This window comes from Wolffia australiana, chromosome 1 (assembly GCF_029677425.1).
Source record: "Wolffia australiana isolate 7733 chromosome 1, ASM2967742v1".
In the NCBI taxonomy this organism is placed as follows: Eukaryota; Viridiplantae; Streptophyta; class Magnoliopsida; order Alismatales; family Araceae; genus Wolffia; species Wolffia australiana.
In genome coordinates this window covers 3,671,337-3,742,516 of record NC_135835.1, presented here as the reverse complement: position 1 = coordinate 3,742,516, position 71,180 = coordinate 3,671,337, and the positions used below count along the sequence as shown (strand labels likewise).

At 40.5% G+C, this 71,180-nt stretch overlaps 5 protein-coding genes across 8 annotated transcripts; 3 read left to right on the top strand and 2 right to left on the bottom strand.

Moving 5' to 3' along the window:
- Positions 1-31,091: 31,091 nt before the first annotated feature.
- On the bottom strand, positions 31,092-35,457 carry LOC144702223 (3beta-hydroxysteroid-dehydrogenase/decarboxylase). Its single transcript, XM_078574179.1, has 12 exons — positions 35,150-35,457; positions 34,640-34,729; positions 34,408-34,541; positions 34,153-34,323; positions 33,355-33,477; positions 33,175-33,254; positions 32,399-32,597; positions 32,202-32,301; positions 31,946-32,120; positions 31,631-31,787; positions 31,447-31,513; positions 31,092-31,383 (listed from the first exon to the last, which is right to left on the bottom strand). The coding sequence occupies exons 1-12, from the start codon at positions 35,400-35,402 to the stop codon at positions 31,250-31,252; spliced, it is 1,683 nt and encodes a 560-aa protein (XP_078430305.1). The 5' UTR covers positions 35,403-35,457; the 3' UTR covers positions 31,092-31,249.
- A 4,413-nt stretch (positions 35,458-39,870) lies between these two features.
- Positions 39,871-41,938, bottom strand: LOC144702202 (L-ascorbate peroxidase 2, cytosolic). Its single transcript, XM_078574158.1, has 9 exons — positions 41,783-41,938; positions 41,543-41,675; positions 41,067-41,241; positions 40,919-40,984; positions 40,694-40,742; positions 40,532-40,617; positions 40,380-40,459; positions 40,195-40,297; positions 39,871-40,120 (listed from the first exon to the last, which is right to left on the bottom strand). The coding sequence occupies exons 2-9, from the start codon at positions 41,659-41,661 to the stop codon at positions 40,046-40,048; spliced, it is 753 nt and encodes a 250-aa protein (XP_078430284.1). The 5' UTR covers positions 41,662-41,675; positions 41,783-41,938; the 3' UTR covers positions 39,871-40,045.
- A 595-nt stretch (positions 41,939-42,533) lies between these two features.
- On the top strand, positions 42,534-43,396 carry LOC144702212 (uncharacterized). The gene is made up of 3 exons (XM_078574168.1): positions 42,534-42,861; positions 42,922-43,071; positions 43,150-43,396. Exons 1-3 carry the CDS (start codon positions 42,550-42,552, stop codon positions 43,297-43,299), a joined length of 612 nt encoding a protein of 203 aa, XP_078430294.1. The 5' UTR covers positions 42,534-42,549; the 3' UTR covers positions 43,300-43,396.
- Positions 43,397-43,461: 65 nt separating this feature from the next.
- On the top strand, positions 43,462-57,508 carry RAD51B (DNA repair (Rad51) family protein). Of its 3 annotated transcripts, none has more exons than XM_078574108.1 (12): positions 43,462-43,595; positions 43,676-43,789; positions 43,889-44,038; positions 44,113-44,216; positions 44,289-44,352; positions 44,535-44,590; positions 44,977-45,057; positions 45,551-45,619; positions 45,718-45,809; positions 45,874-45,990; positions 55,925-56,071; positions 57,263-57,508. In XM_078574108.1, exons 1-12 carry the CDS (start codon positions 43,512-43,514, stop codon positions 57,286-57,288), a joined length of 1,104 nt encoding a protein of 367 aa, XP_078430234.1. In that variant the 5' UTR covers positions 43,462-43,511; the 3' UTR covers positions 57,289-57,508. The 3 variants fall into 3 exon arrangements, with proteins under 3 accessions (XP_078430234.1, XP_078430250.1, XP_078430243.1); XM_078574124.1 differs by lacking the exon at positions 57,263-57,508 and adding an exon at positions 56,228-57,231; XM_078574117.1 differs by lacking the exon at positions 57,263-57,508 and adding an exon at positions 56,168-57,231.
- A 200-nt stretch (positions 57,509-57,708) lies between these two features.
- On the top strand, positions 57,709-61,530 carry LOC144702192 (APETALA2-like protein 3). Of its 2 annotated transcripts, XM_078574146.1 has the most exons (11): positions 57,709-58,159; positions 58,244-58,269; positions 58,353-58,383; positions 58,469-58,556; positions 58,640-58,785; positions 58,957-59,001; positions 59,081-59,178; positions 59,280-59,413; positions 59,847-59,957; positions 60,091-60,163; positions 61,312-61,530. In XM_078574146.1, exons 1-10 carry the CDS (start codon positions 57,855-57,857, stop codon positions 60,160-60,162), a joined length of 1,056 nt encoding a protein of 351 aa, XP_078430272.1. In that variant the 5' UTR covers positions 57,709-57,854; the 3' UTR covers position 60,163; positions 61,312-61,530. The 2 variants fall into 2 exon arrangements, with proteins under 2 accessions (XP_078430272.1, XP_078430262.1); XM_078574136.1 differs by lacking the exon at positions 61,312-61,530 and having other exon boundaries at positions 60,091-60,397.
- Positions 61,531-71,180: the final 9,650 nt, after the last annotated feature.

Here is a 71,180-nt window from a genome sequence, read left to right as displayed (position 1 = left end):
CTGAATAAAATATGTCCCATTATTGTTCTGGCTTGGCAAGAGTAGAAGACTCATGCATGTAAATTTTTATGTAATAAAAATATAATTTTTATATTATTGTTAAATAATTTCTACATATACCTCCATCTGAGAATGAGTTACGATGTGAGTAATTAAATAGTGCCTATGTATATATCCAGAATATTTCCTAGTTTTGTCCATATTTCTCCCCCTTCCCAAGAGCATCATTCTCACCATATCCCTAATTATAGTCTAGACTACAAATCCCTTTCTCTGATAAACAACAAAAAATAATTTTTACAAAAATACCTTGTTTTCCCCATAAAATACCTCATAGCCTATACTAACCCAGCGTCCATTGTTGGCTGAAGATCCTCACTTTCTCTTCTTTAGCCACCAATGTTTTCCCTTGAGATTCCTCTTACAAGAGATCTATTAAAGTTTATATTTTTTGGAACCTTTTATTCTTCAGGTATTGAACTATATTACCAGATTCAAAATAATAAACATGTTTTTTTTTATTGATATCGGCAAAAAACACGGTGCCGGGTACTGCCAACCCCAAGGGTTGTGCCCGCAGACCGATCCATTCGTGCCCTGGACGCCACCCATGGGATTTTTATTTATAAAGTGAAGTTTTTGTTAATGTTTATAGGCGTGGAGCGAGTATAAATATCCCAATTACACTTGGATCCCACTCGCCCACGCCCATATTTGAGGAAAAGAAAAGATACATAAGTGATACCTCACAGGCGCTCGGGGAAGTGTGCTCGTCGTCGTCCCACCGGAGCCGCCCCGCGATGACGATGTAGTGCGAGAGGTGTCCTCTCCTTCGTCAAGTGGGATCGAGGAAGTTCGTGGTGAAGGCCCTAGTCGAGGCGGGCGCTGTCCACGCCTCTAGCTCCAGCATTCCACGCAATCCTCCAATCCCGCGGGCCTGGCGTCACGAGGATGCGCCGTGTGCGGAGGGTGGGTATGCGAAGATGATCAAGCCGATAGCAGCCTCTAGCTGTGGGAGGGAGCGCCTGCCAAGAATGAAAGAGAGAGGAGGGGATTCATGCATGTACCACGTGGTTGGCGAGGGCATCTGCTGTCTAGTTGCCCTCTCGCATCTGGTGATGAAAGCAGGCTATGCGAGAACGGCACCGCATGATGTCTTGCCACGCACGGCGGAGTCACCACTGGGAGCATGTATGATGTCGGACGTCGTCACGACGTCATCTAGTCGTCACCGAGGGTACGGGCTCGGTGTCGTATCGCTAACTAATCGGGCTACGTCGAAAGACGTCGTCCGATGGATTCGAGTGAACAGGTATAAATGACGGGATGATGAATGAAAGTCCTAATATCGTACGTGCGTGCGCCGACGAGTAGCGATTGCCATTCCAGGGAAATGATGGGTTGCTTGAGTGAAGCCTAATGGGCCTCCTGAACCTCGCCCGAGAGGGTCAAGGGCGAGTACGTCGCCGAACGGGAAATTCCCGCTGAAGTGCTCACACGCGTCGGGTGTTCCCGACTCGTACCGAACGGGTAAAGACTCTCGTGAAATGTTCGTCGTTTTCTCAACCTGTCTCACGCTCACCTATCTAACCCGAGTGCGGAGGAGGCAACGCGAAAGTATACTGAAGAAAGTAAGAGATGCAAAGAGTGCGGGAAGGGGTACCTTCGTCGCGCTGGCGACGTCTTTCTCATACCAAAATGTGGAGGAGGCAGGTGCGGGGTCGCCGATAGTAGTTGCGTGCGGGGACGAGGTGGAAACAATGCGATTAGTGGGCGTCGCGGGTGGCAGAGGCCGGCGATAGTGGCGCCTGATACGGTCCGGGCTGTGATTGTGGGCGTGGAGGGGGTGCTTGGCGAGACAGTCACCGGGTGCACAATCGGGCACACCAGGGCGACGCAGGCATCGGCCGGGGAAACTGGTGGGGTGGGCACCGGCAACACGCCGCGCGTTGCGTGCCCTGGGCGAGCGTTCCAATCGGTCGAGCGCGCGTAGGACACGCACGAGTGCGGCGCGGGGCCCGTGAAGGCTCAGCGAGTGAAGAAACGGGCCGGTGGTTGAACAGTTGACCGGGCGTGAGAGGAGCAGATCGCACCCGACGGCAGGGGTGTACGACGGGAAGACTGACGTCTTCGGCGAGTCGGGCGTCGGCGTATTTTGAGACCGCAGCGAGTGTCAGCGGGTTACGGTCAAAGGGGGGGAGGGGCGCGACCGGCACGTCGGAGGGAGGGGTGATGGTGGGACGGCGCACAGGTGACAGGGATTGGCTACGGTATCGGGAAGGGTGATCGGAAGGGGATATGGCGAGGTAGGCGATGGGCTTGGGCACGGGGCGGAGATCTGGGCGATGGTGAGGCTACGAACGATAGCAGGGGGTGGCTCTGGTGGCAGGGGAGGGATCGGGAAAGAGATAGGCGGCTTGGCGGGGAGTCGGGCGATCAAGGGAAGGTGACGGGAACGGCGGTGCGGCGGTTTTCGGCGACCAGGCGGCGGCGCGACCGGGCGTAGGTGGGTCAGCGGCGGCGCTGCGGGTTGCCGACGGACAAACGATGGGGTAGCGATGATTCCCCCTTCCTTCTCCTCTCCTTCCTCTTCTTTTTCTTCCTCTTCTTCTTCTTCTACTTCTTCTTCTTCCTTCCTCTCACGTACGTGACTCTTCAACTTCTTAAAATATAACTTCCAAAATTCAAGAGTGGTTTGGACGCCCACCTCTCCCCCTTATATAATGGGTGAAAGTGGGCCCCCTTTTAACAACAAAGAAAAGATAAGAAATTAGAAGAGATAATGGGCTTGTCAGGCCCATGTGAGGGGAAGATGTCCTCATATGGGCTCTTCCCCTCACTACACGACGGCATTTAAGACGATGAAAAGTAACGAGACGAAAGATAAGGAAATGAAAGTACGAAAAGAAAGCAACGGGGAATAGTGGCTGCTCCGATGAAGATGTGCGCGTGCGTCATGCCGAGTATTTGAACTCGGGGTCGCGTGTCGCCGCGACGGCTCGTCGTGTCGGCTGGACACGTGGCGGTGTCAGGCTCGATGATGACGATGGCTCCTCGCGTGCTGGCTCGATGATGTTCGATGGTTCCTCGCGTGCTGGCTCGATGACGTCCCGTGATGCTGCGCCATCAATGTACCTAGACGAAGCATATCAACTAATATCTGTGAGTCCGATTCCACGACGATATTGTGAAGGTTTCGTTCCTCACAGAGGAGTAGACCATCACGAATTGCCATAGCCTCGGCTACTGTATTAGTTTGTATGCCATAAAAAGCAGAAAAGGCAAAGAGTATACTCCCCATATGGTCTCTGAGGATACCTCCTCCCCCTGCTAGCCCCGAGTTCTCTTTGGCCGCACCATCCGCATTCAATTTAAGAATGCCTATTGGCGGTGGAAGCCAATAAACAACTCGATACTAATTGCGGATGGGGGCAGGGGTCACCTGAATGTTGATGGAACAGAGGAGGTCGCAGGCGAGTGCTGATCGACCGACTCGAGGGGGAAGTAGATGATGAATGCGCCGAAGCCACAGCTGAACTCGACGCGTGATGTCCACGACATGCATGGGCGTACCTACAAAACGAGAAGAATTTTGCCCTTTCCAAATCTCCCATAGAAGATAAGCTATGGTGATGTGGAGGATGGGGCGCCGTGTAGAGCGGGTTGGCGAGAGGATAAACTTGCCAAAACACTCTGACAGGGTCAAAGGACGAAGGCGGTCGGTGATGAGGCGCCAGCATGCCAGTGCTGTCTCGTGTGGAAGAAAAGGTGGTCCATCGTCTCCGTGTGCTGGAGGGTGGGACAACAATGGCAGCGGGAACTGAGAGAAAGACCTATACGAGTCACTCGGTCATCAGTCGGGAGGCCGTGGTGTAGGAGTCTCTAGAGGAAAAAGGAGACACGCGTATGGATCGCCGAATGCCAGATGCGGCGACCCTAGTGTTGTGGGGGGGACTTCACACGGAAATGCTCCCAAGAGGAGCGGCATGTGTAGGCTCCAACCGGTGTGAGTGTCTAGATAGCACAATCAGAACTAGAGTCAGTTGGCATAGTCTGGACCTCGGGTAGTGTGTCCAAGGGGAGACCATGCTGCTCCCACAGGTGTGGCGTGTTGCCTCTAAGCAATTGGGTCACAATGAGACTCACTCGGTGTGGTACGAACTGTGGGTGGCAAGCGAGTGGCTCATCAGTATGTCAGGTATCGTACCACGCGTTAATGCCAACGTGTGACTTGAACCATCTCAAGCCAGTGGCGCTGCCACGTCCGCCATCTCTTAGGACCCCGGATATCTATCTCGTGACGGGCCCATTCGCCGTATTTGGCTAAGATGAAACTCCCCAATGGGGAGTGTGTGGTACGCATATGCCATACGAGTTTCTTTTGAAGCATGTCCTGAACGTCCGAGAGGCGTCTAATCCCTACACCCCCTTCATACGTCGGCCGACATGCTTTTGCCCAAGAAACCCAATGATGACGGCTTTCTCCCTCGAGGTGACCAGACCATAAGAAACGCGTGATAGACGTTCCACATAGTGGAGAACGGTGAGAGATAGTGAGTGGACCGCAAGAGTATGTAGCGGGATACTCATGAGGACATGCCGAATAAGTTGGATACATCCTCCTTGGGATAGGAGACGAAGTTTCCATCCCTCTAATTTATTTCTAAGCTTGCCCAACATGGCATCGAAGTAGTGATGACGAGCAGGGCCACGAAAGATAAGGCATCCAAGATAATCGAACGGAAGGCGTCTTCGTGAGTATCGTGTATAATGCTGGAGTATCTCATAGCGCCTTATAATGGTGGAAGGTCCCACAATAAAGCTACTCTTCGAGGCGTTGATGAGCTGGCCTGAAGCTTGCTCGTATGCTGTAAGGACACTCATAAATTCCTTAATGGATTTGTAAACATGTGAAAGATATATCCTAACCAGTTTCTACAACAATGAGTTCAAAATCAAATGAATTTTCAGAACACATGTTTTAATAAAATCTAGTTTCCATATGGTGGTCCCAATTAAATTATAAATTTAATGCTGTTAAATTTAAATATATTAGGATGCAATTCAACTTTAGTATATATTTCAAATCAAAGAGATATTTCAAGTTATATCCAATAAATTCACTTTATACATATAAACTAAGATCTCCAACCAGTTTTTGGGGCCTTTTATGCACAAAGATTCTTCTCTAGTGTCATATATATTTTTATGTATATCAAATGTCGCACGCATTGCTCAGTAGATGTGAACAAGTGGATCATTTTCTCAGACTGCTAGTTTTTTTTATCTCACTCAGTTTTTCTTTTCCATTTGCTTCCAATATTTAGACCTATCCTTAAAAAAATTATCCCATGAATATGGTTTTGATCCCCCATGCGCTGCCAGATGTTATTTTGATTAAGAATTAATTATTTCTATAATAACATAACTTCATTACTTAAATTATCCTCAAATAGTCGTGCACACTCAATCCATTGTAATTTTTAAATTTGTATCCTCAATAATCCTCCCCGACGACTCTGCATCAGTTTTATTCAAGGTCCAATCCATCATAATGAATGTGTTACGGCACTTCAATTCTACGGCTCTCGATGATAAAAACATAAAAAATCTATATTTTTGTTCAACTTTTATTAACATTGGATTTCCTATTTGCTTTATTTTAATCTTTAGAATCAGGATCACAAGTAGCTAAGGTTGTATATATGAGACACAATCAGGATCACTATGAGCATCTTATTACAATCTGAATATCAAAATATCAAAAAAATTGATTAATGGATTATATTTCATTAAACTTCAAGTGATATATTCACCATAAGAGCAATGACTTACACGTTCATTCATTGAACTAATTTTTTGGATCAATTATCATCGAGTTGGACATAACTTTTATCATTTGGATTTTTAATATTCGGTTATTATAAAGCTGCACAAAAAATTTGATACTGTAAAATATGAGAAGAGGTAACTGACTTTTGCATGGATAGAGAACTATTGTATTATTTAGAGATATGCTTATTTCTCATTTTGACTACTTTAGAAAACAAAATCATAAATCAAAAAATCCTGACAGTTTGATCCATGAGATGATTTAGTATGGTCTAATTTTTATCATTGGATAAATCATCCTTTACTAAAAAAATCTTCACAATTAATAGAAATCATCCAAATACCCTTTAAAGCTCTGACTGAAATTCAATTATATAATAGTATAGCTAATTATGCACAAAAAAATTAAGGATATCATAATGCATAGATTTAATTTAAATAAATAATATGGAATATCCGATGAAGTGTTATACAGAATATATATAACTAATAAACTTATTGAATTGAGTCTCAAATGATTTGTAGATAAAACAAAGGTAAATTTCAAGTAATATTGTTTGTATTCTTCAATGAAATACTTTCCTATATAAAGTAATTTATCAATATGAACAAATACATAGAGAAGAGATATTTTATGGCTGATCAAAATTTCAAAATAAATCATGACTGATCAAAATTTCAAAGCAATAATATATAAAACATTGTAACTTTATCCAAAAATGAAGTCCAAACTAGTACATTTTAACAAATGACCCTCTCATTAAAATTTAACTATGCCCCTAAAATGAAGATGTCATGTATTAAGTTAAGGTGTTATTCTTATATGATATTTTTCTTTACGAAATGAAGAATTTTCATTTTATTTTATAATTAATGATTGACCAAATGTCCTAGGTTTGAACAGTCTGTTTTATAATCTTAAGCAGCAAATCAGTAATTTACACAGTCATCAAAAAACTTATTCAGGCTATTTAAGTCAATGCCCAGAACCTGATTCTTAAATGGTTATGTTTATTTATTGTTAAAATATCATGTAAAACCTTCTACTATTGAGAAATAAATGTGATCAATCATCAAATTTGAATCAAAAGTTTTCAAAACTATAAAAACTTTACGTACTAGAACTTAATAAATTAAAATTCCCCCATTTATTTTTCTACTTGATAATTGTAAATGGCTCATTCATTTTAGAATATTTAATACATATGGGTATTAACTAAGAAACTTTTCTGGTCAAATCCATTCAGATTGATTTTAAAATATATTAGATGATATGTTTACCTTGATATACTAAAAAAAATCTACATTAATTTTACGTTGACCATGACGTGAAGGTTGAATTTCTCTACATGTACATAAAGATAATGAGTTGAAAGTCTATTAAGGTCACAACTTATTTATTTTCTTTAGAAAATGTACTCAGAGATTTTGTGATGGGGGACCATCCAGCTTAAAATCCTTGGTCGAACCAGTTCATCAAGCGAGGGCTCACGCGCAAGACCCAACCTTCGGAGTACTCGGCCTCGTCAATGGGCCACAAAGGTTTGACATTATCTTTCCTTATGTTTTCTTTGTATAGTAGGCCTTGTGTTTCGCCCGCGTATGTGTTTTTTTTTGTCCGTTCACACATGTTTGGGGCCGTTGTACGGACCAACACATTTGTGTGTGTGTGAGCCCGAGTGTGGGCGTATAGTAGGTCTCTCTCTCCTTTTAGGGGACCCTAATTACATTGATTGGGCCTTCTTCCCTTTATTTCTAAGGGGGTAGGCCCATATTTGCCCCTATAAAAGGTGGGGCCACCCATAGGAGAGAGAGGAGAAGAGAAGATTGAAGAAAATGTGATTTTTTAAGGATTTTTCCTATTTTTTAGTGTTTTATTGAGTTTTGTCATATTTATGAAAACGCCACTGCAAAGTTAGGAGAGAAAAAACCCAAGAGTTTGCCAAAAACTGCCGCTGCCTTTGCTGGAGATCGCCGCCATCGTCACCTCCCGAGGCTACCCAGCGCTGCCTGCTACCACCAAGCACCCACGGCCTAGGCTGTCCAGCGCAGCTCGCGGCTGTCGAGCTCCCTAGGCCACCGCATCAACCCACTACTGCCACAATAGCCATCCCGCAACTGCCACAGCCGCCGCCGCCATCTTCGGAGTTCCGCTGCCGCTGCTGCTAGGCCTTCTCGTTCGCGACTGCCACTTCCTTGTGCCGCCCCTGATGTCGTTGTGGCCGCATTCATCGCCGCGGCCGCCAGCCGCCACCGCGGCCTTACCCGAGGTCGCAACTGCCATCGTTAGCCGCGGCTGTGTGCCTCGCCGCCTTGATGCCGCCGTGTCTTGCCACCATTGCACCGTCGCGCCTTGCTGTCGTTGTGCCTCGCCGCCGATGCGCCGTCGTGCCTTGCCGCTGCCTTATCGTCGTGCCACTACGCCATCGCGCCGCCGCACCCTCCTGAAATCGCACCTTGCCACTGCCATGTTGTCGCGCCGCCGCACCCTATTGCCACACCGCCGCACCTTGTTGTAGCGCTTTTCCGCTCCCGTTATGCTGCCACTTCCCCACTCTATCGGTGCCGCACCGCCGCACCCTATCTTTGCTGCAATGTCACCGCGCCACCTTCGCGTCGTGTTGCTATCATTCTGTCATGCCACCCGCGCTCTGTCGTCGTTTTGTCCTGTTGTTGTTCGCCCTTTGACGAGCCCATCGCCGCCCTTTATTGTGCAACCGCACCTACCCTCGATGTCATCGGGCGTACGTGATGCTAGCCTTCTACTATTATCAAATCAGGCATTGCCCGCATCTACCGCTACTGGTACGCTCCTAAACTCCCACTTATCTTTATATTATTTCTTTTAGTGCCTACGAAACATTTTATAAACCGCCAGGGTTAGATAGTGATAGATAGGATTCACATTCTGAGGATTAGGATTTCAATTGGTACGTCCTTGGTTGAGACCCTCGAGGGCATGCGCAAAAGCGACAGTACCCGAGCTCACACCCTCAGCCTTCGACCCAACTTTCGGATCATCGGGAGCCTAGTGTCATTTCCAGGACACGCTTATCGTAGCTGAATGGTCGATGGTGTACATCGACGCCGCATTTATACTTCTCACCGATTTCATCGTTGCATCATCACTTGCATGACGTCCACATTAGTCATCTTCCCTACATGACATGACTGCCCTCACCCTCCCTATGCGTAACACGAGCCGTTCGATCCCCGCGTCTGTCATGTTACATCATTTTGAAAAAAAAATTGTGGTCATATTTCAATCTGGATTGTCCCATGTTTAACCATTTTTAAACACAAAAAATAAAAACCAACTTTGAATATGAATAAAACACATATATACATGGTTGTCAAAGTAAATGGCTTAGGACTGATTCTTCATGTTCTACAAGTCTCATATATACAACCGTCATTGCTTTAATATATTAATAAAATATATGAATATCCTATTTTATAGGTCTTTTGTGGATATCTCATTTAAATTTTACTATAAGTCCTTCTGGTAGAATTATATATGCCATGCAAGCAGATAGTACATTCTATGTCTTGTTCACAACTTATCAGTAAATATCTATTAATTAATATCAATGTGTGATGCTTATTATAAACTCCAAAAAATATGCAATGATTAACGAATTATGATGAAACCATAATAAGTTCATCCCTTGTACTTAAAGCATTACTCTTAATACTCATATTCATACGATATTTGAAAATGACATGGAAATATCCAGATCAATAACATTATATGCTTCCACTTATAAGATGAATATGGTCGATCCCATAACCATTAGTGTCGAGATAGCATGTGCTTTTTAGGGAAAATATGAAAGAAACATACTTATTTCATGATTCTAGATGGTAGACCTGAGACACAAAAGATATCTTTGGAATGTACAATTGTATTTTACTCTGACCTTTGAGTCCTAACCATGAGATTCCAAGCATTTGGATCAGATGAAGAAAACAATCCAGAAAAGCTGATTGTGTATTTAATTTAGGATATCTAGCCCTCAGTATAAGTGGGGACTAACTCAAGGAAGATAACTTGATGACTTGTCGATGCATTACCGTATTTGAGATTAATAGGGGAGTATTCCCTAAGTCATTCTAAGTTATCATTCTGATGTAGGATTATATGTGAGGTAACTGATGACAGTGAGGTTCTGCCAAAGGGTTGATGAACCCCTTGTACCTTCCAAAGCACATGGAGTAGCTTGGTAACTCACATGTTGGCTACTCAAACTACCGATTGGCAATAGAGTTTTTTGGTCCAAGATTAATTACTCTATAAATTAGATAAAGGTTATTTGGCCTATAGTGTTTCACGAGTATGGTTTATTGGACGTTGGAGGATATACTTAATGTAGACGTATTTCATGAAATCTTATTTATAAAATGAAGCAAGTCCAAAATGAAATATGTCCATGATAGTCTTTATTTGGGTGCTCTTCCATACTAATGCGGTAAAAATGTCCATAATATCATCCTAAAGGGATTTTTAGTGATTATCAAGTAGAAGACGAGAAGATTCATCATGTCAAGGGCTGCATGAAAAATTGTGCAACTCCTGATAACTGACTCAAGGAACAAAAAGCATAGGAGATTTGGTCGTCTGCAAGATGATACTATCATCATGCTTTTCATGTAGTTTAAAAGCATGTCACATGCTTTATTTATGATGCACGAATTGACTTTGGATCATTTATCACAGCCAAAAACTAAAAATATCAAATTTATTATTAAAATAAAATGTAATTTATAATGTTAAATCTTCCCCTTCCTTGCTTAAATAATAATACTAAGGTATTGTTAATTTTACAATCTCGTATTATTTTGCTAATATGTTCATACTTACTGAAGAAAAGTAAATTTTATTACTATTTTACCACCACACATATTTTGACATTAAACATAAAAAGCAATGTAAATTCATTGTGCCTAAATGCAAAGATATTTAAGCATCATATCATACGGGGAGTATTAATGGGTTCGTAAAGGTGTTAGACAGATAACTCGGCTGCATGCAGATTTTTAGTAATGAGAAAAATTCCACTATAACTTTGATCCATTTTTCTTCCTAATTTCAAGTAGAAATTCTTGTCAATAATATAAAACTTCAATTATAGGTTGAAACACCCAATCCAATAATTAGTACAAAAGGTTAGTTACTATATGGATGACAGATGAGTTGGAGATTTACTCTTTTTTCTCATTTCTGTCACCCAATAGATCCCAAAAATTTAATGTATGTTCCACAGAACAACATTTTTTACAAGAGATTAGGATTCTTCCACTAAATAAAACCTCTTGTGGAGCCTCATAATTTAAATTTTAATAATTTGATTACACTTAGAAGATTTACTAGGGTTCCTGGTTACACCCATTTAGAGAGCAAGATATGGAAGATAATATAGTGGTTATGACTGTTTCCAACCTTTTCAAATATATATTATATCTTTCACTGAATTTCATGGCAAAGTGCCAAGTAAGATTTCACCACAAAGTTTAAAGGTATTTCTATAAGCTTTTAGTTTATTGGAGGAGAGAGATAGGAGGTAGGGTGATGTGAGGTAGGAAATGACAATCTCAAGTGGAATGTACGGGACATGACATGAGAAATAATGATCGATGACAGATGAGGGTATGGGTTAGAGTTTGTCACGTCTCTGTCCCATTATACACCTTTGGGTTTTGAGAAGATCTGTCTCCCTTGCGTCACAGGTTATGGGCCCTTACATCCCCTCTACGTTGTGTCACTGAATGGCATCCCTATGACACATGAAGTAAGGTCATATGAGCAAATTAAATTTCTACAAGTGAACTCAATCTGTAGTTTGTGGTCTCACTTTGTGAGTCATTATGTTGTATGTATACTGCTCTGCTTTTATTCTCTCTCTCCCTCTCTCTCCCTCTCTCTCACTCTCCCCCTCTCTCTCTCCCTCTCTCTCACTCTCCTCTCTCTCCCTCTCTATCTCTGTCCCTCTCTCTCTCTCCCTCTCTCTCTCCAACCCTCACGTACCATCTTGTCATAGCCAAAAGCAGAGGGATGACATTAACCACTCTTTAGAGGGTCTGAAATCACGTTACCATGGCCAGACAATGGTGCTGGTGAGAAGCAAGATGACCATAACTATCAAAGTATCAGAGCTGAGGCACCAATTTTTGTCGGGTCCAAGGGCCCATAAGAACATTATGACTCTAAAGATGTGATGTAACATGTCATTGGATGGGATCGAGCGGCACGTGTTACAACACAGGGAAGACAAATGTGCACAATGATGCAAGATTTATAAAACGTTGTTTTTAAAATCAACGACAAGTTCGAAGAAAGACTATTAAAAGTCGGCGATCAATTAAATCGATGAAGCTCGATTGGATCACAATCGACTCCTCGACGTCCCTTTGGACCAATTAGACGCTACGAGTTGAGGGGTAAAGTTAATTACCCGTCTACATCCAAGCCTCGTCAGTAATTAACTAGTGGTTTACCACAAAGAAGATCCTATCTCTCTCAACGAGGACTATATTCTATTTGACGTATGACAAGTCAAACCCTCGGAGGCACGGAGCACAAATCTACAGTACTGAAAGAAATAACCAATAGCGAATGAAGGGGATGGCGATAGTACTTGATGGGCGATATCCGACGTTGGTGCAGTAGGGCCGTAAGGGCAGAAGCAAGTAACGAGCAGGCGCACTGGCAAGGTGCAGTGCGTGGGCAGGGCGCCAGTGCACGGAAGGAAGCGGACATGCGGCCGGGAGTGGGCACGCGGCAGAGGACGGACGCGCGATAAGGCACGTCGTAAGGCAGGGCACAGGTGCAGGGCAGGGTGCCGGCGCGCAGCGGGTGCAGGTGCGGGGCCCAGGCAAGATGCGGGCGTGGACAGGTTGTTGGCATGCACGATGGAGTGCGGGCACACGGGCAGGTCCGGGCGTGGGCGCACGATTGATCTGAGCGCGGCAAGGAGGCGGTCGTGGGCAGGGCGCCGGTGAGCGGCAGGTGTAGGGACGCGCGATGGAGTGCGTGTTGGGTACTGTAGTTTGGTTCATCCATGAAAAATACATTCCATGGATGCGGAAGCGTGGTCGATCGATTCTCAATCGATCTATCAAAATGAAATTTTGTAGTACCTTTTGGGGAACACGTTCCACCCTTGACTTTGTCGTTCCGAGATCGTTCATCCATGAAGCCATTCACGCGCCCGGCCTCTAGAAGTATCCGCGCGATCACTCGGAGCTTGGATCTCCACGTCTTCTTCTTCACTTCTTCTTGAGAACCTTGAAGATCTCCTCACCATGAAGACACTCTTCCTTGGAAGTGTAGAAGAGAGTGGAGAGGGGAGGGGCTCTCAAATGAAACATGCATGGGTGTCTAAAATGAGACCCCTTTCCCTCTTTATATTTCACTTAAGGTTTTTCTCAAAAAACCCTCCAAAGAAAAATATATCCACCAATGCCCTTATGACCTTGTGCGTGTGACCCTCTAGGCCCATGTATCGTTCTAGTTAATAACTTAAATGGCCCAATAACATTTATTGACCAACCTTATTAATTAACTATATCAACATATAGATTAATTAAATAAGGATCGATTTAACCCAATCGATAGGTTAAGTTTCCAGCCCGTGGGGTGCCAAGCTACACCTCGTGCTCTAGAAGACACCAAGTAGTATCGAACTCTCTCTTGGAACCTTTACCGTCATCGGTTACCGTATATGTATAATCCATCATCTGCGCAAGACTCTCGAACGACTTAGAGCATGGTCTATCGTCAAACCCTAATCCGTCATTCGATTAGTACTGATGTGTAACGGGGATCATTGGAGAACGCATTCTCCAATATCCTCACTACCCTGGACAGGGATTTTCTTGCATCATCTTCCTCAAGTCAATCTTCTCTTATACCGAGGGTGGATGATCCCATCTTGACCACTCAATCATCTCTGTAAGCTTCTTACTACTTCCAATCTATAACTTATTTGAATCCCACGGTTAGAGATTCATATATCACAGTCAAAATGTAGTCGTCCACTTACGAGATGTCCTTGGTGTCTCAGGTCAGTGGATCACTTATACAATAGTGGCTTGAATCAACCTGATTGACGTTTACGTATAATACAATTCAGGGATTCATACGGATCAATTCAGTGAACTCTTTCTCCAAAGAGCACCCACTAACTGTCCTTAGTGTCGCCACACTAATAGCCACAGGATCAGCTATACTTATCGAATAAGTAGGATCAGCTAATGCTATTCTATCCGGATAATTCGATGTTCGTCTCGACTATCCTCGAATAGGAATATTTAGAATACATGTTTAAAGACTAGTGATCACTGTATTGTGATCTCATCATAATTCACTATGTCATTGCACGTATTCGTGGACTTCATTATAAACATCACACGGAATAATAATGAATGTAAGTAATTTATTCAATGAACTTAAATATACATGGTAGTGTGATTGGCTTGACGGCCACATAATATCCATCAATGTGGGCGCGCGAGGAAGACACCGGCGCACAGCCAAGACACCGGCTGGGTTAAGCATGATGAGAGGTCAGCGCGCGGTGGACGAACGGCAAGTACTTCTCAAGAAAGGTTTCAAGAAGGCACTTCTTGAGAAAATCTTGAAGCAAACCGATCAAGAACCCGGGGTTCTCGATGGTGAGATGATCGGTGATGACTGCGGTAATGGCGACATTCCACGATAAACTTCGGCGTGGAGAGTCGACCGCGATCCCACGATCTACTAACAACTATCTAATGGCAAAAAGAAAGAACTAAGAAAGAAACTCAACTTTCAACTTTTCAATTCAAATTCACTTAAGGTTCCTCTTGGGCATGACAGCCTTCATATAGGGTCGAAGGCATGCCCAATCGGCCATAACGGGAAGGAACCATCTCTTGATGAGCGGCCCTCCCAAAACAACAAAAATAAAACCATTCAAATGGACGAGGCCCAAAACACAAATAGGCTTGTCCACAATTTGAAAATAAAATTACATTTGAAATAAGCAGTAATACGAGCGCTCGTTAAGCAGAGTACTTGAATGACGTGTCGCGGGCGTCGGCTCGAGCTGCTCGACACGGTTGTTGATATCTTTCTGTGCTGGCGGCGAGATGGTCCCCCATCAAGATGTCATGGATTCTCTTTTTGGATGGGTAAATATGACCAAGTCTTTAAAGATGCAACTTCTTAATCTCAAATTATGAGAGGGACAAAAATAAATGGAAAAATCTCCAATAATTTCTTGACCAACAAAGAAAATGAATTGCAACCACTTGGGTCAGCACAAAAGAAAAGCTTCATGAAAAATATGTCACTAGAGGCTATCACTCCCCTCTTATTGACCAATGGCAACAAATTGTCCACAGAACTCAGAGTCTATGTGAAAATATGGCAAAATATCAAAACTTCATCAAACCTATTGATGAGATGGCTAATCTTGATGTTATTTCGCACTTCATTAATCACAGTAGACCAATCCAGAATGGACATCTATTTTCTGTACATATACTTGTGAAGTTTCAAAATCATCATTAATAATGGACGCACCATTAAAACTATTTCATGAGGAGAATATGAGAAAATGAAAGTACCAACAAAAGCTTACCCAACGCCTTATCATGTTGCATGGGTTCATTATGCATCAATAATGACCACACAACATGGTCAATTGAACCTAAAGATTTCTTATTTTTCTGAAAATGTATGGTTAGATGTCTTGCCAATTGAGGTATATTGTGTTATATTGGGACAACCATTGTAATATGACAAAGATTATACCCTTTACATAAAATTAACTATTTCACTTTTATTCACTGAGCTAAACGCATCATCATCGGGCCATTTCGCATGATGAGTAAGACCAACCCATGATCTCATGTCAGTCCTCAGCTCCAACCATCATCCCTACACCTCATATTGAAAGTTGTGCATGAAAACCATTTTCTGCTACCCATGATACACCCAAAATAAGGAAGTACAGACTTTCCCATGCAAAGTACAAACCCAGACCTCATGAAACTACAAACTGAACTAAATGTCTTTTATGAAAACCTATATGATGGGCTTGCCGCCCCTTGAGACCTTAAATATATGATTGACCTTCACCCTGGTTCATATTTTCCTAATTTGCCTCATTACCACTTTATCTTGCAAAACATCAAAAACTCGAACAACAAGTCTTAGATCTCCGTGATTGCTGATTCATTCACAGAAGTCAGTCCATGTGTTGTCCCGGCATTAAAATAATCTAAGAAGGATGGTACCTAGAGAATGTGCATTGATTATTGAGACCTATATAATATCTATAAAGTTTCATTTTTATATAACCCAAGTGGATGATTTGATTGATAGAGTGATAAGAGCTAACCTGTTCTTCAATATTGATCTTCGCAACAGTATCACCAAGTCTGAGTTAGTGAAGGAGATGAGCAGAAGAAAACTTTCAAAAACAAGGATGGTCTTTATGGGTGGTTAGTCATGCCATTTAGACTATCCAATGCATCATGCATATTCATAAGCATAACGACACATGCTTTTTGTGAGCTTCTTGACAAATGTGTTTTGTTTGATAAAATATACTTGTCCGTAGTAAAACCAGATAAGAACACATAGCCCATATTACACAGGTTTATATAGTTCTACAGGCACATCACTTCTTCATAAACCACTAAAAAGAGTGCATTCTACCAAAAGATGGTAATCATTTGGGTTTTATCATATTTCATGGAGACATAGCTATAGATCCTAAAAGGTATGTGACATTTAATGTTGGTCCATTCCTCCAACGGTTCATGATGTGCACATTTTCCAACCTGACAAAGTCCAACAATAGCTGGTAGAATATAGGTATGTCCTTCTAATTCAAAGTCTTTCACTGCCCCGCCTATGTGACAAAGTCTTGAATTCCAAGTCAGCTAAGTTGCTCTCAAGGAAAAGCATCATTTGATGACAAGTGATTAGTATCACCTTACTTTGCTCGTGTAATCATTGGTGTAACTCAGAACACTTAGGTCGAGCTAGTTGTGACCAATGAAGAGTACTACCCAGCATTCCAACCCAACTTTCTTGTGCAGCCTAAAGCTTTAGCTTACACTTTTGGCTTTGTAGCATCAAGTAATGGATTAGAAACATTTTACTGCTATTTTATCTAGAACTTTATCTGTATCATGACACTTGTTATGAATTGTCTCAATGTATTTGCAGAGATCAAACCCTATTAGGCCAAACCCTAATAATTTGCCTTCTAGAGGTTAATGTGTCCTTTAATATTACCTCTGATCATTTTGACAAGGGATTCAATGGTGTTCTCAGCCAACATGGACAAAAAAAGCGACAGGACTAACCCTGGACGGAACGATTTAGGGGAAATTCAAAAATTGGGACGAAGGATGGGATGAACTTTGTCCCATCCCATCCATCGTCCACGCCCCAGACGATCCGGAACTTTAGTCGTCACCCATCAAGATGCCAATGATGACTCCATAGTCAGTCCCATATGAACAATTTCATCGTCCGCCTGTCATCTTTCCTCTATAGTACAAGCGTGGACGGCTAGACGCGACTGGTGGGTGCATAGTGCTCGTCCGACGTCTCGTCCGACGTCTGAATTTTTAGAGTTTTGTCTGAGTCGTCCAGTCCATAGTCCATCCCATCCCAAATATTCTCATTCACGTTCCGTCCCATTTTAAACTATCCCGTCCAAGACATACTTGTCCTGTGCGATGTCCAGGACGAGGCAGTGTGTAAACAAGATGTGGAATTTACAATTGTCTTGTAACCACACATTTCAAACCCTATATTTTCGATGTTTTTGGGAGCTCAAATATTTTGGGCACTTATGATTAGAGAAAATAGTAAATTTGGGAGAAATAAGATAATGACGATATTGTCACAAACTTGGATGATCATGTATAATTCATTCATATATGTAGAGTATCACCATTTGAATTTATAATAATGCATGTGTGATGCTTATGATTGAAGTCAATGAATACACTCAATGACTAGGTGAATTATGATGAGATCATAGTATGGAGGTCCTTAGCCTTTAAATGTGTATTTTTAAACATTCTTATTCAAAGTATACTCTAGAAGGACCAGAATATCTAGATAGAATAACACTATTTGGTCCCACTCATATGATGATTATGGGTAATCCCGTACACCTTATTGTGTAGATATTAAAGATATATAACGGTTGCCCTTAGGGGACAGAGTTCACTGAACTGATCTATAAGAATCCATGAATGGCATTATACCAATCATCAATTAGGTTGATTCTTGTCTTAGTTGTATAAATAGTTCTTAGACTTGAGACAACAAGTATGCCTAAAAGGATAAATGGTTATATTTCCACTACAACCAATGAGTCACGAATCAAGGGATTCCAAACTATCCTAGCTCAGATGTAGAAACAAGTCCATGAACGTGATTGTGTGGTAAAGATGGGATCATCTGCCCTTGGTGATAAAATAGATCGGCTCAAGAAAGATGATGCATTTAAATCTATCCTCAGGATTTTAGAACTATTAGAGAAGGTATTCTCTGATGATTTCACCATATATCAGCACTAACTATAATAACTAATTAGGGTTTGACAATTAACCATACCTTAAGTCATATAAGAGACATAAGCGGATAAGGGATTATACATACATGTATCTTCTAAGGCACGAGATGTATCTTGGTACTCCATAAGCTGTTAACCGATCAATTGAATTCAAAAAAATCCGAATAATTAATCTATATATGCTATAATTATTTAATAAGGTCTGCCCAATACAGGTTATTGGGCCATTGAAGGTATTAACTAACCTAATAAATGGTCCTAGAGGGTCGCGGACACAAGGTTTTTGGATGTTACTATAAGTTAGGGACTTCTATTAATTGTTCACCAACATGGGGAATTTTGTAAAATTTTCCCATGGATTTTTATGAAAACATTCCAACACAATATAAATGGGGTGCCATCTTCATTTGCTATCCTTGCAAGTTAAATTGATTGCCCCTCTTCTGTCTTCTCTCCCTCTTCCATGTTTCAAGTGAGGAGCGGATGCATAGGAAATCTTATTTTTAGAAAGGCAGTTCGTGAAAAAAGAGATTTAGTGCTTTGAAGATATTGTGGATACGTCTAGAGGTGAGACATCTGAATGACTTGAAGATGCTCATCGGAGGAACCAAGATAACATGAATTCATTATGTACAAAGGTGATGTTTTGTTTTCCTATTATTTGTGTTTTCATATCCTTTTTTATATTCTACAACACAATAGAGCTCAGATCATGTAGATTGAAGTCCAAAATTCCCAATTTGAAAAAAAGTGGTATGTGCGCTGATTCGGAAACAACATATTCTTTCAACTCTAATAGCCCACTTGGAGGATATTGAAGCTACTCCAAAATTATACAAGGAATTCCATAATTCTTCCTTAATCTATTAACAGTTACAAAATCAGTCTTTCATTACCAATGATGAGTTGGATAGATATCTCTTCAGATCAACCCCTCATGTAACTCAAGCATGTCCATGCGAGACTTCATTATATGGGAGCTTCATCAACAATGTCTAGCAACACACATGGGACAGTCCAAGACCATCTCCACAGTATGCGAACACTTCTTGTGGCATACTTGCGCACTCACGCTATTGCCCAGTTGCATACTTGCGTCCTCGAGAAGAAATTCAAACAAAATATAGAGCTATATTAACATGTGGCCATCTGTGTTAAGCCTTGGGAGTAATATCAACATGGATTTTGTGTCGGACCTTTCTCCGACAACCAATAAATCTTATGTTATCTTCATCATCATCAATCACTTTGCGAAAAATGGCACATCACATTACATGCTAAAAAACCTCACCCTTCTTTACATTACCAAATGTTATTCATGAAAATTTTGTGTTCATGGTGTTCCCCAGAGAATCGTCTTGGACCGTGCCACACCAAATTTATGACTTTTTTTTTGAAAATGTTGTGGCACCATATGAGGACACACCATATTCCATGACCTTCCATCCTCAGACTAATGGTCAGATAGAGGTTGTAATAGGAGCCTTGGTAATCTTCTTTGTTGTCATGTGCATGAATGCAAAGTCTCAACGAGATTCCCTTTTTCCACGTGCAAAATTTGTATACAACAGTACTTCAAATTGGTTAACGACATTAAGCCATTTACATAATGTATATGATCATCAGCCATCAAGGCCTCTTTACCTTAAACCTATAGAAGAAATAAACCAACCATCATATACTGCAAAAACTATCACGACGTACATTCACTCCTTTCATATAGATATAAAAACCAAACTAAAACTCTCTAACCATCTGATAACACATCTTGTGCATTCATGAATATCATCCTTCACTTTATGTAATCCCTAATTCTTATGATTATGATGCATGCTATCATTATGTCATGTTTACCTTTACTGTGTCATTTCAGCAAGTTATAATTTGTACATTAATTGAAGCTTGATTATATCTTTTATTCATGTTTTAAATTTCTCAAGGTCAAACCATTTGAACTTAACCATTTTTATTTAGTACAGTTCGTTATGGACTTAAATCAATGAACAAGGAAGCAAGAAACGAGGTGAAGAATACAAGAATCTAACTAGAAACCAATGGAGAAAAATTTATTATAGGCATGCCTTATTAGTTAAATGATAACTTTATAAGTTATACTATAAATTCATAATTTTAATGATTTTTAGTCCCTAAAATGCAAAAAATGTTCTGGCTAGGGAACAGGAAGCATTATCTGCCAAGTCATTTGTCAAAGTAACAGATTCGTGATGGTGATAGATGAAGTTTTAAAACCCCATGACAGTAACTGATGATGTAATGGACTACCCATGACGAGTAATGTGACTATGACAAAGGATATTGGATGGGTGACATGATGAGATGGCTGTCACAAATGACGATGGTGATGGAATTTTAAATGATAAAAAAAAGAGAAAAGGAAAAAGGGGATATTAAAATTATGTTTCACTTGCAATAAAAGAGGAGGTACAGAGAGAGAGGGGGGATGAAAGAGGGAGGGGAGTTTGAGATAGAGTGAGACTGAAAGAGAGAGAGAGAGAGAGAGAGAGAGAGTGAGTGACACCAAGAGAGGGAGGAGTTCGAGAGAGGAGACAACCAAAAGAGAGAGATGGAGGGAGAGGGAAGAACCAAGAGATAGTGTGAGAGGGAATCCAAGGGGAAACCGAGAGAGAGAGAGAGAGAGAGAGAGAGAGAGAGAGGGACACCAAAAGCAGGAGACGGAGTTCAAGAGAGGGGCCAACTCATCAACACAAAATTGGGGTAATTTTGCGTTGTCACAAAATTGATTTTAATCTATAATATTTTAAAACACGTACTCATAAATAATTTAGTTAGCTAGTGGTGAGTAACACTCATTTCCACAGGGAATGAATGTTAGGGAAGGAACACTCTCAATTGGATGAAGTCAGAAGATGAGAAGAATTACTTATAGCACACAAGCTAGTGAATGGGTCGCGTGAAAGGATATTAGGGTTGAGCGTATGATGAGAGGTAGGTAATTAGGGTTCAAGGAGTTAGAATCTACAATATATAATTATGTAGAGATGAGAAGGAACAAAGAAGAGGGCGTAAGGCGTAGTGATGTGGATAGTGAGAATGAGATAGAATGATGATTAAAATAAGAGACTTAGTGATGTATATTTTCTTAAACAAAAGGGGAGAATTAGGTGACTTGAGACTGTAATAGTGTAGGGAGGACGTGAACTGGATGATAGTGGATGATAGTGGATGATAATGGATGGTGATGATGGAGGTAGATGAGTGATGGTGATGGATGAAGGTGATGGGTGATGAAAATAGTCAAACTACCTAAGTGTGTTGAAGAAGACTCAATGTAAGCCAAGAGGCTAACCTTAAATCCCTATATTCTTTTGGGATCAAGGCATCTTCCTGGTGCAGATCAACCTCCCCAATTTCGATTGAACCTCTCCAAGCACTAGAGACACCAAGAAACACTCGATGGACCTTCAAAACTTCACTTTCTTTGAATCTGTCTCTCTAGGAGGAAGTGAGCTTAAAGATGTTGTTTACAAAGATTGGGGGCTCAATTTATGGATGGATAGAGTACAGACCAGCAAAGCTACCCTTAGAATTTCAGCTCAATCTGATTCTATATAGTTGGATATCAAGCTTGGAAGTTGGACAATTTCTAGTTGATTTAATCCAAAGGTTTCTCTCTCCTCCTCTTCAGTGTTGTCATGTCAGTCGGCTAGGATTTTGTCTCATCTAGGCAGTTAATTGTGATGATTGGTGAACATCCTTCCTCATCATCCACAATCGACCCTTCTCATTGCACCATGTGTCACCCTCGGGAAAAGACAAAAAGAGAATAATAATAGTATGTTATTTACATACATTATTAGATATCTTGTTAGGCGATGATGTGGCACCGCGTCAAGGCACACCACGTCAGCACCTTCCATTTTTTATCCAATTAAGGGATGACACATTTGTGCCATGTGTCACGTGACCATTAACCCGACACAATAGTTGACTTTTCAGCTGAATAAAAAAATCAAAAGCTTTAAAAGTCAAGCCATCATCTCCTTGTAAGCTTATTATTAAAAAACCATCCGTTTTTGATTGGGCCATGTCACCTATGCTAGAAAAAGGTAAAAAGATAATTTTTTAGCCTTAAATGCCATAATAGCATTGCTAATCACGATGCCAATGGCTTAGTTAAATGATTTGCTGACACCAGCCATTATCCCTAACGCTGATTTGTCGTCATTCAAAGAATCAAATAGCGACACATGGCGAAGTGAAATAAAAGACTTAAAATAAGTTATAAAATTCATATTTAATAAAATAAAGGCCCAAAACTATAAATGAATATATATTTCAATTTAGAAAAATCATATCTTTATGAATTTAATGTCAAAAAATTCCAAACAAATTATATTCTTTCAGAATTTAATGTCATAAAAATCCCCAAAGGAGGATGCCCCTACCCTCTTTATACTTCACGTATGATTTTTCATTAAAATCCATTAAGCAAAAGTATATCCACTAGTGTCCCTATAATTTTATATGTATGACCCTCTAGGCCCATGTATCATTCTAGTTAATAACTTTAGTAACCCAATAGAAATTATTTGCAGACATTAATAATTTATTATATCAACATATATATTAGTTAACTAAGGATTCATAAATCCAATCAATAAATTAAGTTTCTTGACTATGGGATGTAGAGTAGCCTTTGAACTCTCTCATGAAACCTTTACCATCATTGGTTTCCATGTATGTATGATCCTTCATCCGAGTGAGACTCTCAAATGACAAGTGTATGGTTAATCATCAAACGTTAATCCATTATTTGATAAGTACTGATATGTAATGGGGATCATTGAATTTCGGTGCATCATCTTCCTTGTGTCAATCTCCTCTTATACCGAAGGTAGATGACCACATCTTGACCACTTGATCACCTCTGTCTTCTTCTTACTATGTCTGAACTAAGACGTATTTGAATCCTATGATTGGGGACTCTGATTCATAGTCAAAACATAGTCTTTCATCCATAAGATGTCCATTGTGTCTCAAGTCAATGGATCACTTATACAACCGTGATTTGAATCAACCTGATTGATCTTTTGGTATAATACCATTTAGGGATTCATATGTATCAATTAAATTAACTCTTTCTCCAAAGAGCACCCACCATATATCCTTAGAATCTCCACACTAATGGTCATAAGATCAATCATACTTGCCGTATAAGTAGGATCAGATAATGCTATTATATCGAGATAATCCTTCACTTTGACTATCCATTAAATAGAAATATTGAGAATACATTTTTAAAGACTAATGATCACTAAATGATCTCATCATAATTCACCAGGTGATTGCACGTATTCATCAAGTTCATTGTAAGCATCACACAACAATAATAAGAAGAATATTTAATTCATTGAACCTAAATCAAAACATGGCAGTGCGATTGGCTTGATGTCGATATAATATCCATCAAGTTTGGGAGAGAGATAGGGAGACAAACAATGAGAGGGATTGCGAGAAAGAGAGAGAGACAAACAGAGAGAGAGTCCTAGAAAGATAGGGAGACAAACATAGAGGGAGTCCAAGAAAGATAGGAAGAGAAACAGAGAGAGGGAGTCCAAGAAAGATAGGAAGAGAAACAAAGAGAGGGAGTCTGAGAAAGAGTGAAAATGTGAGAGAGAGAGAGAGATAGGGAGACAGACATAAAGATAGAATCTTAGAGAAAGAGATTTTTAGAGAGTGAGAGGGAAAAGGAAAGAGAGGAGTCAGAGAGAGATATAGAGTCCGAGAGAGAGAGAGAGAGAGAGAGATTTTGAGAGAGAGGGAGAAGGAAAGAGAGGAATCAACGAGAGTGAGAGGGAGTGTGAGAAAAATAGAGAGATGGAGAGAGATGGCAGAGTTTGAGAGAAAGAGGGAGACAAACAGTGAGGAGTTGGACTGAGAGAGAAATAATTAAAATTATAAAACTAAATATGATATGTCTTTTCATCCCCTACGACGGGGACAATGTCAGATGATGGGACGACAGCTCTAGAGACGGATGACAAAATAGTGACAGAATTTTATGAAATCATGTTATGTGTGATGGGACAAGAGATGTGACGAAGTCCTTGCCATACTCTCATCAATCACTTCTCATCATTTGTCCCATCATGTATGAGTCATCACGTTTCAAATATGTTGTTCTCTTGTTCTAGCACGAGCACACAGTAACAACTGACATAAATCTATCAATGTGAAGTTTTTCAACAAGTCAGCACAGCTACATGGGTGCAGTCAACCACCTACATGAATAGTGTGGCCTATAGGAGCCAAGAGGATTTCACTCATACTAATAATCAGTAACAGCATTTTATATACTCTTCAATAACTTTATATATTTCCATAGAGCATTACTATTTGGAATTTCTATGTAGGTACGCCTGAAAGAACATGAGACATTGGATGATGACCTAATGATAAACACATGGACCCCATTATGAACCCCACAACGTGCAGTATGTGGCATCTCCCCTAATGCCACGTGACGTCATCTTGAATGTCCAAGTTTAGGAAAAACAACGGAAGGCCAAGGTCTCCGACGTTCATATGAGTTTATTTAAGTTTTTCTCTTTACCATACTGATACCTTATAAGTACATAATTCATTGATTGTATAGTTGTGTCTTATGTTCACATATAGAGTTTTTGCATGTTTGACTTGACACTCTTCTTGATGCAAAAAGCTCCGCGATCCGGAAAAGGAACATAAAGAATCATTACCAACACCCAGGAATTCTCCAAAAGCAGAGAATGAGATGATTGACAACCTATGAACTTTATTTAAGGCCTAAATATTTGAGTTTCTGCATTATAAACATGTAATTCATTATTTTTTATATATAATGACCTATGAATATAATAAGGTCAGAAAATAGAGATTTTGATTTATCATAGTCATTTTTGCTCAAGTTTCTTGAAACTTTTTGTGCTAAGTTTTGAAACATTTTTATGAATTATTACTCAACCAAATATCAATATTTTGTGGGCAAAAAACGAGTCCTCTTTGCGTTGATATATATTAATAGAATTTTAATTGAGATTTGATCCCCTAAAGCTTCATTTGACAGACACATCCTCATGCATATCACGATTTTTGGACATCAAATTACGAGATCAATATCTCAGTACTCAAATCTTTAAAATCATCATTCTTATATATTTATAATCCTATGTTCATATAATTTATAATCCAATTCTAAAATCGATTCCCTGGTCAATATATTGACTTTTAATGAATGTCATTAATCAATCTTTTTTTCAAAGAATTCACTTTGAAAATTGATAATAATTTTATCTAGTCTCAAAAAATACCCAAATTTATATGATAAATTTTGTGAAAATATTTTTTTAACATTATATAACCATTTTGACCCTAAATTTACCAAAAGTCAATGGGTTGGCAAAAGTTGATGCCTTGAGCTGTCCATTGAATTTCATCTTATTTAAAAATTATAAGATTAGGAAAAAATTATAATAATCCATAAATTATCCCTTTCTTAAAATATAAAATTTTAAATTTTCCCCTAATAACTCAATGAGTTTACTTGTTCACCACCTCACATGAGTTGACTCGATCATTCAATTTAATCAGATTTGTAATCCAATTTAGATCTGTTTTGACTGAACTGGATTAGATTACTTCTTGGATGTAACTAGATAAATTTATCTTGGTTCTTACCTCTCTCTTCATCCAATTCAACCTAATTGCCCTATATTGACCATTTTTAAAAAGTCGACCCTTTTTTCACTGGGTTTGACCCTTACTTTTAGGTGGCTCAAAGAATGATGATTATATGATTTAGACCTTTAATAAATGCATTCTCCTGTCCCAAAATAAGATTCAGCTGGTGGATAAACATAACGCAAGTAGGATCAGCTTATAAAAGTAAGTAGTGAACTGAGGGTTCACAGAGTCACTCCATCCAGAATTAAAATATTTCAACCCTTTTATTTTCATGTGTGTTCTGTCACCCTACAAGATACCCTCACCATTTGGCAATCGTACACAAGATTTATAAAATTATAGTTTATACCATCTAAAACGTGTTCATGATCCACTCTAGGAGCCTAACTTCTCTACACATACTCATATGTTCAAAGGTCAATGGACTTCTTAAGGTGGGTTTATAATATTACAAAAGTTCATGACATATTTTACCCTCCAACATAGATTCACATGAAATTTGAAAAAATGTGACAGTTTATAAACTAATTTTTCCCCTGATTATTTCAAGCATGGAGCTAAATGCATAATAAATGAATAAATTAATGAACTGCAAAACGAAGGAGCGTGTATTGACTCACTCATGGAACCTGTTTTTCATCAATTACCCCTCATCTTCAAATTTTTTCACTAGACTCTCCAAGGATGACTAGGGCATGCTCAAATTTTAAACCCTAATTGGTCATCCGAGATAGTGCTCATGCATTCAATAACTATCAAAGAACTCTTCTTCAATATTTCATTGACTTGGCCAAGGACTTAATCGCATTGTCTTCCTTGAGTTGTCTCCTCTTATACCGAGGGTGGACCATCCCATCTTCACCTATCAGTCATCTTCATGAACTTCTTGATGCACCCGGACTAAGATTGTTTAGAATCCTATGATTAGAGACTCGTAGATTATAGTCAATGTAAAAATTTTGTCTACACGATGTTTTGGTATCTCAGGTCTAAGGACCACTTAACCATGATGAGAATCAACTTGATTGACAATTTGGTAAATTACCATTTAGGGATTCATATGGATAAATTCAGTTAACTCTTTCCACTAAAGAACACCTACTATCTATCCTTACTATGTCTCCACACTAACGGCTATAGGACTGGCCGTACTAATCATATGAGTGAGTCTAGATAATGATATTCTATCTGGATACTTCGATGTCCTTCTCGAGTATTCAATTTGGAACACATGCCTAAAAAATGGTGATCTCCATATTATGATATCATCATAATTCACTAATTTTGATCATGTATTCATGGACTTCATTACAAGCATGATGCATGCATGATAAGCTAAAAATAGGGCTGAATTTTATGCAATTTTAAACCCTTGTCGTTGTTAATTTTAGTTTATACAATAAAATTTATAAAAACTCTACTTAGAATCTGTAGTGGTAAGTACGAGTATCGTCCAAGGGAAGCTAATAAGGAATCAATTTTGTGTTCTTCTTGAATAATTTGAACCTGATTGGGGTTAATTTAATCTTCAACAGAGATCAAATTACCCTAATTAGAGGAGAAATGTAGAAAGGGGGGTAGAAGAGATGAGATGAGTAGAAGAAATAAGGGGCTCTAATTTGAATTAATTGATCCAATTGAAAGGATCAAAGAGTTCAATTAGAGAGATTGAGAAGAAGATTTTGATTTGTTTTGGTTGATTCTGTAGATTTGATACTTCAGGGGAAAAAAAACTACTCTACTAAATATTGGAATGGGAAACTCAATCTCCTAGAAAGTTAACCCTTTTTATGTTGTTTTTTATAGTTTTCTTGAAATGCACTTAAATAACCAGTTAAATCTCTCAATTACTCCTCTCAATCCTAGTCAGGGCTTGTACATGCCGCTCAAGCCAAGCGATTTAGAAGTTCAGACAGAAATTAAGAAGAACGATTAAGAGATTCAACAAATAACATCAAAATACACCAAAAAATTCAAATACAATGAAGGAAAAAGTACCAAACAAGATGATCCAAGCTGAAGCTCCTCTATGTCTTGCAGCTGTGATAGAGAACCATCAAGAATGAGCTCCCCTCTCGAAATTTAGCTTTTATACTTAGGTTACATTGTAAAAATCACCATTTTACCCCCGTTTAGTAATTAATTTTTATCTATCAATGTAGTCTTGATCTGAATGATCCAACCATACAGATAGAAAGAGGGAATCAAGACGAGCAAATCCATAAAACAATCATCTCAATCAGACTTCAAGATCAAAAGTTATTAATAAATGAATTTTAAACCAATTTAAGCCATTGGATTTAAATTCATTTATTTATTCATTTCTTTTTTTTAACACGCCATGATGTGTCGCCCTCTCATTGGCGGGCGCATTTTGAATTCTCTTTTTTGCATAAAAGTCCTTTAAAAAGCCGAGAATTTCTGCTGAACGCCACCCAAAAGTATTTGTGAATATGCCCCTTGCACATTCTCTCTCCTCTGATATTTTCCTAAAAACTATTAAAAAAAATAATAAGTAATTGCAATAAAACCCTGTAACTGTTTAAATAATAGCTTTGACGCCTGCATACACGACCGAGAGCTGTTTTTGAGGGCATAATTGCAACTGAAATTTACAACAAGCCCCTCAAAGTATGAAAATAGCTTTAATGCTCATTTTTGCCTTATAAATATATCCTTTTCTTAATAAAAAATGCATTTATTCCTCAAATAAATCTTAGAAAAATCCAATAACATCCTAGAAAATTTAGTAATTCATCTCCATACTAATAAATCTCAAAATTAAATATTAAACCTGCCATTTTCATTTAAAAATAATTATTTCAAGCTCAAATAAATCCCTTAAAATTCATAAAATTAACAGAAAATTAGGGGAAAATCAGAAATCACTTGAAAACAATACTTTCATGTAAATATATGATAACAAACCCTTTTAATTGTGCTAAATAACTTGAAATAAAAACCAAAATTAGGGTGTTATCAATGCACTACAATGAATATCTTCTATTAATGAATATGGAACGTGCGATTGGCTTGCCGGACAGATATAATTTCATCAGGTATATCATGGGAGCTGATGTAATACATGCATATACCGCCCACCGTCCACCCTGTACCGCATATGGTCTTGTCAAAGCTGAAAGCAGGGGTAACATCAACCATTGCTTAAGGTCCATGACAAGATATCTCTTAAATCTAGTTTTATGTCTTTTCAATAATTCAAGTTCCCTTTAACTACACCATATCAAGGGTTAGTGGGGAGTTAAATCTTGGATTTTTACAAGTTCTTAACGTTCCTTTTTCCTCGAGCGACTTCTTTCTCTATACTTCTCTCATTTTTTAATATCTATTTGTCTCAGTTTTCTCACATCGTCAATGTTACATTCTACAACCACCTGTCAGGCATATCTATTTCCCTTAATCTTAAGTACACCAATGCAGATTCCCAGGCCACCTGTATAGTGTATTGTCTCTCTCTCTATCTCTATCTCTCTATCTCTCTCTCTATCTCACTCTTTCTCTTTTCTCTCTCTCTCGCTCTCTTCTTGCTCTCTTCTCTCTCTCTATCTCTCTCTTTCTCGCTCTCCCTCTCCCTCTCTCTCCCCCTCTCCCTCTCTCTCTCCCTCTCATCTTCAACATCGATCAACTCATCACGGGTTCCTCCTTCACTTTTTTTCCATTTATTATCATCTCCATCAATTTCTTATCATCTTACCCTTGACCTCATTGAACACATCCTTTCATCTCACCCCCATCATCTTCATCTTGTTACTCATTATCTCCCTTCTTATTATCTTCATCAATTCTCACACCTTATCACGTCCACCGTGTAAGTTCAATTTCCACACTTCATCTCCGCCCCACTCACATCTTCTCGTGCCGACCAAAAATCTTACAGTCCCATTTTTTCCACTTCCCACACCTCCTCTTTGTGTTCACAACTGCTCGTGGAGTTGCAATTCAACATCAATCAAGGCCATTCAACATCAGAACAATCAAGTTATTGGCTTTCGCCTCTGAGGTACCTTGTGACACCTTAACTTTGAGATAATTGTTGGTTCATGATAATTGTTGATTTGCTCTGAGTAGTTGTTTATCTTCGAAACCCGTGTGCTAAACTTTGATTGATAATTTCAAATCTCCTACTTCCATTAGGTTAGGAATATCATAAGTATTCCCTAAGTGTCATTGCTAAATCCCTGCTCCATCGACTTAGTCCCCTTCTATAGGATTAAACCTAATTTGGATCACCCTCAAGGAATACATAATTAATATGCTTTACGGTCAGAATCTGAACCTAGACAACCAAAAATATGCTTATGTGAGGATTCAAACCCAACACTCTAATAATGACTATAAGCATGTGAAAATAGTTATCCGTACCTTTGAAGGTTCTACTAACCCTAAAGAATATCTGAATTGGGAATCTCAAATGAATAGGTATTTCTCATGGGTAGATATGTCAGAGGCTCGTAAGGTTAGGCTTGTGGAATATAAGTTAGTAGGTCCAACTAAATCACATCATCCGTCGTGCCTCTTTCACCATGACTACAGATGTCATGTATCACAATTGCCAAACCCGAATGGGAGGAGTTCACTGCCATGTTAGCAAGGGAATAAACATATCCATTGTTCATTCCCTTTTTTCATGTTGTAAGTTAACCACAATTTTAGAAATACCCCCTAATAAATTAAGGGTGACATTTTAACCCCCCAGTCTAACAATTTCAAATCCCCACTAAGGTTTTGGTGGAATTTGCAAGGGATCACATTCATTTGCTCCAATTTTCTGCATGATAATTTATCATTACCCAGAAGATGGTATTTCTCCTGCATTTGCAGGGTGGCCTGTGGTAGAGAACAGGATAAACCTGCATTGAAGGCCAAGGAAATAACTGGCAGCGAAGATTTCTTTATTCTGATATATTTACCTCCTCTTGGGAAAATCTCAACGAAAATGAATTGGGCTAGTCTCTGAAATCTGGTATCTTGTTGGCCTTCAATAAAACCATATCCTCTTCAAAAAGATCATCATCCGCAATGGGTAGACATATTTCACAATTTCTACACTTACTACAAACAAAATAATTAATGGTTCAAAGCAATTATCTAGTGGCTCCGAGAAATCACTGCTTCTGTATCATCTTTACAGCCTCCACCTTCAGCCTTGACAAGAATGAAAGCGACTCTACGAACAGAGAATCAATTTTCTCCTCCCACTTATCATATCCATAGACGGCAATAAATATCAACGGGATCCCTGAAATAAATGGCCACAGTAAGTATCCAAAAGAAAGAAAAAAGAAGGGATTTCTGCACTGACCGATTTCTATAGATCTCCGGATTGACAAGATTCCAACGAGATTGATGATCATCAGTGCACCAACGACCTACAATTTGTAGAAGATGACATAACTTTGATGTCATTAAAGGAATTCCACTCGAAAGCTTTGCAGATACATTGTTATGTTTCAAAAACTATATAGAGGTTATGGATGCAAGAGTACCTTTAGAAACCGGGTCCAGTCATTCCCGCTGCCAATTGACTTAAAAAGACGAGCTAGAGAATTCCATTCTGAGCACATAGAGAGAACCATTCGATGTGCCATCTCATCAGAGAGATGAAAGCAGTGTGGTGGTATCCTTTTAATCCGGTAGCTAAATCTGAATCCCCATTATTTAAACGAAACGTTATTAAGCAATCTCATTGGTCAGTACTTTGAGAAGAAATGCAGCGAGCAGATTTTGAAATAAAATTATAAAATCATTCACAGGGAGCAGATCATGATTTAAGATGGTAAAAGAAAGAACAAAGAGCATACACTTTGGCGGGTAGTTTGCTGTGGATGAACAGGAATAAGGCAATAGCTAAAAGTATCTTCGCCACAGACGTCAGACACATGTCTCCAGAAACATAAAAATAATAATACAGAATAGCCATAAGCAAGATGGTAGTGAGACTCTTTCTTTTATCTTTCCATAAAAGGGTATCAGCGACTGAAATACCAAAGAAAAACAGTCATTAGAGACGTATATTTTTTAAAATATCACATAAAAGAAGGGTTTACAAGGACGTACCCCTTCCGTTTCCTAGAAAATCTGAAGCCTTAGATGTTGTTTTCATATGCCTAGTAGCCTGCAGATGAGCGTAAGAATCTATCGTCCGCTGTAATCCTTCCTGCACAACAAAAAATGAAAGAATGGATCGGCTTTCAAATGTATACGTTTTACTTGACATCATTGAATTATGGAAGTAACGGGCAGACTGAGGAAACCTGCAGAGAAACTATGGGCTCATAGCCCAGCTGATTTTGAGCTTTTGAGCAGTCAAAGGTTCTGTCGCATGATAGAAGTCTGACTCTTGAGGGTGTTAGCTGAGGCACACGCATTCCATACCGAGCAAAGGTTTTATAAGTCCACTCTACCACATGAGCGATCGGCATTATAACTGGTACCGGAATTTTGGTTCTCGGACTGCATGAAAAAAATATATTATATGACCCAAAATCTTCTAAATTTATCCCTAAGGGTAACATCATCTATAGCACAATGAAGAGGCAGATGAGCAACAATATTTATTTAATTAGAAAATTAACAAAAACCAAGAAGGTGAGAAATAAGGCCTTAAGGCCTTCTAGTTCATGGGTATTTATTACGGCTGATGGTGCGAAATAGAATTGTAGTGCAAAGAAAACAACAAAAGATGAGGCATATTATCGGCTAAAACCGGGTTTACCATTACGAAAACTCTAATCTGACTAAGTGCCAAAGATTTTCAAAGATTCAATATTGAGATTGAGCGTCATTATCAACCCATGGTAAACTTATAGATTTCCTCTGAACAGACTTCGCAGAAGTTATGGCGACTTGGAGACGATAATGAATTCTACACAGGGAGTATTTCCCTAAAAGGAGTTTCACAACAGAATATTCGACTGGCATGAAACTATTTACTCATCATGTAAAGTCAGAGTCCTTGAAGTAGTTCTTGAAGTGGGCAACAGGAAAGTACAAAGCCAAAGGATTTAAAGTTTGAGGACTTCGCATCTACCTTTCATATCCTAGATCTCCCACAATCTTTGAGATGAAATCCCAGAATTTGATGGGTTCTGTATTCGTTATGAAATATGCCTGCAAGAAGATGATGTCAACAGATATAAGTGAAGTCACCCCCGTCCTGATGGACAAATACAATAGCAAATATTGTTCAAAAAAATACAATAGCAAATACCTGTCCTGCAGCTTTGGAGCCATGTTCTTCAGCAGCGAGAGCTTTCTCCGCACATACATGCCCATGAGCGACATTCTCAACATACGTGAAGTCATACATGTTGCTTCCATCGCCGATTATAAACTGGAAAGAATACATTAAATCTTGAATCAGACAAAATACGTATTTGCACACGTAGCAACCACCACTACTTTCTTTTTATAGATGTCTTGATGCTTCCTTGTCCATAGTTCTTGGTTTCGTTTAAGTTAAAAAGTACTAATAATCGGATGTAGAGAATAATATATTGATATACCAATCAGATTGCAAAAAATGTCCTTTAAAATGATGTCTTTCATAAACATACTTGCAATAAACAGTTAACATCAAACGGAAATTTTCAACTATATGCAATTATTTTTTCAGTTTGGCGAGAACTCTCAAATCTCTAGAAAATGAAGCTATTGTGCTCATGACAGATGGTAGGGAACACATGAATCTAATCTCTTTAGAAACGAAACAAACTCTTTGGTCGATGGGACTTCTATAAAAAAAATTATTTTTTACACATTAAAACATGACCAAAAAACAGATGGGACTATAGAATTTTCCCTTGTTACAAAAACTTTTGTACATACTTCCTCCGGTTGATCAACCCCATATTTCCATAGGAAAATAGGTCAGCCTACTTCTTAATCTCATAAATGCACGAGACAAGAGTGGTGACCATCTTTCAACAAGACCGCATTAAGTTGGCAGTTGAATTAACTGAAGAAAAGATGAAAGCACGTGTTCCTTGACAAGTTAGAGGAATCCTGCCTTGGACTTTCCAGCTTTTGCTGCAGCAACCAATGATGGCACTAACAATTTGTCACCAGGGCCAAATATACTACTGGGCCGTATGCAGCAAGTCAAAAGACCCCCTTGTCCATTTGCTTTGAGCACCAACTTCTCCCCTTCAGCTTTTGTCTCTGAATAAGAATCATTGAACTGAAATTCGAATAGTGAGTAAACAAGAGGATTTTGATTTAGGATGCTAAAATATCGCACGTTTAGCACATGTAAAATTAAAACCTTTTCTGGGTACGGTGTTGACTCGTCAACATTGTGCAAACCATGAACGCCATCAAATACGACGCTGGGGGAACTGGTATATATGAGTCTCTTGACCTTGCATTCGACACATGCATCAATCACGTTCTTAGTTCCTAACCCAAGAGGATTCAAAAATAAGTTGTTTGATGAAACAGCGGAATAAAACATAAATAATCAAGCATCCCAAAAAATCTGAACACAGAATTCTCACCTTTGACATTGACCGAGTAATGAAGCTCGTAATTGTTGATAGATGAATCAGGAGCAGCCATGTGAAAAACGACTTCCGCCCCTTGAAACGCTGCGTTGTGCGAAACCAACACTTTTTCAGTATTGGAAACGAAGCCCCAGATAAAAAGGCGAGAAGGAGACAAAACTCTCAAAAACTTCACGAAAGTGATCATGCCTCTGCAGAAAGAGATCGAACCAAAATCCAGCAAGAAATAAAACCCTTAACATAAATAAAACCCTTAAATTTCTCTTGCAATTGAAAATAACGACGCGAAGCTTTCATCTTGCGAGTGAAAATAAAGTTGAAGAATATCCGATTATCCAGGAAATCCAGGAAGTTTTCTGCTGGGTAGAATCTAGAATACCCGATCATGCATATTTTAAAAGAGAATCGCTGTAATTGGACATCAAGGAAGCAACTTGGGCAGTCAAACACTCCCTCAAACAGCAGCGATCGCGAACAGATGAGAATTTTTCGATCAGGTGTTACCTTGGACGACCTGATTCTTGTCTCGGAGGTCAGCAGTCACGTAAAGTGCCTTTCCTGATCGCAGAGAGCGACCAAGAACGCCCCCCCCCTCTTCTTCCTCGTGCGGCTCGAGCCTTATCGAGGGCGACAAATCGACAATGCGGACCCGCCATTGATCCGAACGCAGAAGCATCTCCACAAGATGCCTCGCCGCAAAGCCCCTTCCCCCCGTCACAACGCACCATCGAACCTCCCCAACCTCCCCCGTCGCCATTGATCTTCCCTCTCGAGCTTCAGCAGTGCTGGCGTCGATACTGTGAGAACAGAGTCTGGCTGTCAATAGAATACCTTCAACATCTCTCTACAACTATAATCAATAAAATCATTTATTTTATTGTTTTAAGTGAACCCCACTTGAATTGCACAGCAGGGATGTGTGACTTTCCAATAATTTAAACGATTGGAAAAAATTTAACCAAATCGGAATTATATTGATTTGTTGTGGATTAGAAAATAATTTCTAACATCGCATCCATATATCTTGAAACTTACCAGCCCCTCTATATCACTGTATATCTGCAAATCCATCTTGCTCTCTCCTTCAGTACATTTACCTGTCAAACTATATTTATAACTCCTGCCCCTAGGACTGGTTAAACTCATGGGGAAAATACATGTTTTCCTCTTAGACTACACTTAACATCTCCCAGACTTCCATTTCTGTTACCATATCTTCTTCTATACAAAAAAATTCGTGATTTTATAATAATGTTTATTTATTTGACTAGACATATATAAGCCATTATTCCTCGAGTATCGATTAATATAATTTTTTTTGTTTTTTTTCTAGTTTCTCTCTCTCTTTCTTGTATAAGGGATGTGGATCCCTCCATGTTAATCTAGGTCCTTACTGATGTTGTGTTTCCTAGGGTTCTTTGATGCACCTAGGGTTTTGTTGCATGGCATTGTCCCTTGCTGTGTAGCTCCTTTTTATATGCAATCATGTCACTTGTGGCATGCTTGATTGGTGTAGTTGAATAACAAAATATGATATTTCAACGCATGGTGAGGACTGAGGATTACTATTGCCGAACCACATGATCCATTGAACCTCTTTAGGTGAAACATAAAGTACTTCAGCTTACTTGTCGAGTATAGTTCTTAGTAAAGAAAGTATTGAGACCTCTCGGAGAATTTTGTTCAGGCAGAATTCCCAGCCTAGAATTTATTTTCCAAATGCGATTGCCATGTTGAGGCTATACCTTATATGCCTTGTGAAATAAACTTGGCCCTAAGAAAATCAGGTAATGGATATGATCTCTGAAAAAGTACTAGGATTTTGAATTTTATGATCCCACTAATAAATGGAATTTATATGCCAGAAAATATCATTTTTCAAGATGCTGAGTGTGCTTGGTGATAATGTTAAAGAAAATACATTTTAGCACAAATTGATCAACTCTCTAATCATTCTTAACAACGATCAAGATAAATATTAACTTCAATACAAAATGACATTTTTGCATTATGAAGCCATGATGGACATTATCTAAAGATGAAGCTTGTGATACAAGATAAAATGAAACCATAACGGACCTTTAAAATAAATTTGAAACTCCATGATCTAATCACAATAGCACACATTGATTTCATGTTTTCTTGGATACTTAAAGAGATTCATGTTGAACAGTTTGAATTTTTGGCATCTACATTCCTCGTCATGTTAAATCTATGTCTCTTCATAGTTACAAGTCATGTCATCGTGTTGACATTCCAACCATATTAAAAGAAGATACATACCAAGGAGAGAGGGAAGAATCAAGATGGACTTATGCAGAACACTTCCATGGGTGATTTTTGCTTAAGGCTTATCATATTTATATTTAATGATATTTTTTTAATAAATCGACCTATACTCAAAGATTGTATTTCTACATCTATTAAACTATTTGTGTACGACCTTCAGGCCCGTCTATTAGTATAGTTAGTTAATCCAATGTCCAGATAACTTTTCTTGGCCAACCTTATTTGTTGACTATATCAAACGCATAGATCAACGAAGGATCACTCTAAACCAACTGATAGGTAGATTTTCCACATGCTATGCTTGACACTTTTTGGATGACCCTGGGGATGATCAACTGTCAAAACCTACTGAGACATCCCAATTAGTACTAGTGCATATGTGAATTATTGGAGAAAACTTCTCTGATATTTTATTACCTTAGCTAATGACTTTATTTCATCATTCTTCTTTAATTTTTTGCTCGTATACCAAGGGTAGACGATCCCATCTTAAAAACTTGATCACCTTTGTGATAGTCTGGTTGTATCATATGTAATCTAGTTTAGGACTCCATGATTATGAGCTCATAGTTCATAGTAAAATTACAACCATCCACTCGAGTGATGTCCTTTGCATCTCGAGTCTGAGGACCACTTACACAACCATGACATAAATCAACATGATTGATAATAAGGTATAACCCTATTATGTACTAATACGGTTCAATTCAGTGATCCTTAAACCTAAATGGCACCCTCCATATGTCATCAACGTCCCTACACTAATGTCCATGGGATCACCATGGTTATCACGCGAATGGAAGTAGATATCGTTAGTCTATTTTGATAGTTTGATGTCCTTCTTGAGTATCGTTTGTATGTTAGTATTTAAAACCCATGTTTAAAGAACAATGAATATGTATATTACAATCTCATCATAATTTCATGATATATGACCAAAATAGTGATCTATATATTGTGATAATGTATTATATCAATAAACATTGAACAATATATGGTATGTGTGATTGGTTTTCCCACCACACATTTGCATTATATGACATAGAATCATGAAATTATCTGACACCCCTTTCACTAAATGAGGCGTGTTTGTCAAATAGTAAGAGGAAAACTTTAAACTTAGAGATATGTAAAAGTTCCGTTATGCATCAGCTGCACTTAGCCTCCCCAAATGAATTAGGTGTAATCGCTCAATATTGTATTATTCTAGGTATGTAAAAATGGAAAGTTGAGATGCATTTTTGAAAGACAAAAGGAAGCATACTTTCATACAAGAAATCGGATAGTTTTGAGACCATCACACTATCTGGTTATATTTTTTAGGATAGTCTAATATCAATAAATCCGTTTGGGTTATGGTTATCTTTAATAAGAGGGATCTATTTCACTGAAGTGTTAAATAAACACTTATATGATCTTTCATTGCATTTACCAGATTCATAGTATGATACATAACATCAAATACTGTCAATTAATTGTTAAACCTTGCCACAATCTCAATACTTTTTTATGGAAATGAAAGAGCCCTAAATGTTTATAGCATAAAAATTCTGCAACTAGATTCACCTACAACCATACAACTTTGTCAAGTGACCAATTGAAGTTCATGAATAATGATGATTGCTTTCGGAGAAAGGCTTAACACGACCAACCAGCTAAAAACACATATATATCAAAATTTAGCTATGAAATAAATAGTTTAGAAAGAACGTTTTGAGCATATTTACGCCAACTCCAGGATAGCAGATCCACGCAAAAAAGGTTTGTCGTAGAGGCTTGTTCACGAACACAAAGCTTACAAGGGCTTAATCTTTCACAAGGATTTTGAAATTTAGGAGATTTAAAATTATTATGATCATCCAATAACAGACATTTTAAGTTATTTCATGCATGAATAGTCTTTTTGTCTTATTTCCATATTGAGCAAACGCAGGGTGTTTTTATAATGACGTAGCATTCATGCTGCAGATGTATGCTTAAACTATGTTGTTTATCTGATTGACTATATAAATGTTTTGAGATACACAGTGTTTGGTTGATACATTGTCCAGCTGGCAATTTAAGTATTCCCAATGAGGGAATGCCACAGCCTGCATGAGATGGCTTGGACGTGATGGGATTGATGATGATCCGTGGCGGACAGACTGTGACGTCTAGTTCATCAAGTCTCCCATCCCATCAAACTTCCTTGGGTTTCGATAAAACCCATCACAATTTAGTCACACATCATGGGCCCATATGTCACATATCACGTCGTCGTCCCGTCACGGGATGCCCTCCCCCTCACACTGGACTAAAGTGCATGAACTATTTTCTTACACGTGTCTCTCTCTCATACTCTCAGTCTCTTTGCCTCTCTTTATCTCCTCTCAAGTGCCTCTCCCTTGGTCTCTTGGTCTCTCTCTGTCTCTTGATGTCTCACTCTGGGATCATTATCTCTCTCATGGTGTCTATGCACTCGGTCTCTCTTATCTCCCTTCTCTCTTAGTCTCTCCATCTCCTTCTCATCTCTCTCGGCCTCTCTTTATGTCTTCTCTCTGACTCTCTCCATCTACTTCTTATCTGTCTGTCTCTTCCCCTCTTGAGTCTCTCTTTCTCCTCTCTCCCTCTTAGCTCTCTGGGTCTATCTCTCTCTCCTGTCCTCCATCTTCTCAACACTTCCGTCATCCATGACGACCATCCCGTCACGTCATCCTTCTCTAGGATTTCGTCAGCTCGTCAAAACGGCCTTCTTATCTGTCGACACGTCATCCATCACACCTCCGTCATTGGTACAAATGATGTGAAAGAAATCGACCATTTCCGGTTTCCATTTTTTATTTAATCAATCATTTAGCTTCCAAAAGTGACTAACATACTTAAGTAAACGTGGTATTTTGTTGGGTGTATAGATCTAGATTATACTTAATTTTAATACGGAGGGAAGAACACTGTCGTCTACACATTGATGCGCATGTAGAAACTACGAAAAAGCTGTCACAGCGTTCTTTCGTGTCAAAGTAAAAAAAAAAAAGAAGAAAAAAAGAGAAAAATGTAGCACGGTAGGACAAAAGAGTTGCGACGGAAAGAGGGGGCTGCGCGCTTTATTTATGAAGAGGGCGAATCCCACGTTCAGGCGTCTGCAAAGCCCAGCTCGGACAGCTTCTGGTGCGCCTCCGCGTAATCAGCGAAGAAGGCATCCTCGTCCTGCCACACCCACGACGAGACTCAGTGACCTTTCACTAACAATATTAATCAATTAAAACTTATAAGAAACTTACGGCAGCGTATTTCTCGACGAGAGGACGGAAAACGGGGTCGTCGAGGAGCGCCTTGTCAGACGGCAGCTGAAGAAGGCCTTCCTTCTCCCCAGTCACAAGCTCCCTGAACCAAGCTCAGCAAATTAATTACCAGAATAAAACAATGTAATTAACTAACAATTTTTTTTAGTCGGGGTGCTGCTCACTTGAAGTAGGAGTTGTCGAAGATGTTTGGGTTCCTAGTCCAGGGGCCCTCGAAGCCGGACCGCTCCTTGTGAGCCCTCCCCTTCGAAGATAGAATATGACTACGGTGAGATTTAAGCTAAAATCGCGGTTGTGGGTTGCTAGAGAGACGTACCAGGGTGTGGCCGCCGGATAGAGCAACGATGTCTTGGTCGTTGAGACCCATCTGGGCAGCGAACACCTGTCTCAGATGGTCATTTCCTGCAGAGGAAATAGAACGTTAGAGGGAGTTTTGTGAGAGGATTAAGGAAACGGGGTATCAGATTAGTCTTCTCACCTAGGGTGGCGTTTGGCAGACGCCCCTCTGGCGGAGGAGTCGGCTTGTCCTGACATCAGAATCAAACCACGTTTAATGTGGAAAAAAGTGGTTAAATCGAACGGGAGACGATGATTATAGCTTAAAACAACGACATAAGATCGCAGATCGTTCAATAGTACTGAGCTGATCGTGGCTCGAATGTTACAGATCGACATAAAACGATAACAGAAATGTATAGCTAACCTCCCTGCCGGGGTGGAAAGGAACGTCGGGACCGCCAGTGACTTCAACGGCGACGACTCCAGCCAGCTGTCCGATCCACGAAGCAAAGAAAACTAAGAAAAAACCAAAGGGGATAGCGAGGCTACGGTCATCGCAAGAGATTTCTGACCTGATAGAAGTCTCCGTAAGATAGAATGGGGACCTGCTCCTTGATCGGAGCAAGAAGGCGGATGGCGATATCAAGGCCGGTGTTGGCAGCGTGGGACAGCTCAGCAGGGTTCTTCATTGTCCCGAATGGTCCACCAGTCCTCGAGGACACGTCAAACGTTCCCGCGGAGTGCCATCTGATGCCATTGTACATCATCAGCGATGAGCACTAACAAGCGGATAATACCATAAACAGAACAAAATACCGATCCATTCGTGAACTAGGAAGGCAAATCGCCAGAAACTTACGCAAGACGAAGCGTCAGAACAAGCGGATAATATCAGAAACAGAACAAAATACCGATCCATTCGTGAACGAGAAAGGCAGATCGCCAGAAGCTTACGAAGACAAAGCATCAGAACAAGCGGATAATACCAGAAATAGAACAAAATACCGATCCATTCGTGAACTAGAAAGGCAGATCGCCAGAAACTTACGCAAGACGAAGCATCAGAGGAGCGCATCCCTTCTCGGCGATGAGGCCGCGGAGCTTCCTTCTTGCCTTGTCGACAGCCTTGAGGTACTCCTCGCTGGGCGTGGGGTAAGACTTCGCCATTATCCTCGCTTGATCTGAACTCACGAAGAAACCAAAAACGAACTGAGATAGCGAACAAGATCAGAACACGGAACAACAATCCATTGGAAGATGGATCAGAGGAGCAGGACGATGGAGCTACCTCACTGGGCGACGATCTCAGACTAGGAACAGGTCAAGTATCTCGTTCCATTGGCTGATCTATATTTATTGCGACTTGGAGAAGAAGCTTCTAGGAACGCGCTAATGACCGTTCGATTGTCCAATCTAAACTTCTGTTCACCGCCCGTCTCATTCCGACGGTTCAGATCTCGTCGATCTTGCTGATGGGGGACCCCGAGCGTGTGGCTGCCAGCCTCCAACCGTGTCTAGATAAATACCCTCATTTAACCAATATACCCCATTTCACGCTCCTTTTCTTCAAAATATTCGGCGTACACCGAATGGCAAGAGGGAAACTCTGTCAGCTGGCGCAAATAAAATTAAATGAGGACAAGTTCTTAAAAAGGCTGAAGTGTAGTTAATATTGTTTTATCCGAGACCCGGTGTGAACGCCTCGGGTCTGAGATGATTCCCCATTCAGAAAACGACACGTGGTCCGAGCCCATGGGTGACATTATATGACCGGAGTGGGCGACTAAGACTCTACGGCAAGGGAGATCGGTCCACGTGTCATGACACCGAATGGACGGATCGGATTCGTCTAATTTGAATTTTCCTCTCAGAGGACTTTAAACGCAGTTTACACGTGCGCAGTCCGATGGTCAACGGTCAATAACAACGGGGCAATGTCAAAGATTTGAATTTTTTGAAGGTCAAGGTCAAGCCCGCGTGAGAGGACTGGAGCCGGTTTTAAACCCGCTTCCTGAGACGCTTCTTCCTCGTCTGTAATCGCGGTTCGGCCTAGCCATGGTGAGATGGAAGCTCTGGCAGAAGCCGCCGCGAGCCAGCCAAGCGATCTGGCTCGAGCTCGTGGTCCGAGACCTGCGCGGGCTGCCGCGGGAAGGGGTCCGTGACCTGAGCGGGAGCAGCGCCGAGGTTCAGGTCCATTGGTCGAGCAGCGGCCGCAAGAACGCCGTTGAGAAAACCTCCACCGCCAAGCAGCCAATCCAGCCCGACGGCTCGGCGAGCTGGCGCGAAGGATTCCATCGCCGGTGCAAGATCGAGCTGGCCGCCGACTCGCTGAAATCGTTATCCTGGATCGTCGATCTGGAGCTTCACGTAAGAGTTAAACCTTGTGATTCCTCGCTCATGATCGGAAGTTAACGCTTGATTCCCTAGGTTTACGGATCCATGTCGGATGATAACGCCTCTTTTCTGGCGAAGACGAGCTTGGACATCTCGAAATACATATTCGACGGCCAGGATAGAATCCTCCGGATCCCCATGGAGTGCCTTCTCGGAGGACACGCAGCGGAAGCTCTGCTGACGGTAATCGCCCGATGATTTTCAAAATTTCCGCGTAATTCTCGAATTTTCTCTCCTCATCGCTGGATTTGAAATTCTCAGGTTTCGGTGAGGATTTCGCCGCGACGGAGTAGCGCAAGCGTCGTGCCGGCGATGGCGAGGAGCATGAGTCAGCCCGCGTTCTGGAGAGCTCTCTCAAGGAACAGCGCCAAGGGGACGATACTCTCGGAGAAGAAGACGGACTTAGAATAAAAGACTTTGCGAAGACTTGTTTGTATTCTTTGTTTATTCTTCAATTTGTAGACTATTGTTTCGTTATTTATTTATAGCGCGAATGTTGGATTATTCTCGTAGGGGTATTCTCGTAAATAGATAAAAAGTCGAGCTCTATATATTCTGCGTTTGAAATTTGAATTGGCGGTCTCGGGTCCTTTCGCGGGTTTTTCCTCCAGTCCTTGCGAGAGATGGCGAACAAGTTGATCAGTCAGATTGGCCTTCCGACGTCCATGGCCAACATCTTCGCTGCACGTAGCATCTTGACGGCAAAGGTAAGCGGAGAACAGGATTTTCGCTAGTTTGAAGAGGAGCGAACGATCGGTTGCGCGCTTAGTTTGTTCGTGATATTCAGGATGCGCTGTCGATGACGGAATTCGAGTTAATGGCTCTTCTGGACGTCGATCTTGATGAGGTGAAATCTGCGGTGTCGCACATCAGTGCAATGGTTTGTCCTCCTCCACAGACGGTAATGTCCGTGTTCTCCCCGTTTTGTCAAAGTATGCACCATCTTATTAAGGACTACTTTCATTATTTTCTTGTTTTTTTTCAACTGCTGAAACTCTAGGCGTTGTCGCTTATGGAGGATCAGGTTCATGAGTTCTCTTTCGGACATTTTCCGACGCTCTTGCGAGGTCTTGATGATGCGTTGTGCGGAGGCATTCCGTTTGGGAGCCTGACGGAGGTAGTTGGTCCGGCAGGGGTCGGAAAGACTCAAGTAAGAATCCCTTTCTTTTGACAGTTTCCTCGGATTGTTATTGTGGATAATATGACCATGCGATTTCTTGACAGTTTTGTCTAAAGCTTTCCCTTTTGGCGGCCTTGCCAAGTAGCTTTGGGGGCTTAGATGGGCGCGTTATATACGTTGACACAGAGGCTAAATTTAGCCCGCAGAGGTGTGCACTTGTGCATGTATAAGTCTTGCATCGATTCTATGCTGTGACGGATGATATGCAATAATATTACAGGATAATCGAGATTGGAATTAACAGCTTCCCTCAGATAGCTAACGCCGTAGGAGTTCTGAAAGAGGTTTTTGGAATCAGCCTCATTCTTCTCGATTGTTTCGGTTTTAGGAATCTTACTCTTCTGAGGTTTCGTCCGACTGGTTCTTCATTTTATATTTGGCTTAACTGCACTCGTATTTGCTGAATTTCTTTATATGCACCCTGTTAGGCGCACACCTTCTTCCACAACTTACAGTTTTCCTACAGATAGCTGGTAGGATAGAAGTCATGAGGCCCTCATCCCTGGACGAATTCATGGAAAGGTAAACGATTTCTCCAATGGCTCACAAGTTCATCTCCTATTAAGTCAAAAGTTGTGTAGCTTTCATGCATGACATATAATTTTTTTTACCACATTTTTTTCTCATATTTTGTGTGCAATATCTATCATGTCATTTGGCTGTTCTATACCTTGTTCCCCTCCTATTTTTTAAAAACCTTTGCACCGATTAAGTTGCATAACAAATTCCAAAGTATGGGGATCATCTTTGAACTCCAATTTTACTGGAATCAGCATTTCTCTCATAATTCTATCCTGTTATTGACCTGATTTTAAGATATCCATACGTATCACGCTTTGTATTACTCTTCCCTGGGATGAGGCCCTCACGAAGACACTTAGTGAACATTTCTGGCGAGGGATGTGCAGCTTGCGGAAGATTAGAGTGCAGCTTCTCCGTCGTCAGGTGAAGTTGCTTGTTATTGACAGCGTGGCTGCTCTTTTCTCAGGGTGAGGTTACTATTTTTTAATGCACAGTGACACTCCACACAAGCGTTGCCTTATGAATTAGTTCCAATTATTCAAACAAAAGTTACTTGCACCATGATATGTATTGGATCTATTGCGCATTAATTTATACATTGGTTGATACTGTTAAAAGCCTTGTCAAAGTGAATCTGGGAAATTAAATTCGTTATTTTCCAAAGACAGGAAACATATATTCTGCACCGCTCCGCTTCTTTCCCTACTAAACCATGATAAAGATGCTTAACACATTCTCTACTTCCCGGCATGAACTCACAGCCATCCATGAAGGCTATTTATTGGCATTAGGCCCCCTTTAAGTTGTGACCCAGGAAACATAACCTCTCCAAATTTAACTCTGCATTTCAAAGACCCTGATAATATGCTTCATTCAGTTGTGTGAAAGCTTCTAAATTTCATTTGTTAATATTTTTTTTCTTCATTCAATTTCTGTGCTCTTAGACAATGATAATCTCAGGGAAAATAACGACAAAGAAATCAGAGGTTCCCACCAGCATTCTCATGGATGCTCCCTTTCTTATCTCAAGTATGGACACTCAATTTCTTCTCTTTGTTTTAGACCTGCGTTATTCATTCTCAAAATGCCAATGGCGTGTGGAGTTTTGATCGCATTTAATTTATCAGATCAATTGCTGAACTTTCACGGACCCCTATAGTGGTTACTAACCAGGTTAGAGGTCAGACCCGCTGTGAAGTCCTTCAATATTCATTCCAAGGTATGCAATTAAGCCTCTCCTGTGCATGTCTAGATGACACAACGATAAAGAATCTTTTCAATAGGTCTACAGGCAAACCACACCAGAAGTTCAGACGCTGAAGAATGTCATGTAGTCCCTGCTTTGGGAATTCAATGGGCTCATTGTGTTACTATTCGTCTGATCTTTGAGGCACACTCAGGTCCGTATTATTCATATTTAATATTAAAAGTGAAACCTGAGGTTTGATATCTAGGGCTTAAATTTCTTGTCATGTGTTGTGGACATTAGTGCTCCTACTATCTTTATTCTATTTCTCTAATTAGCCCATTAAGGGCACTTTCCCTAATTAGCCCATTAGGGCTCCTATATAAACACTTGTAAACTTCTTCTCTGGTTAATTTTTTAAGTTCTCAGTTTCTAGTTTCTCATGGTATCAGAGCACTAACCCTCACCCTAGTTCTTGGGCTTGGTCGTGCGCTCCGATAGTTGGCATTCTTCCATTTGCCATCATCTCGTGCTCTGGCTTCCCTTCTTACTCCTTGCGCAGAAGCTCTCTGCGCGGCCTCTTCTCTGCGCACTGAGACCTTCACTCTCCAGTCCTCCGTTAGGCCTCTTCTGCACGCAGAAGCCATTTTTTTTGCGCGGATTCTACGCACGTTGTCTGCACGCGGTCTTCTCTGCACTTGGGTCTTGCCTGAGCGCAGCATCCACCGGGTGTTGCTTTGACCTCCTAGACATCAATGGAGAATCCTGAGACAGTTGATCTTCCAGAAGCTCAGGCCTCCAATGTGACGCCGGCATCTACTCCATCCAGTATTGGTCAGCCGCCTCATGCACCGGCGTCTTCTCTTGAGCCGGGAAATTGGTCTGCTTTGCCTGGACCATTTTCCCTGCCCAAGATGCCTCTGGATGGGATGTTTACTGGCTTCAACCTGCTCCAATGGCGCCAGTATGTCCAGATCACTCTCAAGGGTCGTCTGATGCGCCATTTGCTTGAAGATGGACCACCCAGGACGGATCCCAAGTATTACGACTGGCTGGATGTTGAAGGGGTGGTCCAACGATGGCTACTGGATAGTATTTCACTTAGCATCAAGGGTGAATTTTTGTCTCTCGAGTTTGCCCGGGCAGTGTGGGAAGCTGCTCTTAAAAGTCACTCCAAGAAGCATAACATCTGGCCGTCACATTATATGAATTAGTGCATCTGGCCGCCAACCTGCGTCAAGGGGATAGAACTGTTATGGAATATAGCACGGAGCTTATTTCCCTTTGGAATGAGATTGATCATTATATGCCACCAGACCCTCATTCCGTGGACCGAAAGTACACTCTCCAGCTTTGGGTTTTCCAGTTCCTTATGGGACTTAACCCGGCGTATGAATCTATACGGGCTCAGCTTATTCACCGGGAGAAAGAGCTTACTTTTAAGGATGCGCTTCGTAGTGCTCGGATTGAAGAATCCTGCTTTCAGCAGACTCAGACCCCGGCTTCGGCACTTGTTGTACAGTCGTCTGCCTCCACTCGCCCTCCTACAACGCCTGCACCGACTGGAGCTCTATCTTGTGGTGCATCTACTCGGACTGAGGAATCTCCCAAAGGTGATTCTCCGCTTTTCTGCAATTACTGTAAGAAGCGAGGTCATTCGAAGGAGACGTGCTTTAAACTTCAACGGAAGTGAATGCAGCAGAGCAATCTTGCTACTGTCACCCCTTCGGTCAGCCTAGTGCCAACGCCTGGTCAAGTGCCTATGCCGTATGGCATTCTTCCGACCCATGCCTCACCTCCCAACTTTACTCTTGAGGAAGTGGAACGTCTCCGGCGACTGCTTGACCCTCCAGTCGTGGGCTCGTGCTCCTTAGCCCACGCAGGTATGTCCACCATTCTTGCTACGCCTCTGTCAAATTCCGGAAATTCTTCTTCATCCTCCACTTGGCTTCTTGATTCTGGTGCCACTGCTCACATGACACCTAATCCGCGAGCTTTTGTGACTTATGAACCTGTTTCCGGCTCTTCCAAAGTAAAAACTGCATCTGATGATCTTCTCACTGTCGCTGGGATTGGTCGTGTTGCTTTTTCCTCCTCTATGTTCCTCGTCTTGCTCATCATCTTCTCTCTTTATCTCGTCTTGTTAGCGATCTAAACCAGGACCTTACCTTCACTCTTAATACCCGTTTTTATCGGGATACGGTGTCGGGGAGGACGATTTCCATTGCTGGGGAGCATGAAAGCCTCTATGTTGTTCGACCTCCTTCGTCCTCTCTTGCTGTAGCTGCTGCTGCTATTTCCTTTTCGGCGTCTCATGAGCATTTGTGGCTTCTCCATTGACGTCTCGGCCATCCGTCTTTTGATACTCTTTATTGTTTATTTCCTAAACTCTTTCAAGGTCATTCTGTTGACCGCTTTGTTTGTGATGCTTGTCGAATTTTTAAACATCATCGCACGACGTATCCTATGTCTTCTTCTCATACAACGACCCCCTTCTCCCTGATTCACACCGACGTTTGGGGACCAGCCCCTGTTAACAGCACTTCTGGCGCTCGGTGGTTATGCATCTTCATTGATGACACTACTCGCTTCACATGGGCTTATCTATTAAAACACAAATCAGATCTCTCTCTCGTCATTCCCCAGTTCTACTCTCTAATTCAAACCCAATTTTCCACTCCCATTCGTCGCTTCCGCTCCGACAATGCTTGAGACTATGTCAATTCCACGTCAACCACTTTCTTCAAACAAAAGGCATTATCCATGAAACTACTTGCCCATACACACCCCAACAGAATGGTGTTACAGAACGAAAATTTCGTCACATCTTTGATACAACCCGCAGCCTCTTATTTCACATGCATGTGCCCAAATATTTTTGGGGCGAAGCCGTTCTCACCGCCATCCATCTCCTCAATCGCCTTCCTTCTCGTGTGCTTGATCATTCTACTCCACTTGACTGTCTCCAGCATTCCTTTCTAAATGTTTCCCTCCGAACTAACCTTCTCCCTCGTGTTTTTGGGTGTGTTTGTTTTGTCCCTAACCATCATCTCGGTCAGGACAAGCTTGACCCTCGTGCTATCCAATGTGTATTCGTCGGTTATTCTCCCACCCAAAAGGGTTATCGCTGTTACCATCCGCCCTCTCGTCGATTTATCGTTACAAAGGATGCCACCTTTGACGAATTCACTCCTTATTATCCTTCTTCTCCAGTCTCACCTTCTTTACCTCTTCAGTCAGATCCTCTTGAGTTCCTTATCCTCCCTCCATCATCCACGTCTCCACCAGCATCTACTCCTTCCCCGCCGGTTCCTTCCGAGGAGCCTCCACCAGTCCTTCCCGTAGATACATCATCCTCCCTGTCTCTGCCAGCACCGGTCTCAGATCTTCCTGCGTCTTCCAAGGATTTCCCATCCACTCATCCCGCGGATACTCCATCCGCTTCATCTGTTCCTCCTCCTGGTGTCACTATACGACGCTGCCCTCCAGAAAAACGTTATGGTCTCACCCTCGCTCGTCAAAAACCTCGTGTTACTCCCACTCCTGCAGCCCCCTCATCCTTCTCACAAAATCCTCCCAAAAATTCCTCATTAGCTCTTGTGTCTTGCCCTCGCCCACAACCATTATATCCATTAACCACTTATGTCTCATCTCATCGCCTCTCCCCATCATTCCATGCTCTTCTTACCTCCCTTGACTCCATCTCCCTTCCAAAGATGGTGGACATTGCCTATGGAGGAGGAGCTCCAAGCACTCGCTTTGAATGATACATAGGATCTGGTCCCTCTCCCACCGGGCAAGCACTTGGTCGGTAGTCGTTGGGTTTATGCTGAAAAGCAAAATTCTGATGGCTCTATTGAACTACATAAGGCATGTGTTGTGGCGCAGGGCTTTACACAGAAGTATGACATTGATTATCAGGAAACATTCGCTCCTATGGCCAAGATGAACACCGTCAGGATTCTCTTGGCCTTGGCTGCAGACCGTGGCTGGACCTTACAGTAGTACGATGTCAATAATGCTTTTCTTCATGGTGACTTGACTGAGGAGATCTATATGGCCTTACCTCCCGGGTGTGCCTGAAGAAAGCGTTGTATGGTTTGAAGCAATCTTCCCGTGCTTGGTTTGGTCGTTTCACTATGGCCATGAAACATCGTGGATATCGCCAGTGTAATGGAGATCACACCCTCTTCTACCGTCATTCCACGTCAGGGGGAGTTGCTATCCTTCTAGTCTACGTGGATGACATTATTATCACGGGTGATGATACGGAAACTATTGTCCAGTTGGCTGCTTATCTGTCATCGGAATTTGCTATTCATCATCTTGGTCCGTTGCGGTATTTCCTTGGTATTGAAGTTGCTTATTCTTCTAGTGGGATTTTCATCTGTCAGCGTAAATATACGGTGGATCTTCTGTATGAGCTTGGAAAGGAGGACTCCAAGCCCATTTCGACACCAATTGACGCCAATCATCCACTTGGCACTGATGAGAATGAAGATCTTGCTGAGCTCGGCCAGTACCGAAGAATTGTGGGCAAACTGATCTATCTCACCCACACTCGCCCAGCCATCGCATATTCAGTGGGTGTTCTTAGTTAGTTTATGCAGAATCCTCGAATGAGCCACCTTCATGCTGCCCATTGACTTCTTCAGTTTCTGAAGGGCATGATTGGCCGTGTACTTCTGTTCCATTGTCACAGTGGCCTTCGTCTAGAGGTATATACCGATGCGGATTATGCAGGGTCCGTGGTTGATCGTCAGTCTACCTCAGGGTACTGCACCTTCTTGGGAGGCAATCTTATTACGTGGAGGAGTAAGAAACAGGTGGTATCCCGATCAAGTGCTGAAGCGGAGTTCCATGCACTTGCGCATGGTCTTTGTGAAGCACTTTGGATCACCAAGATTCTTCGTGAGCTACGGCGTCCGGTTCCTTCCCCTGTTCAGCTGTTCTGTGACAACAAATCTGCTATCAACATTGCTCATGATCCCGTCCAGCATGATCGCACTAAGCACATCGAAATCGATCGACATTTCATTAAAGAGAAGCTTGAGTCGGGAAATTTCTGCACGCCATATGTACCATCAGCAGATCAGATTGCAGACATCTTCACCAAAGGGCTTCATGCCCCTAGGTTTGAGGAGCTCTGTGTCAAGCTGGGTGTGGAAAACATCCACGCTCCAGCTTGAGGGGGAGTGTGGACATTAGTGCTCCTACTATCTTTATTCTATTTCTCTAATTAGCCCATTAAGGGCACTTTCCCTAATTAGCCCATTAGGGCTCCTATATAAACACTTGTAAACTTGTTCTCTGGTTAATTTTTTAAGTTCTCAGTTTCTAGTTTCTCGTGTGTGATACTTGCCCCTCTTTTTTTTCCAGTCAGTACCTTTAGTCAAGTTGTCCTGAGGTCATTGTCAAGTAGGTGAGTGCTAAAGAAATCTGCATGGCCTCATGCACAGAGGCTGGTAATAAGGATGCAATGGGCAGTTTGATTTCTATTATGCCTAAAATATGACATAGCAGGGAGCGTGCTGCATCCGCAGCCGATTACACCATGACAACACAAAATGCCATGCAAGATAACACAACTTTGATATGTTCTTGTAAAGAACTTATGTCTATCCAACATTAGGACTACGGGGGCCTCTCAGATTGATTGTGACAGGTCTTCTTTAAACAATGTCAATCAGTCATTGCTCGGGGACTGGCCACATCATCGGGGCTAACATTCCAGTCTAGTGTGCTGATCGAGAATTGGGCCCCAAGGAACAGCCTACGGCATGGCTGCTTTACCCGGTCCACTTGAGGGACTCGACCAAGAGAGTACAGCTGACCTTCCCATGTAATGCCTAGATACAACAGTGCGACGTCGGGCAATGAGATGATGACGAAGCTTTCTCTAAGGACTACTTCGGTGGTGACAACTCATGAGGGCAGGGGGCCACAGTTGGCTCTACCCTCAGCTTCTCATCTTATGTTTTGTGCTGGGCTCTACAAATTTGGTTGCACAAGGTTAAGCACTGCTTCCAATCCTTCCTCTCCTACAATACAGGTTGCGCCTTCTACTGACTGGGCTTCTATAAATTAATGGGGCGGTTCCACTGTCACTTTGGTCTCAACCTTCACTGAGCCTATGCCTGTCTATTATGACTGTGCCAATGGTGCACCATTGACGAGTTGTAAGAATATGCTGGCTTGGCAGGGTACAATCCCTAATTAATGAACCCACTGCCCTAACTGCCATCATGACATCTCTGAAGCCTCTTTCTAGAGAGAAGTCTGCTGGCTGAAACCATGGATTATGGAAGACTCTTTGCCTGCGCCATTGAGGCCAAGGAGAAATTGCAGGACATCAGGAGAGTTTGCATCATGCAAGGCACAATAGCTATGTGACAAATGTAGTGAAATGTTAAATTCATATTGTGACAAGCAAGACCAACAACACGGATGAACTAAGTGAGTTGGCAACTACAGAAAACGAAGTGGCAACCAAATAATCAGGTAGCATTGACAGTTGTGTCCCTCAAGTTAGCATTGGGCGTGTCATCGAGACACTTTTCTGGTTGAAAGGTTGGGATGGAAAGTGCAATGTGGTGTTACTTATTCATACCAGGAAGACACATAATTTTATCAAGAGTATCACTGTGGAGGAATTGGGCTTGCACACCAAGAAAGAGACCTTCTATGGTATTCCGCCGACAGACAGATGAACCATTGTTGGAGCAACTGTTTGATATGATCCGGGGCTGTATTTACGAGTATCGGCAGCCCATGAAGCCGAAGCATCCCACGAGCCCACTTGTATAAGCTAATTATAGAAATTACATAATTAGATTATTATTGATGAGCCAATACTTATGGGCACATCATCTGATTTAATTAAATCGGAGTTATAACGGCTAGTCAAACTAGCCGTTATAAACGGCTTGTATAAAAACTCTATTATGTTAATGAAATGTTAAGCTTCTTTTCTCTAAGAATTTTCTCCTCTTCCTCTTCTATACTCTGTATTTCTCGCCTTCTGCTCCAAGGACTCAGTTCAATCGACAGTGCCAAAGCAGCACAAAGGTCACCAGATGCCACTGCCGATTTGTGAAGCCTAGACCACCACGGTGTACTTCCATGATTGCAGCTGCCTGCTGCCACGCTGAAGGGAGGATGGGCTGCCATAGCAGCCATTTTGCCATCAGCCAGCGCTTTGCCATCTTCATCCACCACACCTCTAAGCGCAGCCCAATGTGAGATGGGCTTTCATCACCTGGTGGTTGGAGGGGGCTCAGGTCCGGAGCCCTTGGGGTTGGGATGGGGTCAAAAATCACCTTTCTTCGCGTCAGCGGCCCATAAGGGTTTGCCAGAACAAGGTGCTCTTTACACAATCCCTGGGCAGGCTGGAGGAGTGGTGGTGGTATGGTGGACAGGGAGATGGTGGCAAAAGGCCGCCTCATCGTTGATAGAGATTTAGTTTGGTGCAAGGCTCAGCTGAGGCCCAGAAGGAGCATACTTGGGCGTTTGCGCCATGGAAGCGGTGAGTTGTTGGTGGGGTGCGATCATCAAGATCTTCAACTGTTCGGCCAACTGTTCAACTCACAGCTTAGGCACCGACGTGGGCTGGGCCGTTAACGAGCCTTCTTCCTTGCATGAACTGCTGGTGGCTCATATTGAAGCTTTGACATTCTATCAATGGTGTCAGAGCCATTTTATCTACTGCCGCTGCCACAACTTGAGCCACCAAAAACGATGGCTGGCATATCCTTATGCAACCTCATCATCTGCTACCCCAGCCAGAAGTGCCACCGTTTCTTTTGCCCTGGGGTTCCATCTCTGACCCACTGCCTGTCTCCTTTGCCCAACGGGACTACTTCCACCTTGTCTCTGCCTTTGCTGGCACTTCTGTCTACTGCTGCCATTTCTGCCTTGGTCCGCCTCCTTTGCCTGGCCCGGCCTCTCAGTGATTGGGGGTTGTTGCACCACCGCTACACTGCTGCAGCCACACCAGCTCCAGCTGTCACTGGTGGAGTACCCAAAGAGGAAATAACTGTTGCAAACTCACCTACTGCTTACTAACCTACTGCTTCGATGTTGGGCCATCTAAGTCCCCATGGAACAACAAGCTACTGCGGCCCAACAGGCCAGCCTAGTGCAAAATGTACCTGTGGCAAGCCCAGTTCAACCTGTGACTATGGCCCACCAGCCTGGGTCAGTGTAAACTGTAACTGCAGCCTGGTAAACTAGCATATTGTTCCCTGTAGCTGTATCCCACCATATTAGCTTGGGACAAACAGCAGTCGTGGCCCAGCTAGATGCTGTCCAGTTGAGGTCAAAGCAGTGGCTCAACCTGCGGCCCATCCCAGATAAGCCCATGGTCCAGCTGAGTATCCAAGCCATTTTTGGAAACAACACAGCTCTAGGCCCAGTCTTGGCCCAGTCAGGGGCCTAAGCTGGCCCATCCTGAGCCCATCAGCCAAAAAAATAACTTGCTCTGCCCCAACAGGGACAAGCTTATCATTGAAATGTGGAATTTCAGCATGGTTCTATTCCCCCATGGACCTCTTCGTCTAACAGAAGATAAGTGTCTGAGGCAGGTGGACAAACCACATGAAGTAGTTGGCGACAGGACCAATTGAGTGGCAGAGGTCGGCAACAGAGAGCTACAGTGGCCCTAATGTTATGTGGAGGTCGGACTAGAGAGGGTAACAAAGAGTCTAAAGAGGGAGAATCAGATGATGAGGGGGGCCGATATATACATACATATATATATTTTGAAAGAGCAATGGAGAAAGAGAGAGCGAGAGATGTCCCACAAAGAACATAGAGATGGCTGTGAGGGCCATTCACAAATAGAAAAGCCTCCAACGGGCTCAATATTCGATAACATCTAGTTACAATCGTGCCAGACTGTTTAGACGAGAGCTCTGACATGAAACTCTTGAATTTGATTCTTCTTTAGTTTCCTTCCTGATTCAGGAGTGGAAGTGAGGACAGCTTACTTCTGCTGGACCCTCGACTTCCGAGCCCTCTGAAGAAGCCTGAGGATCTACCTTAATCTTATGCACTTACCAGAACCCACCGAAAAATACATGGACCTCAGTACTTCCCATCACGAGTTTCTTTGACGCAAGCTTGGCAGTGAAGTGAATTATAGAAGTCAAACAAAATAGAAAAAAAATCGTTCCTCGGTCTAGTGAGCCCTAATACCATTACGGGAAACACACAGCTCTTGAGGAACTCGCACAAAAATAAATGCTCTATTATTCACTGCACTGTTGTTTGTTTTGATATGACTTTGGATAATTTGGACATCATGTGTCAAATTACTCAATATGCATGATCCGTCTACAGTAATTAAAAATGGTAGACTGTGCTAAACACAATGTGGGGACTGGCGTTAACGATTAGTGGACGAGTTTATGAACTTGCATCTTCTCCTCAAACATCTCTGTCTGGGTTATTCTATTGAACAAAAATGTGGTTATTCTATTTAACAAAAAGCTATCATGCTAATGGGATGGTCAAGCCTCATGAAATTAGGGAGTTGGGCAGTAAAAAGCTTCTCCAGATAAAACAGACTCTAACATGGTCTATTTCCAAAAATCCCCAGGTCAAAATAATATCACATGTTATGTTTCATTGATGAGTTACCATCACTTCTTTCAATAATCATTCGAACTCAATTTTTTGATTTGGAACATTGTAATCTAGGAAAGCTAATATGAGGATCTCTTGTTTTATTAGGGGCATTACAATTTTTCATTTTCTAGTTCTTTTAATAAATGCCCACGCTCTATCTTCGTTTTGTTCTGATCTCTCATTTTTGTAGTTGGGCCGAAACTAATAAATCATGGAATCATAACTTGTCGTTTTCACTGGTTGTCCGGTAGCTTTGCTCACAGCCTCAAGTCTCCCACGTTGATCCTTGTCTTTTGTTATTGACCTTGGAGCTATGCAATAATATGAGCTGGCTCGTCAATATCATAATTATTTCCTATTTTTTGTCCTCGTCGCGCATTAAATTGAAGATCGAGCGGTTTTATTTAAAAAATCTATTTGATGTCAGGCTTTTCTGCTTTCTGGTGTGTATGGGCTCACCTCTGACGGAGACCGCTGTATGATTCATGTTCTTATCGGGCCTGACATAGATCCTCTTGCAGGCAACAATAAGTGGATGAAAATCGCTAAGAGTCCTCTGTCAGCACCACTGACATTCCCTTACACCATCGATTCTGCTGGGATTAGCTTACTGAGCAATAACGGCGTTACATTGATTGGCCCGGATATAAACCTGATCCGGTCTCAAGGTCTGTCCCGTCTTCCCCCTCTCATCCTCCTTTTATTTCTGTTTTTTTTTCTAATCTGAAATCCACGCATTCCTAATTTTATGTCTTGAAATTCAGGTCATACTGTCTTTTACGGAAACTAAACATAGTCTCCTGACTTTTCTCGAAATTGTCCAGGAAACTCTTGTCATAATTAGAATCAGCCGGCCAGTCCCTTCTTTCCCTCTCATCCTCCCTTTATTTCACGTTTTTTTCTCAGCCAAATCTGTGTGCCCCTAGTTTTATGTCTTGAAACTCTTGTCATAATTGGAGCCAGCCGGCCAATCCCCATTTATTTATCGTTCTTTTAGCCAAATCCAGGCGCACCGAATTTTTTTTATGTCTCGAAATTCAGGTCGAACTGTCTTCGACGGCAATTAAACATGGTCTCCAGACTTTTCTGTAAAATTTCCAGAAAACTCTTGTCATAATTGTAATCAGCCGGCCAGTCCCCTCTGGCCCTCTCATCCCCATTTATTTCTCTTTCTTTTACCTAATTCACGCGCACCAATTTTTTTATGTCCTGAAATTCAGGTCACACTGTCTTCCACGGGAACTAAACATAGTATGCAGACTTTTCTGTACATTTTTCCTGAAATTCTAGTCATAGTTGTAATCAGCTGGCCAGTCCCTTCTGCCCTTCTCATCCTCCCTTTATTTCTCGTTTTTCTTAGTCAACTCCGCGCGCTCCTCATTTTTGGTCTTGAAATTCGGGTCCTAAACATATTCCGCAGACTTCTCTGCGAAATTTCCAGATAATTATTGTCAGAATTGTAATCAGCCGGCCAGTTCCTTCTGCCCTTCTCATCCTCCCTTTATTTCTCGTTCTACGGAAACTAAACATATTCGCAGACTTCTCTGCGAAATTTCCAGAAAATTATCGTCATAATTGTATCAGCCGGCCTGTCCCTTCTGCCCCACTCATCCTGCCTTTATTTCTCATTTCTTTTAGCCCATTCCCCGCGCTCCTCATTTTTGGTCTTGATATTCGGGTCAAACTGTCTTCTACGGAAACTAAACATAGTCCACAGACATTTCCGTAAAATTTCCAGAAAATAACTGTCATAATTGTAATCAGCCGGCCTGTCCCTTCTGCCCCACTCATCCTGCCTTTATTTCTCATTTCTATTAGCCGATTCCGCGCGCACCTAATTGTTCTGTCTTGAAATTCAGGTCACACTGTGTTCTACGGAAACTAAACATAGTCTCCAAGCTTTTATGCAAATTTTAAGAAAACTCGTGCAATAACTGGAATCAGCCATGTGGCCCCGACGGTGTCGAGGTCACATCACGCTGGGTTGGCCCAAATCGGCCCCAGCCAAGTGGGCTTTAAGTGATATAAAGTAAATCGCTTACCGGGGGGGGGGGGGCCCAACACTGAGGGGTTGAGAAAATCGGCTCTGGTTGGCTTGTAAATATCTCCGGACTGATTCTTCTAGAGGCAATTCCACGTGGTCGGCAGCACGTAAAACGTGCGCGAATAGAGTTATCCGAGATACCTCGATTGTCGTCGGATGGCCGCGCTGGATTCTCTCTCCAGATTGAAGGAAAAAAGCAAAAAACACGCGTGGGAGTCAAAAGCAGAGAGGAAGCCAGTCGGAGAACCTCGGATGGGGTTATCATCGGACGGCTGCAAGAGACTGATAGTCGACGTGGCCGCTGGAGATACCTCGTACCGTTTTTTTTTTAACCCCCTGCTCAGGATCTCTGTATTTAGAGCGGAGACTTGGAGTGGGGAATTCTGGGGGAAAAGGAAGATCTGAGAATGTTTGATCTGAATTTGGCCTCTCACGAAGAACTTTTAAGGCAAGAGGAACCCTCGGATGAGCCAGATTCCCCCAGTTCGTCGATCATAGACGTCGATGGCTCCGCTTTGGAGGCCTCTGTCCAGACTAGACATCTATTTCCTTCGTCGCGGTGTTCTTCCTCTTCGGAAGAACCGCTATTTCAGTTGGATGGGCAAGAACCGCGGGAGGCGAAGAAGAGCAGGCGCGGTCCTCGCTCAAGGAGCTCTCAGTATCGAGGCGTCACCTTCTATCGACGAACCGGCCGCTGGGAATCTCACATCTGGTCAGTATTCCTGGGCTTTTATCTTATTGAATTATCAATCCCCTGTGCTCATCTGATTGGAAGTTTCATTCGTCCTCTGCGCAGGGACTCCAGGAAGCAGGTGTACCTGGGTAAGAAAATTTCTCTCTTTCCAAAGTAGTTTCAGAAATAGAAATTAGATATAAACTGGTGTTCGTCTTTTACTCATCTTCAGGGGGATTCGACACTGCTTACGCTGCCGCAAGGTGAGAAGATGTCTCTTCTTTTATCCTCCATCGGTAGAGTATTCTTCGTGGAGAAAAGCTAATCAGAGGAAGGATTCGGTTGCAGGGCTTACGATCGAGCCGCTCTCAAGTTCCGGGGTGTCGATGCGGACATCAATTTCCACGTCAGCGACTACTACGAAGACCTCCAAAACGTGAATTTTCCTTCTAAAATCATTCGCTAAATCTGTTTGTGCTGTATTTTTTTAACTCTTCCTTCGGTTTTCTGTGTCTGTAGACGAAGAATCTGACCAAGGAGCAATTCGTGCACCTTCTGCGGCGGCGGACGTCGGGAGTCTCGAGAGGAACATCTAAATTTAGCGGTGTGACTCTTCACAAGTGTGGTCGCTGGGAAGCACGCGTTGGACAGCTGCCCGGCGACAGGTAACAAACAGTTCATGAGACATTTTTTTTCCTCAATAATGTGTTTTTTTTTATCCGAAAAAAATCTACTTTTCTATCCGGCCCATTAGTTTTAGTCGGTTAAGGCAATAAGATGTCCAACAAAAGTTACCAGATCTCTCCGTCCTAATAAGAGATCTGGGTTGTGGGCAGGTCTGTTTACCTTGGATTATTCAATAGCGAAGTCGAAGCAGTAAGGTAATATCTACTCCTTTTTTCTTCGAAGTTAATTTCTCTCTGGAGAATCCCATGTTAATCTCCTGTTCTCGCTGTCCAGTGCTTACGACGAGGCTTCGGTGAAACTCAGCGGAAAGCAAGTCATCTCAAATTTCCGAAAGGATAAGTGGGATGATGTTTCTGAGATGGATGTGGACGGTAACATTCCACCTCCCATATCATGATTTTACTGTTTCGGGATTTATAAACTTTTAATCGCGTGTCATCATGTTTCTGACATTGTAAAACGAATATGATAGGATCTGACAGAATGCTTGACTTAAGTCTAAGCATATCTCAGCCAACAACTGGTAGTTTAACTCAGAATGGCGTTAAAACGGGGTTATATCAGCGTGACGCCCACGAAACATCCCCTGAGACCAGGAATTTCCGGGTAATTGTTTCCCAACTCTGTTCTACTGAAATTTGAAAGTAAAAAGAAGTAATTTCCTCGACTTTGCGTATTTAGTAATCGTTCTTGCCACGATTTTGAAAGAGACCTGAGATACTTTATTTTTTATTTAATTATTAGTTGTTTCCACAGTATACCCGGGGTGAATCTTAGACAGTTTTCGCCAATCAATGATTTGATTGCCTGAGTTGATCGATTTCAGACTGATTAGTTGACGATAAGGCCAATTAAGGGGAATAGACCCATGGGTTGTCTAACCTTATCGATCTAGTCAATCGATTGACCCCGCCGATCGAGGTTAGAGTTGACGCTTGATTGAATAGCTGATCAGATCAAAATGGATCTGGTTAATCAATCAAGATCAAGACGAATCCCAATTTTATACCGAAAATTGACATTTTCTTTGTAATAACAGGCTGACCAATATCTGGTCGAGGGAAGACCGGTCCAGCCGCTTAGACCGTCGGCTGAAAGCTCTTCTTCTTTGTCTGTTTCCTCGTCGGTTCCCTTCTTCCCTATTCTTCAGGTAGTTCCCTCGCTCGTTTTACTTCAACATTTCCTTCTTTTTTCTGTCAATATTTTTATGATCCTAGCATTATCATTTCGTTGCACGAAATTAATAATTTGAATTAAAAATTTTCTCTGCCCGTCTATGGCAGCAAGGTCGAGGATCTACTCCATCCCGCTGTTATCTTCAGCAGCATCATCAGGATTCTATAATGCCCCACTGAGGTCAGCAATGAAAACATTTACTAAAATACAGGTTGAATTATGGACACAAGCTTAGTGCTAATGATTTGATCCATTTTGATGATTCAAGTAGAACTTGAAGTAGATGACATGCATACTGTGTTGAGAAACTGTAACATGGTTTGGATGATAGAATCTTTATCATCAAACATAATACAAATGCTTCAATGATGGAAAGAACACTGAGAGAATACACCATCTGATTTTTTACTCGAATTGGAACTCATGTCTGGTCATCTTCTGCTTCGTTATATTGTTTGTGCTTTTGAGCATACACCATGGTCACCACTCTCTAGCATGCTCTAATAATAGTTGATAAAACATCACAACGACAGAAGCACTGTTAACACATAGGGATATCTTAAAAGTATATATATTCTTCAAACATTGCTAGATTAACCTGTTTGTTTCGTCTTTTCGTCTTTTCTTCGGCTGCTTCAACCATTGCATTTGTTGATTTTGAAAGTTTGGGTGCATATTTAATGAAAAAGTAGCCATTCAACATCCTCTTATTGTTAGGTTCAGCCACCTTCGATAATTTGAGAAGAAATTTGCGGGTCAGAATGTTTAGAAATCAAATTGGCCATTTAAAAGTAAAATCTAAACAATTCGATGATCAAATCATATTGTGTGGGGTTAAATCCACTAGTTCCTTGAACATGTCATCTCAAGCAGCACATAATAACCAAACTATATACAAATCCATGTTGTCCTTCACAGGCTGAATTTGTGTCTTCTTTTTAATCATTATCGTTATACATTTGGAAAGGTTTTCACACCATTCAAGAAACAAGGGAGAAAAAAAAAGGGACACATAATCAGAACTTTGGGTCCTTTACACTTAGTAAAGTCTTTCATAAAAAGTTTCGGTATATCCTCTCGCACCTTATAAACACAATGCCTTTGACCCTTCATGTCTTTGTACTAATCTAGTTAATGAATCCATAAATCTAATTATTATAAATTACTTAGCCAAATTAATTAACTAATAAAATATAGACAAATTATTCATGAAATTGATTCAATTGAATTGATTTGTAAAGTTGCCAATATGTGAGCTTCCATATGAAACTGTGCCATCTAATGTGAAAGGGGTTCAATCCACCCTTACATGGAATGTGTGTCATCAGGTACTATGGATGTACAAACTATCATCTGCATTGACACCATGCCCATCAAGGTAAAACTTCTCCTTTCAACTAGGCCATTTATCTAAGATGTATGTGGAGTAGTAGTTTGAGTCAGGATATCATTCTTCTTCATGAATTATGCATTTTTGTACCAGTTACTCTCTGCCAATTTGGTTGAATAACTTTAATAAACTTTGTGGATAATTTACTATTGGGTCATATGGCTTTGTTTGACTACTTCAAATCATGTTTCATGCACATTCAAGGGTTCAGCATGTCGACGTATCCACAATATTGATGCAATGATCAATCTTTTCCTATTTCTCCTCTCCAACTCTTCTTGAAGATCCTCATCATCAAGTCCTAATAATGGAGTGAGTGGAATCAGAAGACAAAAAGAAATGGAGGACTAACAGGTTTAGTTTTATGGGAATCTAAAATGAGTGCCCTCTTTATTCATACTTATTTAAGGAACTTCTCATAAAAATCCTTATAACGTAAGCATATCTACCAACATCAATAAATTTTGTGTGTGTGATCCTCTAGGCCCATGTATCAGTCCAGTTAATATATTTAATTCCCCAATAAAAGTTATTAGATAATCTGTTTAATTAAGTTTAATAAATTATTTAATAATTAATGATTGATTGAACCCAATTGACAAGTTCAGTTTCCAGCCTTGTACTCCACAATATAAAAATTAGCAATTGAATTCTCTCATAAAACCCTTATTTCCATCAATTACTAAATAATTATACTCTTTCATTTGTTTAAGACTCCTCATGACTTGGGGTATGGTTTACCCTCGAGCCCTAGTCTGATATTTTTGATAGTACTGATGTGTAAGAAATATCATTAGAGAATGTTTTATTCAATATCTCCACTATCTTGGCCAATTATTTAATGTATATTCTTCCTTTAGTAAATTTCTTCATATAAAAAGGGTGGAAGATCCCATATTGATCACTCAATAAATTTTGTGTACTTGTTGCTATATCCAAGGTAATACTCATTTGAAACATGTGATTCGGGATTTGTAAGTCGTACTTTAAATATAGCCTTCCGCCCATACAAAGTCTTTAGTGTCTCAGGACAAATGACCACTAATATGACATTGAGGTGAATCATTCTAATTGACATCTAGGGATAATACTATTTACAGATTCATTCATTGAACTCATCAAACTCGTTCCCTAAATAGCACCCATTGTCTGTCCATAGGATCAGTCATACTTACCCTATAAGTAGGATCAGATAATGTCATCCTAAATAATTCAATTTCCTTTGTGAGTATTCATCGAGTATGAATATTAGGAATATATGTATAGAAAATAGTGAGCACAATGCTATGATCCCACCCATAGTTCACAAAATCATTACACATGAGAATAATATTATGGTCCTTGAAGTTTGATAATTAACATTGCACAATCATAATTATGAATACATATTTATTTCAATGAGCTTAAAATATCATGCAAGTGTGATTTGCTTGAGGGCGACATAATATCCATCAAGGAAGAGGTGATGACATCATCTTACTGGTATAACAAGCTCAAAAGATATGAAAGATATAAACTAGGGACATCATGTCCAATGAAAGGTTTTTTTTAGGAGACGCCTCACCAAAGAATATCACTAGTAGTGTGAAGAGAAAGCTAAATCACACATGGAGTAAATCTGTATAGGGGTGTTCTAATATTTAACATCTAGGAGTTATTTTACGATTGAGGGAATTTTACCATAACAGTGGTGCTTTCAAAATTATGTAATAAATTTTTCATGGACTAATAAAATAACTTGACAAGAAAAGGCATCTTGACTTTCTGTAATCATACAGTTGGTGAAAATTCAAATGTTTTTACTCATCCAAAATGATTTTTAAGACTTTTAATCTTAATCACTTTAGAATAAATAAAGGGTGGTAGGCCCAATTTTTGGGTTAATTTAGTATTCCAATCTTGAACTTATGAAAAAACATATTTTTAATTTTACCTAATGTACTGAATAGTTAATATTGTGTGAGCAAGGGTCCTCCACATGAAGGGAGAAGTTAATTTGATTGTTTTTTGAGGGCAGAAATAAGAGAAGATATTTGTATAATGAAGTAGTAATGTCAAATTAGAATCTTCTAGAAATGGGAATAAGATTATCGGTAATGTTGTGATAAACCTGAAGTAACTATTCATTATTAAATGCCTCTAATACAATTAAATATATAAAAGAGAATTAGAGGTCGATAGAAATTGTAGAGTGAGCGAGAAATGAATGATACGAGAAACAATAATATAGTTATAACAAAGGAAAAGTGGAGGAGAGGGCATAATGATGTGTATTATATGTGTCTATGTGGATTTTATATGCTCTATTGTTCTAACTTGGATCAGACGAATTTTACAAGACAAATTTTTTTTTAAAGAAGATAAATAAGCAAGATAAGATCATTTAACGTCATTTACGTGTGAGAAACCTGGATTTCATAGCTCACATTTTCCTCATCTGGTTCAACTCTAGGGAAGTAGTTTAGAATGAAGAGAGAGCGTCAAAACTCGTCTTACTCACTCCCTATGCTTGTCCAAAAATGTCTTTCCTTCACCCTTGAATTTCTCACATTCCATCTAGTGATGGAATGTGACAAGTGGAGGGACACACTTGGGTTAATGCTTTAAATAAGGAAAGGTATTTGATGCTCAAGTTTGTAACTAAAGTTTGGCTTTAGCTGGGCCCTATATTGTTCTTCTGCTGAGAGTCTTGGACCATTGTCCTTTTAGAGATTATGCACACGTCACAGCCTAAGAAATGCCCATTACCAGTATAGATGTTTTGACTTCTATGAAGTGAATATGAATTAGTGTTTGAACTTCTTGATGTTCGTGTAGCTTAATTGACATGAACTAGTAGGTTGGGCATGGTATCCAAATAGATGCTTATTAATCCACTATGACATGAATATTTCATCAAATTTAATCGTTTCATGTGATTTGTTGACATTTCAGAAAATTATGTATAAGATATGGAATAACTTATTATAATTTTATGTAACAAAAGATAAAAAGATGTTTCTCCACATGAAGATGGAAATTTAATTTCTTTGTTTTTTGTTTTTAAAAGTAGAAAACATATTTTAGATTGAGAATAGTTTAGAATTTCTAGCATAAATTTATAAAAATATCATTGAAATTGGTTACCTTAAAGAAGATATAGTATTTTTATTAATTATTATGGTATACATAAAAAAATTAGTTTTCACCTTGGTTGATTTTCTTTAGCTTTTGATAGCGTGGGTACCGCTGGCCAGGTTGATCCTCAAGCATATAATACATACTAAATACTAGGGGGGTCTTTGTGGTGCATGCATAGGGGACAAAGAATTATTTGATGGAAATATATCTGGTCGGAATGCCAGTCACACATTATCTCATTCCATGTTCATTTATAGAACATATTAATTATAATGCAAGTGTGACGCTTACAATGAAGTACATGGATACATTATCAGACTTAGTGAATTATGATGAGATTATGATATGGAGATCGCTAGTCTTGAACCATGTGTTATAAATAATCCTATTTGAAGGATACCAGAGAATGACATGAAAGTATCCGGGCAGTATAGGACTATCTAGCGTCACTCGTATGATGAGTATGGCTGGTCCCATAGCCATTAGTGTGGAGAAAATAAGGATATATAGTGGGTGATCTTTAGTGGAAAGAGTTCACTAAATTAATTCGTATGAAAACCTGAATGGTATTATACCAAACTCTCAATTAGGTTGATTCACATCACAATTGTGTAAGTGATCTTTAGACATGAGAGACCAAAGACGTCTTGTGGACATATAATTGTACTTTGACTATGACCTACGTGTCCCTAATCATGGGATTCTAAATAGTCTTAGTACTGGTAAATAGTCTGAATTAGTACTGATGCGTTAGGAAATCATCGGAGAATTCGGCTCGATCAGCATTAAAAAACTGATAAAATCATTCCTGGCACTAGTGCTCATGGCATGAAAATGGAAGTGGCACCAGAATATGATTAAGGTACTTCCACGTTAGCTTCTGGAGATAAAAATATTTGGCACATTACTTTGCTGTGCCAACTCTTTAAGTTCTCAGAATTAGCGATGTCATGAATTAAACCAATTTTCCTAGAAAATATGAAAACATTTTTCATCTTCTTTAAGACGATTATTCCTTTCTCAAGGTGTGTTTCACAACAGGTGAGAAGATTTCATTATAATCAACTCCTTGTTTCTGAGCAAAGCCCTTTGCGACTAGCCGTGCTTTGTATGATGGCTGCGCTGCATAAAAAAGTGACGCCTTCTTGTTAAACGCCAACTTGCATCCGATAGCACGCTTCCCTGCCGGAAGCTCCATCAACTCTCATGTTTGGTTCTTTCCTTATTGTCTCATGTGGGCTATGGGACCACATATTTTTATTGTATCTCATGTGGGCACCCACTATCTATCCTTATTGTCTCCACACTAGTAGCTATGGGACCAGCAATTCTCATCATATGAGTGAGGCTAGATAGTGTTATTCTACCAGGATACTTTGATGTCATTCTTGATTATCCTTCGAATAGGAAATATTTATAACACATTGTTCAAGACTAGTGATCTCTGTATTATGATCTCATCATAATTCACTAAATTTGATAATATATCCATATGCTTCATTATAAGCGTCACACGTGCTCTATAATGAATATATTTTATCAATGAACATGGAATAAGATACGGAATGTGTGATTGGCTTGCCAGACACATATTTTTTCATCAATAAGAAGGGTCATAAAATTTCATTTAAAAATTTTTGTACTAAAATATGAAAAAATAAGATTTCAATATGATACCTATGCAGAAAAAAATTATTTTGTAATTTAAATTAACAATGTACATAGCAATAATAAGTTTTATTGCTACAATTTGAATGGGTAATTTAAAACATAAAGGTTTGTTTTCTATTTGAACTGATAATGTAGAAACAACAAAAAAATTGATTTTTAAATTTTGATTCTGTAATATATAAAGGAAAAAACTAATTTTGAGTATACTTTGAACTTAAGAGAAAAATTTTATAATTACATTTTTTAGCTGATGATAAAATAAAGAGATGTTATGTTTAATCTATTAGAAATTTTTTATAATGGATGATTCACATATTGATGATTTGCTTATTTTTCAGTCAAGTATTTAAAGATCACCATTGGATGGGATTCAAATTCTGCTAATATGTGAACTGTAATCAATGAAATAGTGGAAAGTCATGTGATGATATCTTATTTTTCATATCTTGAGGAAGATTTTTGTGACGCAGAATGCTGAACCCACAGCCTCAGATAGCTGAATGCAGGGGTGCTATTAGAAAATTCATCATAAATAGTTGGAGGTCTTCTCATAGTGTGTTTCCTGAATGCAGTCACAAGGTTTGTTGTTCAGAGGTCATTCTATAAATAGCACTGCATGGTTCCTACTTCATGAAATAAAAGTGTATGGTCAAGAATAGATAACAAGAAAATAGAACTATGTTGCATATTGTTGATATTAGGGACCCTTGTTTGTAGAGTAGAGTAGGGGAAATAGAACGAGATTGATGACAATGAGAAGGATATAAACAGAGAAGAGGGGGGGGAGGGTGAGGGGCATAGGGATAGAGAGAGAAGAAGAAGAGGGAGCAAGAGAGAATGTGAATGCATTTAGGGAAAAATGGCACCACTCACTGTCTTCTCCATCTAGACACTCTTTTTAAAGTTTGATTCAGTCCTGTTAAGAGTGTCATTTTGGTCCTACAGTTAAATTACATAATAAAATTAAAAATCCATGTCATATAAAAATTCAATTCCACAGTTTTAGATTCATGTTTGACTGTATATTTTTTACACATTTTTTACATGGCATAATTATCTGCAACAATCCAATACGGAGGGTATGAGATAGTTTCTTTAGGCCACATTGAAGCTTTCTAGATGCATTTTTGATGGTATAATTAATTTTATATAGTGAGACGACATATTGGAATACAATACAAGGGTTGAAACCAAATATTATATTTTTTCAATTAGGTCTGTTTCAATGGTCCAAACCAAGCCGTGAATAAAAAAATGGCCTGACCAAAAATATCCACTCTATGGTATGATTGAGGCATGGTATAAGCAAAATGTTAACGGAAGATCTTATTCCCTATTGTACCTTTATTCAATAAAATATTATTGTGCTATATCAATGGTCACACGTAAGAAAAGTTAAGTGTAAGGCCCCAAAGTATGCAACATTCTTGCACAAAGGCCTGGATGCTAACTATGGGGACATGTCTGTGTGCTGGACTCACGATTAGTCGACTGAGTCCTTTAGTGCGACACTACAACACACACTACGGGCGGCGAAGCCCGACCCTGATCTTATACGTCATCGCCCTTATGGTGCGCGAGCCCATCAGCCCAAGCACGGGGATCAGGGAAGGCCTTCGCGTGTTGGGCGCGCGGGCCACCAACAGCGCATGCGCGGGCGCTAAGCGCTGCGCATGTGCATGGGATGTGCATGGGATGTGCATGCTGGGTGGCAGTGTCGTGGCGCTACGAGTGGAGTCTTGCAAGGAAGCCACCCGGTTGTGCGTGCCCATTGCACGCATCACGTGTGTGGGTCACGTGGCGAAAGACATTCTGCTAAGAGACTAAGGCATTAGCGCACAGAGGGCAACGAGACGGCGCGGACACTTAGTGCCCCCGGGGCTAGTGCTGGATATGCAGTGCCCAGCTTGAGGTGCCAAACGATGTGGCGTCCGGGCGGACCGTAGGCGAAAGGTGTTAGCGTGGGTGTGGGCAGCAGGTGGAGCGTCATGGTGGGATGGGTGGCAGATGTTTGAGCTCCACGCCCACTGGCACACAATAACCGGCCCGGGGGCACGTGTGTAGCAGCGGGGCCGACGGGCGCACGTGCAAAACGATGGGTCTCGAGGCACAAGGGAGACACTATCAAGGGACACAATGCCTCATCTCGTTACTTCAATATCAACCCTCGTCTTCCCCTAATGGGGCGGTGTTCCGACCCTCTCCTCTAACCCTTCTATGCGTACTTAAGTTATTGTGAGGCTTCCGCTATAAGAGATCAAGGGTGCTCAATGTTCTGCTCCAAGCACTAAGGCCGGCACATGCCAAATTTGAGCATTGTTCCTCGCTCAGAATTTGACCGTGTGACATTAAGTCATGGAGACTTGACTATCAACACAGTTTACAATGATATTATTATTATGATTTACATAAAATTATCAAAGAATTATTGTAATATTGATATGATAATAAAAAACATAGTGGCAATACTTTTAAGTCCTTTGTATTCAATGCTTCAACTACAATAGCAAAACATTAGTTCTCTTAGCTCTCCAATTTTATTTCATTAAATACTTTATAAAATGATTAAAACCGGGGTCAATGTGGGCCAAATTTTTATACACATCTAAAATAAATATTTTTTAGTATATTTCAAACAAATATAATATGAACACTAAGAAAAGTGACAATAATTCCAAATGAGGTTTGTATTGTAAAATTATTGCTTAAATAAAAAGGTTAGTATTTTTAAGATAAAATAAAAAATACATAGAAAATTAAAAGCAATTAACCATAAATCTATCATGTTTTATGCATGTATGTATGAATGTAAAAAAAGTATAAATATGTGCAATAAACTGAAGTAGAAAAATGAATAGCGGATCAGACTCTTCTTTGTTTCAGCTGCTTCCTCTTCTTTGCTGCAGGGGTTGGCTTTTTATGTTAAATTATTTGACGAAGAAGAAGAATTTTCTCTTTAATTCATCGTGAAAAATTATAACCTTTGCATTCCTAATCCGGGAGGGCAGGACGATGTTTTTTGCCCCAGCTTGTCGTGGCGAATCACATCCCTGTTAGCTAAAGGCGGAGGCCTCGAGTATCACATCTCTTGCATGCTTTCCTTCGATCTGGCAGTCTCTAGTTTTGAGACTTCTGTCAAAGCTACTGCCCAAAGGGTAAGATCTCTAACTCCCAGACTACATATACTTTTACTTACTAACCAAGAAAACTCCATTCACGTACAAACTCTTGCAAATTAACACTTTGAGTTCCTTAAACTTATTTTTAAACCACAATTGATCATAAAGTTTTATGCAATTCACCTCAATAACATAAAGAAAAAGTGCAAATAAAAATCAGCTAATACTTGAATGTGGCACTGCTACAAATGTATCACCTATTCAATCAAACACTTGACATTAGTTTTCTAACACATTCATTCATGTTCCATGAATAAACTAATATCACTAGGAGCTGGGTATTACATTTATTTTTTATTAATAATAAGGAAGGTGTCATAGGAAGATTTTGGGTTAATTAGGGATGGGAAGTTCCTTTTTGGGCATCGAACGAACGCTGTTCGACAATGAACGAACATGTAAAAATAAAGGTTTATGTTCATGTTTGGTTTGTTCTTGTTTGTTTGCGAACACTACACATTGTGAAAAATGGTTAAAAAACTGTTTTATTAGAGTGATAGAGAGAGAGGAGAGCGGGAGTGAGGGGAAGGGTGTGGGTAGAGAGAGAGAGGGAATGGGGGAGAGGGGGTTGGAGAGAGGGAGAGAGAGAGCGCTGATCCCCATCTTATTACTATTATTATATTATTATATTTTAAAAAAAATTCCTCTGGTATGCCACCTGTTTGTAAATTATTCATCTGTTCGCAAACCATTCGCAAACCCATTTGGATTGGATTTTTCTCGTTTATGTTCGTTCATGTTTGTTTCCCTGTTCACGAACAAATGAAACTTTTTTCCCATCCCGAGGGGTAATGATGAGAATAATAAGAATATAATAGTGGTTGAATAATATATTATAAGGGAATAAAAAGGTAGATGCAAGTTATTTAATAATAAGTATTAAGAGACAAGCAAATATTAAATATCAAAATAATAAGAAAGTTTTAGAATTTGAAATATATTAATAATCAAAATATTATAGTTATAATAATATAATTATCATATACCAGGAAAATAAGATGATAAAAGTAATTAGATATAGGGAAATAAGGAGATGAATCTAATTAAGAGATCTTTATAAGTTGAGAGATCAGTATTTGACAAATAGATGACATTTTAATAATTATGGTACTAAGATATACAGTTAGATACAGAGTAAATATCATATTACAGTTGTTCATTTAAGTGGCAGAGTTACAACTTTGTCATTCACTTCATGAACCATAAAAGCAAAATTCAAGAATTGCAGTTCAAACAAGATTATCTAAAATTATATTACGTAAAACATTATAAACATTTGATTTACTCATGTATCTTTATTGTGCAGGTATGCGGACGGGACGGTTTTTTGTCCGTGACCGAAAAATTTGTCCCGTCCAGGGGGTGTGGACGAATTTGTGGACAAAAATTCATCCACAGGACGATGGAACAAGATGATTTTTGTCCTGTCGGACGAAAAAGTTTGTCCATCCAAAAGACGAGGATGGTGGACGGACGAATCTGGGACGAAAAAAATTTGGTTAAATTCCCAAAATAACGTATGGATTTGCAATAAAATATGGAAAAATCATTAGTGAATCCCTAATTAATAAGGAATATAATAAATCTTAATACATGCCATTCTCATCTTAAATCATTGGATGAAATTTCCAGATTAATGTATGGATCTACAATAAAACTTGGAATGAACAATATTCAATCCCTACTTAGTAAAGCTTATAATCAATTTCTATACATTCCATTCTCATCATATTAAATTATGTCTATTTTTTAAATTCATTAGGTTTAAATTATAGTTTAACGTCTAATAAGGGAAAACATAAATTAAGATTAAATAAATATTTAGATCCAGATAATG

Excerpts from the sequence above, each read along its gene's own strand:
- LOC144702223 (XM_078574179.1), bottom strand. The coding sequence starts at position 35,402 with ATGGCGACGGGGGAGGTTGGGGAGGTTCGATGGTGCGTTGTGACGGGG. Across the intron at positions 34,324-34,407 it reads CAACACCGTACCCAGAAAAG|TTCAATGATTCTTATTCAGA; the intron begins GTTTTAATTTTA and ends TTCGAATTTCAG. Across the intron at positions 31,384-31,446 it reads CCGGAGATCTATAGAAATCG|GGATCCCGTTGATATTTATT; the intron begins GTCAGTGCAGAA and ends CATTTATTTCAG.
- LOC144702202 (XM_078574158.1), bottom strand. The coding sequence starts at position 41,661 with ATGGCGAAGTCTTACCCCACGCCCAGCGAGGAGTACCTCAAGGCTGTC. Across the intron at positions 40,985-41,066 it reads CTTACGGAGACTTCTATCAG|CTGGCTGGAGTCGTCGCCGT; the intron begins GTCAGAAATCTC and ends TGGATCGGACAG. Across the intron at positions 40,618-40,693 it reads TCTGCCAAACGCCACCCTAG|GAAATGACCATCTGAGACAG; the intron begins GTGAGAAGACTA and ends TTTCCTCTGCAG.
- LOC144702212 (XM_078574168.1), top strand. The coding sequence starts at position 42,550 with ATGGTGAGATGGAAGCTCTGGCAGAAGCCGCCGCGAGCCAGCCAAGCG. Across the intron at positions 42,862-42,921 it reads TCGTCGATCTGGAGCTTCAC|GTTTACGGATCCATGTCGGA; the intron begins GTAAGAGTTAAA and ends TTGATTCCCTAG. Across the intron at positions 43,072-43,149 it reads CAGCGGAAGCTCTGCTGACG|GTTTCGGTGAGGATTTCGCC; the intron begins GTAATCGCCCGA and ends TGAAATTCTCAG.
- RAD51B (XM_078574108.1), top strand. The coding sequence starts at position 43,512 with ATGGCGAACAAGTTGATCAGTCAGATTGGCCTTCCGACGTCCATGGCC. Across the intron at positions 43,596-43,675 it reads GTAGCATCTTGACGGCAAAG|GATGCGCTGTCGATGACGGA; the intron begins GTAAGCGGAGAA and ends CGTGATATTCAG. Across the intron at positions 44,039-44,112 it reads CAGGGGTCGGAAAGACTCAA|TTTTGTCTAAAGCTTTCCCT; the intron begins GTAAGAATCCCT and ends ATTTCTTGACAG.
- LOC144702192 (XM_078574146.1), top strand. The coding sequence starts at position 57,855 with ATGTTTGATCTGAATTTGGCCTCTCACGAAGAACTTTTAAGGCAAGAG. Across the intron at positions 58,786-58,956 it reads GGACAGCTGCCCGGCGACAG|GTCTGTTTACCTTGGATTAT; the intron begins GTAACAAACAGT and ends GGTTGTGGGCAG. Across the intron at positions 59,958-60,090 it reads CCTTCTTCCCTATTCTTCAG|CAAGGTCGAGGATCTACTCC; the intron begins GTAGTTCCCTCG and ends CGTCTATGGCAG.